The sequence below is a fragment of the Paramisgurnus dabryanus genome, chromosome 1 (genome assembly GCF_030506205.2).
Source record: "Paramisgurnus dabryanus chromosome 1, PD_genome_1.1, whole genome shotgun sequence".
Classification (NCBI taxonomy): Eukaryota; Metazoa; Chordata; class Actinopteri; order Cypriniformes; family Cobitidae; genus Paramisgurnus; species Paramisgurnus dabryanus.
The window spans coordinates 43,079,623-43,151,711 of NC_133337.1; the positions used below are offsets into that span (position 1 = coordinate 43,079,623).

At 38.4% G+C, this 72,089-nt stretch overlaps 1 protein-coding gene and 2 long non-coding RNA genes across 4 annotated transcripts in view; 1 reads left to right on the forward strand and 2 right to left on the reverse strand.

Moving 5' to 3' along the window:
- Positions 1-1,031, reverse strand: part of LOC141282986 (uncharacterized) — a 3,965-nt gene extending 2,934 nt beyond the window's left edge. The window contains exon 1 of one of the 2 annotated variants that reach the window (XR_012337924.1): positions 1-1,031. This exon is cut by the window's left edge and continues 327 nt beyond it. This is a non-coding gene — a long non-coding RNA (uncharacterized lncRNA). The other variant, XR_012337923.1, reaches the window with a different exon arrangement.
- Positions 1,032-32,875: 31,844 nt separating this feature from the next.
- On the reverse strand, positions 32,876-35,573 carry LOC141282987 (uncharacterized). Its single transcript, XR_012337927.1, has 3 exons — positions 35,167-35,573; positions 33,089-35,121; positions 32,876-33,043 (listed from the first exon to the last, which is right to left on the reverse strand). It is a non-coding gene; the product is annotated as an uncharacterized lncRNA (long non-coding RNA).
- Positions 35,574-37,390: 1,817 nt separating this feature from the next.
- Positions 37,391-43,885, forward strand: LOC135764996 (uncharacterized). Its single transcript, XM_065275671.2, has one exon. It carries the CDS (start codon positions 37,584-37,586, stop codon positions 43,365-43,367), a length of 5,784 nt encoding a protein of 1,927 aa, XP_065131743.2. The 5' UTR covers positions 37,391-37,583; the 3' UTR covers positions 43,368-43,885.
- The last annotated feature ends 28,204 nt before the right edge of the window (positions 43,886-72,089 follow it).

The window sequence follows — 72,089 nt, forward strand, 5'->3', positions numbered from 1 at the left end:
GAAAAATCGTGAAATTATGAAAAATGTGTGTTACTGTGTTTTCTTTCGAATCGGCCCGCTTAACTTTATGTCCGTTTCCTCAGGCAGCAACGTAAGCGAGCAAGAGAAAAAAACGAGAGATTTAAACGAATATCGCGCCAATAAATACAAAAATACACACTTTTAAATTAATTTTGGTTCACAATGCTAACGCTATAATTAAATTAAAGACGTTATAAATGTAATGTTGCCGGATAAGTCTTACCTCATATCTCCTCAGCTGCGTTTTCTTTCAGCTCGAGAGACTGGTTTCAGCCTGCGGAGGTCGTCGCACTCGCATATGCAGGGTCCATACGTCATCAACCCTGGGTTATTTAAGTTAACTGACCATTAGATTCGCAAGTCATAAGCATATTAAACAATTTACTATTAACTTAGAATAACAGTCAACTTTATAATTGTTAATATTCTGAAACAAGACAGTTTTGATGACGTATGCAGCCGAGAAATGCGACCTCCGGAGGCTGCAGCCTTCGCATTGAGACACGGCCAATTACTATTATTATTAAATTATTATCCTTCTCTAATCTAATGACGTTATAAAATGTTGCCAGACTAGAAAATATATCGAAATCATGCAGAAATATATATTTGTGGTAATAAAATTGCAAAATGCACACACGAGACGGGTTTACTAGGAAGTGTGCCGCTCATTACTCCTCTCTCTCAGTGCACTCTTAAAGTTGAACAAACAGGTGACTTTACAAGAGTAAACTTTGGAATTAAATTAGCAAATTTACCTTTCTGAAGTAAAAATTCTGATGAAAGTGTGGAATTTCGTAGCTTTCCTTGGCTGAAGAAAAAAATCCTCTAGAAATTGCTGTATTGTGATTCACAGAAAAAATATTTTTACTGTAGAATTTACCCGCCGTTGAAAAAAGACCATGATGCTTTGCAGATCTACAGCAACTTGCTGTATACAAGTTCTACAGTAAGCATTTGCTCATTTTACAGTAATAATGCTGTGAAAACTACAGAAATTTGTTACAGTGTAGTGTCCTTGACCATCTTTTAAAGGGTGTAAAAAAAGAAAAACTTTCATTTTCTCAGGTGAATCAAAGTTTTAAAGTGGGGTTTAAAATTGTATGGTTTCACCTAATCAGAGAAGTTAAAAATAAACTCGCGTTTGCTTTGAACTTTAGTGAGAAGAAGGTGAATTTGAGGATTGAGGCCCTGAAAGTTCAGAAAGGAGTAGCGGTGTGAGACCGTGTATCATCATCAAAGACAATAACTTTGAAGCCAGCTTTCACAGGGTAATAATTAGACTCAGTTGAGCATAACATTTTTCAAAAGCTCGCTAATGACTTTATGTACAGCAAATTTAATTAAATGCCTAACCATTCACATCAGTGTGGAAAGCAATATGGAAATGTGTTCTCTACTCTAATGGCTTCAAATTTGACCGAGAAAGTGAAAGTCTGGCCTTCCCCCTGCTGAGAGTGACTTAGATAATAGCACCATTTAAAGAATGAGATCATAATTGATGAATAATTGTTTTAAGGCCCCCGGTGGTAAGTATTAAGAGATTATATTTAGGTATGGATTACACACTATGGAGGAGATTGGTCTTCTCTTGAACTGGACATCAAAGCGCGGTTAGGGAAGAGAATGTTAACCGGTAATTATCAAGCGTTAAAGCTGTGGTCGTCTGAAACTTCTGAGAACTGTTCACCGGCTAATAAAAACATTTCATCCTGAACCAAGAGAAGTTCAGATAAAGTTTAGTTTCTGTCATTTCGCTTTTTAAATTGTTCAGATTGGTTTCTTAGAATTATTCAATATCTACAGCATTATATCTCTTTTTCCATCAATGTCCAGCCGATTCATAAGCATGGTCCGAGTCTGCATTACTTTTCTTCCTTTATCTCCTTCCTGTTAAGTTGGAAAATTTATGCATAAATCTGTACTGTACATTAGAGATAAAATACATCCAAATTCTGGTAAAAAGACCAGATCAGATCTGGGGACATCTTACTACGCTTTACAGGGAGAGCTTACAAATGTAGTTCTGCTTTTTCATTTTAAAACAAGACTTTGATTATAAAATATTAAATGTTATTGATTTAAATCAAATGCATTTGTTGATATTTGTAAAAGTACCAAATACAATGAAACATTTTCTTTAATATTATACCACAGAATATAGACAAATAAAAAATCACTGAAAGTCATGTTTATATTTTTGATTATATTTTTTTTTCTTGTCCATGGCATGAAATTTACATTTTTTGATTTCTCGAGCATGAATGTCTTTTTCATGTCACTCGCTCAAATTTCTATAAATAATTTTTTGTTTCCGTGGCACAATTTTTTCATATTTTCTTGCAATTGTCGCTTGGGGTTAGAATCACTTTCTGTTACATTTTTAGACATTTTAACCACAACTCCAGGTGAGAATAGTTTTAAGAGAGAAAGAAAAACAAGTAGAAACCAATACATAAAATTCATCCTAACCCAAACCTCGAATCTAACACCAAACGACAATGATTTAAAAAAACTTAAAATGAAAACAATACATAAAATCATACGATAAAGAAAGTTGTGCCATGGACACGAATAAATTGATCAAAATCTTCGTGACTGTAACACGACCTTCCGTGAGATCACGTTGCAATTAAACTAACTACTATATTAATGGGATAGTATGCTTAAACATGAAACCTTTGAAATGTATGCAACTTAATGTTGTTATAAACCTTTATTACTCTCTTATTGGAAACACAAACCCCATTCACACAGCACTTTGGTCCCAGAAAATTTCCATAAAATTGGCAGAGATGCTTCATTGTGAACACAAACACATCCCGTAAATGTTCTGGGATCGCTCCCGTAAAGAGGACCTTGTAACATTACCATAACACAGAAGTTGTTCACAGAAAGCATTCTGTGTGAACAAGATGCAGGGACATAAGGGACGTATTGAGGATGTGCGTTATGGTTCAGCTCTACGACACACAGATTTAAATGCAGATCAACATTTACACGACAAATGTTGGCAAAAACCAGACTAAAGCAGAGATGAGGGAGCTTAACACTATCTACACTGAAGCTTAGATCATTCACCAAAATGAGAGAAGAGCACATCAAACACTCCTTATGATCTTGTCATAAACAATCCATGCGCGTGTTTTCTCGAGAGAGAAATCATGGATAATTAGCAAATTAAGACGGTGTGGAAAAACTTACCAAGTGCAGGACTTTAAATACATCACGAGTCTTTACGGGATCTTTACGGCAGTGGTTCTTAAACTTTTTCAGCGTGCGGCCCCCCGTACAGTGCATTCCTTCGCGGCCCCCCAAAGAAAATGAATGACAAAAACTAGTTCTGAAATGTAACATTTTAATTAAACAAAACATATACAAAGTAGTGTTGTTGGTTACCAAAAGTCACAGATCCCGTACAAATTCCGGATGCATTTTCCATTTATTTTCCTTAATCTCTGTGTGAAAAGGGCTACAAAAAGCAAAATCTTAGAAAGAGCCAGCCTCATTCTGATTTACTTTCATCTTTTTCCAAACAATTAAAGTGAATGGGTACAGGGGCTCTTAAGGGGCCTTTCCACTGCACATTAAAAATTATGCCGTTCCCCAAATCATCATTCGTACCTGATTTGCTAAAATCGAGTGGCTGATTCCTTATACCTCTACAAAAACGCTCGTTATGGAGATCGTAAGCTGTGCAGCATTAGTTTTCTCTTTCTTGTTTTCCGGTGATCAGGACATAAAATAGTTTACGGGAAAACGCAAAAGAAAAGCAATAATGCACGGCCTTCTGGAGCTTCTGTCCTTATTATTGGATGGTTAAACAAATGCAAGTACCGCTTGGAAATGTCCAGTAATTGGAAAATACATCTTTCTGCAGATCCCTATACTTGCCTTTGTTTTGTGGAAAAAGAAATGTGAATTTTGAAAAATATGAGGGTATTATTTCCATTTTCTCATCTCCTCAACACTTCCTGCAGTGGATAAATACAACAGCACTCTGAATCCTCACAGTCCAGTTTTACATGCAGACGCTGTCCTCTCAGAAATATGCTAATATAAGCCGAACAGGTGTATGGGAGAAGGGGCAGCCTGTTTAGACATTTACCCAGCCAAACAGACTATCTGTCTTTCACACCCTTTTCTCCTCAAGGTTACACAGATGGAAAGCACTTTCTGTGATTTGGAGGTACAGTGTGACGTGGCTGTTATCTGTAATCGTACTTAAACCTGGCACGGTCTACATCTTATAATGGAATCTGTTACACTTTCATGCGTTTCATACTAAAAAGGAGTTCAGATGTAAAGACGGACATACGGAAGTTAGGCAAAAGCCCTATTCGGACAGGATTAGTTTTACAGGGGGACCTCTGAGAAAATCGTGCTTCTCAGAGGTCCTCTGTGTTTTTAATCCCGTCCGAATCGGCCATGTCTGTGTTTTTCTCTGACGACCTCTGTAAGAATTTTAGAGAAATTTACCTACTGTTTTTCGCCGAACTCAGAGGTCCTCTGAGAAATTGAATCCCGTCCGGATGCAAATGTCTGTGTTTGCCCGCAATATCTTTTGAAAACGCGATTCATTTCGTGTTTTGGCCAACGTGATCTGCCGTACGGTCTTACTAATGCGCGTATATTGTATTTCCTGACTCCCATTCATTCAGATATTGATGTTTTTTCGCATTCAGCAAAATAAAATAATTAAATCAAGACGAGCTGAATATCAAACACTGTTAAGACTGGCTACTGTAATATCAGTAACGTTATAAGAAACTCCGTTCAAAGTTGTTCAACTCCGGAATTGTAATGTTTATTAATAAAGATAATAAATTGTTATTAATCATTATTTCTTCATTTTTTTGGGTTTATTATAAGCAGACAGTTATATAAAACACGGATTTGTATATTTTATTTTGATTTGTTAAAATTAAATTAATAAATTACATGTTCTTTCATCATTTTACATTTAAAGCAAAATATTAAACATTACAAACACGCGTATCCAGAGCACGTGCTCTTCTGCAACGCCCAAATGCATGAAACAGACACTCCCATCTCTGGAATAGCCTGCATCATTTTAATCCCGTCCGAATCGGTACATAAAATCACAGACGTCCTGGGGGACACGTTGAAACTCAAACGTTGTTTGGAAAACTAATCCCGTCCGAAGAGTGCTAAAGGTAACTCAAATTAGTTAATTTGTGCATTTTGTATTCTTTCTGATGTCTAAATGTGCTATTTTTGTTGCTTTTCCTTTCTGTATAAATGCTCATTTTGAATAAACATTTAATAAAACACAGAGATCTGTGCACTACTTATGTGATCCATCACTTGATAACAATAATTTTTATGTTCATATTAGATTTTGACAGTTTCTATAAAATCACAGTGCTTCGTGGACTTTTTTAATACTGTTATTGTTAGTTATTCTTTCTTGTTATTACCTCATTGTCACTCAAATCAGATTTACAAGAAAAACAAAGAAAACTAGAACATGATTAAAGGAGTCATATGACCTGATTTCATGATTTCCTTTGTTTTTAGAGTGTTAAAGATGTCACATAAAAGATCTGTAAAGTTGCAAAAATTAAAGTTTTAAATCTTTTTTTTTTAAATGAAGCCTCATAAATGGCTCGTTCAAACATGCCAATGCAGTTACTGTGCATTCACACCAGCCGCAGAAGAGGCGGCAAGCGCGGATGATTTACATGTTAAGTCAATGCAAACACGCGATTAGGCATCCTGCGGCGCGGTACACGCGGTAGCCGCGGCGCGGATGTCGCGGAACGCGCGGGGCGTTCCGCACGAATTGAGCGTTGCCGCGGGAAACGCGTGAGTTCAAAAATCTGAACTTTGGCGGAATTTCGCGCCGCGTTAACCAATCAGGAGCTTGCTGTAGTAGTGACGTGATTACAGGAAGCGAGCGGAGTGGTGTAGTCTCCGCGGAGTCGCAGAAGCCCCTCCCATGACGCGGATTTCCGCGTGAATTTCTCGAATGACTAGAATTTCACTCGCGGATTTCACGCGAGAATGAAGCGAGTGAACTCAAATGTTCAAGCGTCCAACTACGCGCGAATAGCGCGTTTTTGCCGCCTCTTCCGCGGCTGGTGTGAACCCACAGTTAGACGTCATACTTGTTTAAACATTTGCATAACACCGCCCTAATGTATACGCAAAGATAGAGGGTGTAAATTTCAGTCACGCTGTAGTTTTGTTGTTTCCGCCATGTTGAGCAGACAATAGCCTCTGTCACACAGTAATTCTAATAAATTACCATGAATTTACCAAAATGAATTTTCCAGTAAATACAAAAATGTGCTGTTCACACATGCAGTGACGTTCCGTCTTTTTACCAGTAAGACATCATTCACACATTAGTATCAAAATACTGGTAAACTCGGAGAGAAAGCGGAAGTTACATGTGGCGCGCGGCCGCGAGCTCCGTGTCGTATTTGTACACAATGGCGGGTTATGACTTAATATCGTCGGTCCGTATTTTGTTGTTTTCACATCTGTGGCAAACGGTCACGAAGTTGCTCGTGACCAAACAACATTGCGATAGGCGGCGTCAAAAGGAACCTGTGTTTGCACATTAGGCTTCACAGAGAATGTACTAAGGACGTCGGCAATTTGGCAAATATATGGTGAGCTGTTTTAAACAACTTTGAAGAAATGTGGATGTTAACTTCAGTTGTGCTCGACTTTTAAGCAGCATGGGTGTGGAAACGAGCGTAAACAGTGCGGTGGTAAACGCGTCATCTGTTTAAAAACGTTCTGATTGGCCCGATCTGTCAGCGCGGTCTGACGTCGTCCGTTCTAAATGCCGGTAATCCTATATTTTCCGTTCACACATAGCGCTTACCGGTAAATTACTGGTAATCTTACAACCTGTCTTACTGGTAAATTGGGAGCACTGAGTTACCGGAAAGGTTCTGTTCACACATGACATGTTAACTGCAGTTTACCAGTAAATTACCAGTAAAGACTGTATGTGTGAAAGGGACTAATGGGTCTCATTCACTAAGCATGCGTACGCACAAACGTTTTAACTTACAAATCATGATTCAACAAAAACGTTCATACTAAAATTTATTTGAAATGTATGCAAAAACGTAAGAACAACTTAGACCACACGTATGCAATCATGAACAAGGAAAAAGAACCCTATAATATGTATCTGTGTTATATATTTTATATATTTTTTCCTTGTTCAAGGAAAGCTATATGAACAAAATTTACAAAACCCTAAGCTAAAATCAATCGCTAAGCTACACTTGAATAAATGCTGGGTTATTTTTAACCCAGTGTTGGGTAAAAAAGGGACAAAATAACCTGTTGGGTTGCAATTTAACCAGCAGTTTGCTGGGTTGTTTTAACCTATTACAAAATGGCTCAAATATAAACATGTTTTGGGTAATTTAACCCAACGGATCCTTTTTGCTCCAAGCTTGCTTAAAAAATAACCCAGCATTTTTTTTTTAAGTCTGTAAACTATCAAATCGCTAAGCTTAAATGAAAGGTCCACGTTTCTTAGGACCGGCTTGATAACTTTGAGGAGTAAATGTGGTCGGTCTTATATTTTCAAGCTTATGTTTACATCGGTCTAATGTCAGACAGGTGCAGGGGTTACAGAGCGAGTCAACTTTTGCTGTTTTTCTTTGACAGGAAGAAAGGAGAAAGTCTTTATGAAGGTTACATTATGTTTCATACTCCAATAAACTCTTTTATCTGAAAAGATCAAAGACAATTTCTTATGAAAAAAGGGCCTTTGAAACATAATTTCATTCAAGCAAACCAGGTTTGAGTCAGCAATCAAAAGATTAAAATGCAAAACGTTGTTGCTAAAGAAAAGAAAGCTTTGTTCAATCTAAAATTCAAAAGTTGCAAAGCATAGTCACTTCGAATGAAAGCGTCTGCTAAATGATCAAATATAAATGATAAAATAGCCAGCAGAAGACTTGAACCAATTTCTGTAAACATTTTGTGCTCACAAACAGTGTTTCCCTTAAGGGATTTTAAAGTCCGTAATATGGAGCATGTTTAACACTTAGAAGGGTTTTTCTGAGCTTCATGTTTGGTGGTATTAAATTAAATGTTGCATATTAATAACAAAGAGACGTTCATGCAGAGCTGTGCTGTTAAAATATTTACTGCTGCCAACACTGCTTGTTCACAGATGAAACATTATAGGCTAAATGTGGCTATACAAGCATGGCAAATCATTACTATCAGCTTATTTCCAAACTGATACAGTAGTGCACATTTGGGGTATGCTGCATGTTTTATTTGCTCATCCATCCCCTGTGGAATAGAGCCCATGACTAGCTGTGCATGCAGCATGTGCTAGAGATACAGTAATGTTGTAGATAGTGTGACACTTTTCTCTCGCCCTGCATTGTCATGAAAACCGAACTGCTGGCTTCTTGGTAAACTGCCTTCAGCAAAGCGTATTTGAAAATGTAGTGCGTCTGTCAAACGCTTGTTTCACCTCATTAGCTACTGGATTAAGAATTCCCTTTGTGGTTTGCTGTGTTTCTCTCTGAAGCGTAATCTTTAAAAATATTTCTTTTTCTTTGCCTGTCTCTTCTCTCTTTTTTGAAGGTTGAGATGTCTAATCTGTAAAGCATTTTGATTTGAGACTGTAACGTGAAAAAGAAAGTAAAAAAGCAGATCCCGCTGAGCCTCCGTGCAAAGCCGGAGCTGATGGGAGGAAGATGAGGATGAATGCGTTTAGTGATGCAGGTCGGGCTGGGGACGACTCTGATCATCAGGTGTGTTTACAAACGCAACATGAAGGCGATGTAGATGCTTGCTTATCTGCATTGGCATAAAGCATTTATTGATATTTTTCCACCGTGTAAACAAATTAGCGCATGCATCGCCAGTACTATCTTAAAAATAAAGGAGCTTCACGATGCCATGTTTGGCTTTATAGTTCCATTAAATAAGGGATAATGTATAGGCAGCAGGTTGTATAAGCCTAATCTGAATCTTAGAAATTTACACTAGCACAATTTTAATGACTTGTTTATCTAAATGACTTGGCTGACCTTTTGTGTATTGACATTTGTAGGTTGCTGTATGCTGAATAGGGTTTGAATATAAAAGATCATTGGTAAAATCTGAAGTATGTGTTTTTCTTGTTGCTATAATGCAATTCTTCAATCCCATTTTAATATGTAAGAAAAAATTTATAGACAGCAGGTTGTTATGGCAAAAGTAAGCCCTGATGGTGTGATTAGGACACAAAATTCGCAGCGAAGGGGCTAATTTCACGATAAAAACCTGCTGCCTCTACATTATCCCGCTTATTACCCCATTGGCAGATAATTTGCTTGTTTTAAGGACAATTTCACTTAAATTGTATATTATTTGTCTTAAAACTAGACTTATTTACTTAGGTTGTTTTGCTCATCAAAAAAAGCATCTTAATTTAAGAATTTTTAGATATTTCTACTGAAAACAAGACAAAAAAACTAAGTACTGTAAGAAAGTAATTTTATGCAGTGTAAGGTTATGTGATTGGTATATAGTTGCAGATTCGACTATCCTTGCCTACTCTGAATAGAAAGAATAGGCAAAAGGTACAAATTTTGTACCATAAACACAATGTGTCCCATAATTTGTGCATGAAATTGTTAATATATGAATACTTTTTCCCCTTACACATGAAAACGTCTCGGGTTACGTATGTAACTGGTGTTTCCTGAGAAGGGAACGAGACGCTGCGTCTCCTTTGCCATACTTTCTGCGTCCCTGTAACGCCGTCTTTGGCAATATTTCAGATAGCGATATACTTCCTGGCTCCCGCGTCACCCTGTCTTTGTCGTTAAGCCTCACCATTGGTTGAATTTGATATACACATTCAGACGCACTTACCCCTGGAGGCGTCCCCAAAGTGTCACCGCGGTGACGCAGCACGAGTTCCCTTGAAAGGGAACTGTAAAAATGTATCTTTAAAGGTAACACAATGAAACCTTGCTCTTACTTAAAATGTATCCCCACATTTAGTCTTGAATTTGAGGATATTGGACCTGGAAAGTCCTTGAATTTGAAGTTAACTAAGGTGAGGAAACCCTGATAAAGCCACGTAGGTTAGAGACGCGAGAATTAAGAAAGGCAAAGCCAATCATACTTGCGATGTAAGTTACGAAGACAGGACTCATCTGTTAACTGTTTGTGTACCACAATAGCGCTATTTTTACAGAACTTGTTTTAATCTCATTTAATGATTCCTGAATAAATTCATGTTAAGTAAAATAAATAATAAGTGAAAAAAAAAACACAAAAACAGACACACAGTTTGGTTGAAATTATTGCTAGGGACAATTCAGTGTCCCTAGCGCCCCTACCCAAATCAATAATCTGGTAAAGACAACGTTATCTTCGTTCAGAGAACATAGTTTCAAAGCAGTGATAAAAACCCTTTTGTCATCTCTTTAAATCAGATAAGTTTCTCTTTTTACGTGCCTCATATGGCAGGTTAACAATGCTTGTTACAAATAGAAATGAAGCTGATAATGAATCAGGCTGATTTCCACCTGCTGACACGTCCTAGGCTCACACTCATTTTCAGACTCATTATCTTCCGGAGAACTCTCTTGGGTCATTGTTACCGCACAGCAAGGTGCCAAAGGAAATTTGTCTAGTATCAGCATTATATATATAAAAATCCTCCAATGTTTGATCTGTTGATATTAAAGTTGGGAAGCTGAGAAAGCTAGATACAATTATTTTTTTCTTTTGTTCCTTTTTTACTCATTATTTGCTGTTGCACTGTAAAATTGCCTAATCTGGTGTAAAACAGCACTGGAGAGTCCTCATCATGAAGAAAACATTTAACCTGAGGCTATCAGCAAGTCTTAAGGATATTAAATGGCTACTAACACATTAAGACCGAATCTATCCCGGGTTTCAGATAAAATGTCTAATATATGCAAATAAATGCATTTGAGTCCCTGGGTAGCTCTAAAATGAAAATGTTCCCAAACATACATCTACTGTATGTAAATGTCTTCAGAATACTTACATAAAGAAATAAAATATGAGGTTTACAGCACCAAAGGCACATTACACACTACTATAATTCGAACAGTGAGAGTTTCAAGGGTAGCAGTTCAGATAAAGGGAATCCATGGGTTACATCAAAGATTATTACTAACATGACTTTGTGTATGCCCCGTGGCAGGGTCTGCGGTTTGGAGTCAGGACCTGGAGCTCTGGGTTCAAGGAGAACCCAGAGGGTGATTCATAAAACAGTAGGATGCTTCTGCCTACAGTATATATCCAGCTCTTTGGTTGTATGTTTCATGCACTATAGCACTTTTCACTTCAGGAGTGTACATTGTGTAAAAGAGCCGTTCACTGCCTGTTGAGACCCTTCCAGGTTGGCGGAGGTGATTTTAAGCACAAAAGCTCTCCGGGATGTCTGAGGGAAGTCATGCGGTAAGTCCTGCATTCACTGTGAATCAAAACGCTCGATCCAACCAGATCTCTGCTCTCACGAGTCACAGGCGGGTTTGTCAAACATAAGGCTCTCTCTCTCTTTCTCTACTGTGACTACAGAGTCCTACAGCTGGCCATTTGACAGTATTGATCTATTTCTTATCACCTCAGGACTGTCTACACAGCTATAGCTTGATCAACTTGATTTTGGGTTATTCAGAGTGTTGGGGGTAAGCCTTTAGGACAACATATACAGTAAATAATCAAACTCTGTTCTTGTGTCAGAGAGAATAAGGATAAAGTACATTTGAATGAATTAAACCTTAAATATGAATTTAAATTGTATCTTTGCTGAAAAGGCATTTTGGTTATCAGTTTAGATGTATTAATATCAGTGGCGGCTCATGGCTAGTCTTCTGAGGGGCGCAAATTCAAAATATGTGTTTAATGTGTCATGTGGGATGCTCGTGTTTTCAAAATATTTGTTTGTTGCGTCATGTGAACCATGTGCATCACGTGTTTTGTCAAAATAAGTGCCTGCTGCACATGTGTCAAAACCGTTTATGATAAAAGAGACGCTCATCTTCACAAAATACACGCAAGACACTCCCTTAACAATAAACTCTGATTACACATGAGATTATGCGAGTATCTGGTAAACGCGATCGTCTCTTTTATCATATACCCTTTAGACGCATCTGTAGCAGGCACTTATTTTGACAAAACACGTGATGCATATAGGTTCACTCAACACGCCAACACATATTTTTAAATTACGAATCCCGGCCCCGGGTACAGTGTGAGTGCGTGCTTCTGGGGAGGTGAGACAATCGCGCTGGGGTATGGTTTGGTTTGAAAAATATGAGTGCGCCCTTCGTTTTGGTAAACCATTCTCTCCCAGCATGTGAAAAAATACGGCACTGCCATTTAGTGCAGAGATCAGCTCTTGGGACACAAAATATTTATTTTATATTTTAAAAAAAGTCTTGTGAAATGTTCCCTTTAAATGCATACACTGTTAAAAATAATATCAAAATATGCACCCCAACTGTCACTGTGAATGTGTTAAATGTGTCCTAATATGTACCATTGGGGACAGATACATTTGGTACAAATATGTACCTTTCAAATATTATATTTGAGGTACTAATAAGCACTCTTTGGTACCATTTTGTACCTCTGAGAAATTATTATCAACAATTTAGTTGCAAAGCTTTACATTCTGAAAGGATTTTTTTCAGACAATATTGTCAGTTAATATTAATATGGGCTGTAACAGGTATTTATATTTGGCAATAATACCATAAACAGAAATGTAACAGAAAAGAAAAAGTGAAAGGAAAAGTGGAGCGTTGGATTATTATATTAAAGCAATATTAACAATGTACAAAACCCAACCCTAAGCCAATGTCAGCAGTTTAACAGGAATCAAGCCACTGTGACAGTGACAAGGAAGCAAAACTCCAGTATGTATTAAAAACCAGGCTCAGCCGGGAGGATAAGTTTTCCTCAGCACTTTACAGCTGCAATCCATAAATTTGGTTAAAAGGAAACCTGAATTATAATTTAATATTGGTAGCTGGCAGACAGTTCCTGCAAGGAGTCAACTTATGGTTCAGGTTAAAATTGAATGAAAATCTTAAACATTCTTAAATGCCAATTGAGTGTTCATTTAAATATTGATTTTTTTTTTGTGGCAGGTTGTTTGAAAAATAATCAGTTCTTTATGTGCCGTGAAAAACGTTAATCCCTCAGAGTTTTGAAATACCTAACATCAAAGTGTTTCTAAGCTTACTGTGTCATTGGCATGAGTCATGACACAGTTAAAGACATCCTTAGAATTTCAAAGATTTGACCTGTAATCATTCACATTTCCCTTTTCCTTTTCTCCTGCGTGTTTTCTGAAAGTCTTTGTTCCGGTAAAGTAATAAAGGAGTGATTTAGTCAGATATCTGAGCTCATGTTGTGTGAGTTGATTTCCTGTTATCTTCATGCCAAATCCTCTGATTACAGAGACACATAGGGAGACCAACAAGAACTCATTTATGCATTTTGCAGATGCTGGAATATTTATGATCGTGCTGAAGATTATACCGTCACTCACTACGTTTCACATTCTTCTTTATTGCTTTATTATATGTTTACACTACACTTCACTTATTCTTTATCAAGCAATGCTGCTTAGATTTTCGCCACATTGGTTTAAAAAAAACTCCATAGTTGACCCAACAACCAGTTGAACAAATTTATTTTAATATCTAATTTAAACTGTAGGGATGCACAAAATGTTCGTCAACCAAAACTTTTATACCCCCCAAAAAGCCATCTTTCTCTGACACTTTTAGATGCTTCGTGTGTGCTGCATTTATAAGTGTATGTGCATCTTACTCCGCGCTGGCCCTTGCCGAAGCAGCTGTATCGATTAAACCTCCGGCCCCTCGCCTGTCTCAGGACTTTTGGCAGTTATAGTGAAAAGTGAGTGCGCTTCCCTCATTTTTCCACCCCTCCACTTACCGTCTGGAAACGTATTACTGCAACTCTGTGCAAGATATCCAACATACATAATTGAGGAGCATTTGATAAATAGCTGGTATTTTCCATTTGCAGCCATAGGACTGGTAATGGGTGTTTAGCAGGAGGGTTGGTCACATGGTTGTGCAAAGAACATTTTAACTCTGATAATTTAGCATACAACACGAGTAAGATAAATTGTGACTTATTTATTTCCCATAAAGTGGTGTCTGCTCAGAATGTAAAGGAATTATTGCTGTAATATGTAAATATAAACCATATCTGGTATCTTGTAATCTCATTATAGGGTTTTTCATTCGGAGAGCGATTACAGATAAATCTGTTCAGTAACAACGGAAAGGTGTTTTGTTTTCCTAACAAGATAGTGTGCGATTCTGTCTGTGTAGGTGGAAATTGTATTTGCTCGATACAAATTTTCATGTTAAAATTGTTCTGTAGCTGAAAGATGATTATTGTTATCTAAATGGATTTTGGTTTGAGGCGTCTATGAAGCAGTTCATTCACATTTAGAGACAAAGTCTTGTGCCACAGTTGTGTTTTATAACTTAAAGTTGCTAAATGTTTGATTGTGTTTTGAAACGTATGTTGCTTGTATTGTCCCTGTCAAACCTTGAGCCATTCATCATTCTGCATGTCAATCAATTGCTTTTCTGTAATGCCTCATATTTCTTATTTGATCAAAATAATTCATAGACTGTACACTGTAAAAATGGCAAAAAAAAAAGAGAGATATACGTCAATTGGAAACATTTTGAAAATTTTGGGTGTACCAATTAAAGTAAATTTTTTAAGTTGATCCAACTTTTCACTATTTACAATGTAAAAAATTGACAAATGACTTATATATGTGCTTCATTATTTTTTTTTAAATTCATGTGCCCTCATAATCTTTAATCAAAACTCATATCTCGTCCCCTACTCAAAACGACCTCTCTCTCTTTTGGTCATATGGTATGGCAGGTGGGCGGAGCCCGGGAGAAGATCGCAGCGATTAGCAATTAGCAATAACGACCTAACTTCAAACGAACCAATCAGATCTCGATGGACAAATTCAAATCCAGCCCTGCCTTTATTTTACTTCAGAAGCCGTGATGCACGTCACCACGGGAGAAATAAGGCAATCGCCACTTCCGTTTCATTGCGACTTTAATCTTTTTTCGTGATATTATCATTAATTTCCACGATTTTTCGTGATCGTATAACGAATTCCTGTTTTCGTGTAATTATCACGTATTGGTTACTTAACTGCTTTTTCCTATTTTGAAACCATTGTTGCTTCGGTTTAGGGTTAGATTTGGTGCTTGCATTAGAATGTCACTTTATACATTGGTTTATACTGTTGGTTTCTGATTTATTTTTTTATATGTCGCCTGGCGTTAGGGTTGGAGTTGGGTTTGGGTAGGGATGTTATTTTATGTAAATCTAACCCTAAACCGAAGCGACAATGGTAAGAAAATAGGACAAAACAGTTGAGTAACCAATATGTGATAATCACACGAAAACAGGAATTCGTTATACGATCACAAAAAAACTCGGAAATTCGTGATAATATCACGACAAAAGTATAAAAAAATACAAGACTATATAACAAAAGTTTGTGAGACTGGGCTGGTATTTCAGAGGTAAAAAATGTCTCAGAAAGATGACAAGTTAAACTCAGAATAAATCATACATGGACATTTTTCAAGGCAAGTCAAATTGAGAACCTATTGTGCTCTGTACAGTACTGTTTCGTGGCATTGCTAAATGTGCATTTCAGGCAAAGCTGCTCTCTAGAAATAGGCTGATTTATCATTACTGGAAGTGTCTATCAAGAAACATTGTTGGATTTGTGACAAATTGTGTTAAAGCTAAAGTGGGCTTTGGTGTACTTACTGTACAAGCATTTACGTCCAGTGTTGGGAACGTTACTTTAAAAAAGTAATTAGTTATAGTTACTAATTACTTCTCACAAATAGTAACTGAGATAGTAACTCCGTTACATTATTATAAAAGTAATTAATTACCAGGAAAAGTAATTACTGCGTTACTTAAAAAAATTAATATTTCAAATAACTTGAATGCCCCTTACAAATTAAATATGTTAAATGACTAAAATGGATACTAAAGAGAAATCACTAATTTTGTGGCAGCATGTGACGATGTGAGGTGCTTTATTAGATCAGAATTACTTGCCACAGACGTGGAGAGACTTTTTCTTCATGGGCATAAGTTGCACATTACACAAACATTCTTGCCTTTCACCTCAACAATGGAAAAGTAGTGCTGTATACTTCGGGTTTGCGACCGCTACCTTTGAGCTTGTTGTACTTGCCATCGCCCTGTCGCCGGTGTTTTTGGAGTGATTGATGCGCGATGACCGGGCTGCATGTCAGTGCTTTGAGATGGGCACAGTCAGCAGCAGCACCGCTGCTCGTTGAGAAGACAAAACGACGCGTATTTTCATGTCAGTCTACAAAAGTCTCCAACCACGCCAGAAAAGATAGCTAGATTTGTCCTATAAAGTCGCTAAAGTGATAGAAAGTTGCTGAATCTAGCGACAAAGTGACCAAGTTGCTCAGACTTTTTAACACTGCTGCTCACTCCTCTGACATGGACTGCGCGTGTGGGCGGGCCTTTTTGTGAACTCTGCCTCTGGTTGGCTACCGATGGAAATTAAGCCAATCATCATTCGTTATGTTTCTCACAACACACACAAGAGAAAAACAGTTTTTGGCTGAGAGAGTGAGCATACGCGGCTGAAAATCACTACAGTAAGATCAATTTTAGTAACACGCAGCATTTTAATGTCAGTAACGATAACGGCGTTATAACGGGGGAAACAGTAATTTATTTGATTACTCGTTACTGAAAAAATAACGCAGTTACTAACGCCAATTACTTATAACGCCGTTATTCCCATCACTGTTTACGTCACACCCCAAGATCCCTTTCCTTTATCATATCAAATGACCACTACAGCCCATTATCTATTAAGAACAAAAACATTATTCCTTGATTAATGTTGGTTATATTAATAATAGGGCACGTTTAAAATTAAATTGAGGTATCCTTCTCAGAACACTCTTTGATTTGGCTTTAACGATGATGAGAATCAAGTACTTTAACTTGATTAAAAAATTATTTAGTTAAGTATCTCCCTTTTGTAGACATTTGGATTGTTTTTATGACTTATCTGAGTTTCATGCAACAGGTGTTGTGCATCTGGCAAATGCTTTTATCCAGAGTGACATTACAAAGGATACATTTTATCAGTGTGTGTGTGTGTTCCCTGGGATCGAACCCATGACCTTTTGCGGTGGTAACAGAACGCAATGTTTAGCACTGAGTTAAAGGAGTAGTTTAAGAACCCTAGCAGCAATTCCTGATTAGCAGGTAAGGCAGGCTTACAGTACTAAGGGGTAGAACAGTTCTTTAAAGATGCAGAGGTGACAGGTTAAGGGTTTGGTTGAAATGTGGATGTGCCTTGACTTGAGATGTCAGGAGTGGTCCGTCAATTACTATGACCACTGAGAGCTCATCACTTAGAGAATATTACCAGGGAATGAGTTAACAAATGGGGGTCCACGCATGAACTAAATGGGGCATTACCTAATTGAAAGACTGAGGTCTGCTGTAAGACACCGTCAATGCACTGAGAAGTGTAGTTAACACATTACTCCCCACAACTAAAAGCGTAAGCACATTCTACAGTACGTTGGAAACATGGTTGGCCTGTAAACATGAAGAAGGATGTATTTGGCACAATAAAATGGTTCAACATGCCTTGATCCCTGTATTTGGTAAAGGAAAGTTGTTTGAATGTTGTTATATCAGTGGTATATTTTAAATGAGCTAGTTTTATTTAAAATATATTTTACATCTGGTATTTCATGCTTGAGTTACTCAGAAGGTGGGAAAATTATCTTAAAATGGAATTTACAGAGGCGTTAAGGTGGCAAAAATTGTGTTAATTTTTCGGCATGCTATTTAGATCACATTTAATTGAGCCATGAAATTGACATCTGTAGTATTTAGATGTTTCATATTTCCGTAAAGGGTCCTGTATTCTCATTAAAAACATGTAAAATCCATCCTAGTTGGTTGAGATTTCTCTTTAAAGCGACGGACACACATGTTGTTTTGGAAAAAAACATGTTTTAGGTTAAATTTGAGTATATTAAAATTATGCAAATAAGTTGGTTGTGAAACTGGCAAGAACAACACATTTGTAAAATTTCCAAAATAAAGTTTGGATTTCCCAGTGGACTAAAAAGACATTTCAAATGAAAGTGCAAGTACCAAGGCACAATACAACGCTATAAGAGAGACGTCCGTGAACTGGCTTCAAAGCCAATCCCTCAAAGACAAGTAACACTGTCTGTTTTTTGAATCCATCTTTTTGATTGAGACGCAAGTAACATGTCAGCTAACTCAGCATGTGTCTACAGCATGTATGCATTTATACGACACATTATTTTCCCAGCCCCTTTTCATGACTATGTACTTTTCCATGAGTCCTCATGAATCTCGAGTCTTCTGATGGTCTCTATGAGGGATTACTTTGAAGAGGTGATGTTGATCAATAGGCTTCAGTCAACCTATACTTAATGATTGCCACCCACAATGCACCTCAGTGGGCTCAATTCTTCTCACCCACCATTAATCCCACAATTTTTCAAAGCAAACCAAAGTGCATCACAACAATGCGCTGTTTCGATTTGTAAGAAGTAAATTCCTTTAAGACACAGACTGGAATAATTATATACAAGAGCTTTTTGCATTTTTGTTTGTCAAAGGATCTACTTGAGTCTCATGTCACATGGGTCAATCTTAAGTATTAAAGTTGTTCGCTACACAGGAAACAGTTGTTTTAAGGTGACCTAAAGCATTCATACATTATTTAAAGGTATAGCGGAAGATTTTCACGAATTTTTGAAAAGAACCACCCCTCCTCTACCTCCTCCCGAGAGGGAACGCCTATTAAACGTGTGCACGAGAGAGAGAGCATGCACAAGCCTAGTTCTTCTCTTTGCTCTGTTTACAAGTTTCTGTCGGCATGTTTACCGTGTCTGAGCGGTGCGTGACTTGGTGCCAGGTCTAGCATCGCTAATCATAGCTTACATCAACTTTTACTAGCAGGTTTTTAAGTGGATTTCTCCAAATAGCATGCCAAACTTTACCTGTCGAGTAGAAACTTTGTGTGGGAAGCCCAACCTGTGCTTTTAGCGCTCGCCAGCGTGTGAAATAGTCTCCCATAAACACTCTGGTCTTGTTTCTTTCTTCATAGGCCTTTCTCTTCGTGTCATACAATTCGTAGACACTTTTTCTCTTGCGACCATCAGATATTTTGAAAAAACACGGTGAGAACGCGAGCTTCAATGAATGGCTGAAACAGTAGCCCACCACACATATACACCTGAAAGTGCGTATGTGCAATAAGCGAACCTAGGGATAAGCACGTACGACGGCCTACGTCAACATATCACCAGAATGATTGACAACTGAGATGACCAATAGTCTAGATGATCCACCCGGAAAAAGAAAATCTTCCCCTATACATTTAAGACAGCTTCAAAATTGGAATTTTCATCTTTTAAGATGCATTTTTTTTACTCTTAACAATAATGTTTGCTGGTAACACTTTGCATTAAAGTTGTATTTGTTAACAATTAGTTAAGGGATTATCCAACTAACACAATCTATTAATGAACAATACTTCCTTTGCAGCATTTATTAATCATGTTATTTTTAGCATTTAATACATAAGCAGTTTTTAAATCAAACAGCCGCTCAGTGGGTAGCACTGTTGCCTACAGCGAGAGGGTCGGCTAGGTCAGGTGGCCTTTTCTGTGAAGTTTGCATATTCTCCCTTTGTCAGCGTGGGTTTACTCCGGGTACTCCGGTTTCCTCCCACAGGCCAAAAACATGAAGGTTAGGTGAACTGGAGATGCCACATTTGTTAAGAACCCTGATAGCAATAAACTCCGAGGCCAACTTTGGAGCAGACCTGGTATGGATCCATCCTGGAGCCTATTGCTATCAGGGAATAAACAAACAAAATCGAACTTTGAAACTGTTAACATTGTTCATGTAAGTTAAAGTGTTAACTGTTTGTATTTGTCACAGATTTTGTTTGAGTATGTTTGCGAATGTGTGTGTGCTGTCAGTGCTCTCGACCTTTAGAAATCACACAGAACAGAATGAAACCATTTTAAAGGCAAACTTGGTGTTAAAGTTTTAACTGTCTTGAATAAATGTGACTGTTAATGAATATATTAATACATTTCTAATTCTAGGTCTCAAATAATTTGCAAATACGGTTTTACATAAAATTCTTTACATAACTGTACACTTTACATAACAAAAGTCCTGGGTTATTGTCAACCCAGCGTTGGGTCAAAAATAATCTATACATGTTATAGACACTATAGACGTTGTTTATATTTGACCCAACAATGGGTTAAAATAACCCCGCCTTTTGGATTGAAACACCCCATCACATGTTAAATCACAACCCAATGGGTTGGGTTCGTCATTTTTGACCCAACGTTGGGTTGAAAACAATCAAGCATGTGTACAGTTTATGTTTAATAATCTGTATTGATATTATATAATTTCATATCTCAAACAATAATAAATTCTGTATGTTAGCCTAGACTGTGTACTGTTATTCAAATTTATATGAATATTAATGAGATCACATTGGATATTGCCTATATTATGCACCTTCAGATTTTTTAAAAATAGACTACTTGTAAATCTTAATTTATAAGATTTATAAATTAATAACAAAACTTGACCAAAATTTTTACTGATGCATTCATAAACCATATAAACTTTGACGTCTCATGCAATACAATTCTGGACAATATCATTCCCTACAATAAAAATACAGACGTAACTAAAATTTAATTTATTGAGTATCTTGGCAAATAATAAAAACCATCTCAAGCTCTACATGAAGTGTTACACACAAAGTGTTCGTGTTTTCCCAACCTTATATTTGTTGGGGATTCAGTAAAGCCCTTGTTCAAATCAAGTCATAAAATCAGCGGCTCCTGAGATTGTTCGCAATCGCTGCAACAAAAGCTCTAATTGCGAATGTCTTTGAAATGAACAATATCAGTTAATTTCACGAAAGGCAGGGATAACTCATCCTCAAGCTCTTATCTCTGTGTTACAGCCTCTCATCCGCCTCTTTTCATCAACACCAATGGGTGCAGTTTGTTAATTCTGTTGATTTATTTTTGTAATTTTGCGTGTGAACGGTTGCCATATGTTTGCTGTGCTCCGACCCGCAAATTTAGCACTGGGAATGAGCCCAGGTTCTGTGATCTTGTTTACATTGATTTCTTAACTCTACTGCATCATGAATTCTGGTTTTCATTAAAATACTATTATGAACCGGTCTCGGGAAGTATGTACTTGCTATGTTAATAGCCTAAGTTTAGTAGCGTGAAAACGTATAACAGAGTTGCTCCATTTGTAAGCTACTTTTGTAAAAAACTGCTGTAAAAACCGCCAGATTCTACAGCAAAAAAGCTATTTTTAAACGAAACAGTAAAATACTGTAAAAATGTATAACCTTGCATCCTAAGGTTAAATAAGTTTCTTAATTGTTTCACTTTAATAATCTTATGTTCAGTGCAATCACCCCATTTGAGATCCCACTGTTTTGAGTATTCTTTCCCAATATAGCTCCTGTATTCTTTATTGTAAATTGATCAACACTTAAACAATTGTGCTTACCGCAGTCCACTTTGTAGTTATACAGTTGCTCCATTGTCACATTATCATGTTATTGTTAGTCTAGCATGCAAAGTCACAGGGTTCAAAAACTGTCGAGTTCTCCGAGCCTAATCATCCGGGCTGCATCTGAGCGAAGCTGACACTAATGCACCATCGGATCAGGGAAGTGACACACGATAGACTGATATCAGAAAGCCCGCAGGCTAAGATTGTGGGGGCTTGAGCGCAGACAGGTCTGAAACGGCCAAAACATCCCATAATTAGATCTGCGGCTAGAGAAGGAAATGGTCTCATTGCCGATCGGATAACTAGAGAGCATGGCCGTGAGATTAGAGACCTGTAATGGTGCAGCCATCTCGTTTAACACAAGCGGCCGGCCCGTGATAGACTTGCCAGTCCGATCAGATAGCATCTTATAAACTGTTTCCACAGACGGCAGCGCTCGAGGTGAGGATTGGTAACTGATGGGAGACGTGCAAAGTCATGTTGGGCTTGTTTTATTACAAAACTTGCCACTGTGGGACGATGCACGGCCCGATCTTATTCACTGAGTGTGCTAAAACGTTTATGAGCGGTGATCACTTTGGCTTGTTTGAACTGTCGTGCTAAACTGGCTGACGTTTTCTGTAGCATTTCATATTCATATTGACACCTTCGAAAGTAAATGTTGGCAACCACAATCAGTCATTGTTATGAGTTGCCCTCTCCAGTGGTCTCATTTATAAACCGTGCGTACACCATTTCCCATGCAAAAGTTGTTATCTATAAAAAACGAACTTAATTGGAGTATGGGCTTGCAGGGTGGGATCTGAGGATAATTCATGTTTGCACACTTGCAGGTGATCTGTGATTTATAAAGGGAACATTGCTTTGTTTTATAAGTCTTAATATGTTTTGGCGTTTGCCATTTACATAGACTTTTATTAAGGATCCTACGCACATAAATGAGGCCCAGGTCTCTTACAAATGCTTGGGCACTGCCCTTTTTAAGCTGGGCATTTAGTGTTCAATGTATAACAATGGTACTGGGAAAGGTTCACTGCATCACTGTAACACTGAAAACTAATAGCCTCCGTGCTTAATTCGGCTTCTCATAATGAGCCCTCGTGTATATTAGTTGCTTGTTAGGAAAATGTTAGAGCCGTGAGCAGTTGTGACTTTCAGACGAAGAAAAATTTGAGAAAAATTAAAAGTTGGATGGCAAAGGTGAGATTTTGGAGAAAGGCTGTTTTCTCCAAAACAAGGTAATGAGGTCTAAGGCTAGAATGCAGGAAAATTTAAAGATTTATCAAAATCAAATGTTCAAAATCGGACTTGCATGCATACAGTGGATATTATTGTAAGGTCTCGCCAAAGGCTAATTTTGCAAGTTGTTGAATATATTCATGAGTTTTGGTGTTCAGCACATTGTGTGCTTTGAATTAAACCAGGGAGGTCGAACTTTACTCAGAAAAAAAATGCTGGATTGTTTTAAGCCATGGTTGGGTACAAACCTAATGGTTGGTTTATATTAACCTAGAAAATGTCCATATTTGACCCAACCATGGGGTCATGAAATACTAAACAACATTTTTTGAGATGTTAACAGAGGTGGTTGTGTTACACATCATAGAAGACAATGCTAGTATCCATTATTTTTAACAATAAGAAAAAAAGTAGGATTTGAGAACTTTTTTCGTTATTTTCGTCTGGGTTTTCATCACAGGGTGTCATGTGGTAATGTACTAGTGCATCAATGACACCTCATAATTATTAATGAGACTGTGTGTTCATATCCAATGAGAAAACGTTTTGCTAAAACCTAAACCCACCCCAACCCTAACCATAACTTATCCCTAAAATCAGAGGGAAATGTTCAAGATTTTTTTTGCTCACCCCAATGGCATTTTTTTATGCACAAAATCACTTAAATTTAATATTTTTGGTCTAAAAACTAGCCTTATTTTCTTGGGTCGTTTTGCTCATCAAGAAAAATCATCTTAATTTAAGAATTTTTTGATATTTTACTGAAAACAAGACAAAATACTAAGAATTTTTTTTAGCAGTGTACAACAGGTTCCAGTTACACAGAATTAAGTATTATGGTGCAAAAAAAGTGATGTCCACCTATTTGAACACACCAGGTCTTAGAAAGTTAAATCAAAAGTTAGATTGGTCAATATTGAACCCAACCATGGGTTCAAACAACAGCATTATTTGTGTTATGTTATGTTGCTATCCTAATGCTGAACTCTTATGGTCTTATGTTGTTTTTAGGGTGTTCTGGATATATTTGCAAGGTGATTTCAAATGTACTACTGTATGACTCAGTTAAAATATCCCACAACTTACATTCCTATGATATTCAAATCCCTAGAAATGACTTGCGTCCCTCTTTCAGTCATTGCCGTGGACTATTTTGTTGTTTAGCAGGCAAAATAGTCAAGCATACCTCTCCTTAACAGTCCAGATGAATGATGAATCAATCAGGTCCATAGCATAAACATCCAGAATGAGTTTTACATCGCTATTGAGAGTAAACAAAAAGCTAATGAATGGCTTCAAAGGTATTTTAATATATCACAAAAGTCATGCATTATACGTTTATGGTGTTTTTATGGCGTTTTGTCAATTTCAGAGCTTGCAACCACTTTTGGGTAAACCATTGCTTGAAATAAACAGACAAACTGTCCTGCCATTCAAATTTTACAGTGCTAAGACTGCACTTGGCCTGCTCTGACATCACAAAGATATGAAAGATATGATTAATATCCATTTTCCAATTAAACATTTTACCTTCTCCTCATTCCTGTTGATGTGACTGGGGAAAACAGGAAAAGTGGTTTAATGGAGCATCTTGTTCTAGGAGTAAAAGTGATGTCATACATATTTAACCAGCTCCTCCTCCTCTTTCTCTCCTCTTATCATCTCATTCTTCTCCCTCGTTCTTAACTAATGAGCCGGCAGCGGATGTGATCGTCTTATCACTCTCATTAACACCAGGCCTCTTCCTTGTGAGCGTTTTAATGCTGTGATTTTGTTAGAGGAGCAGAGCAGCTCGCGTGATGTGACGTCAGGTGGCGTGCAGGGTCTGTGGCGTGGACGGGAGGAGAAGTTAATGATCATTGCAATCCCAGAATGCTTCGCAAGGAATTCAGTTAAGATTTTCATTCAGCCTTTCCAATGGGGCAGAAATGTTGGAAGCAACCTTGAGTGTTACTTGAATCTCTTGTGTGCTTAATGTGAGAAGCACAATTTGCTTAAAACACACATGAATGAATGTTAATGGAGTTGCATGAGGAGCACTTTGAAATGTCACTTATGCGTGAGGAACTATTTCAGTTAGGATTCTGTCTTAGAAGTTAACAGCCCTATAGGCATGAACAGCAAGGGAGCTTGCTAGGGTTTGAAACAAAAGGTCTTAATCTTTCAGTTAACCTCTCCTGAGCCCACCTTTCCTTCTTTCCTTTCCGTTTTTTTTTCATATCCTTCACTGTTGATGTCTTAGCCTGATGTGCTTTTCTTTCCCCTCTATCAGTGAGACAGCGGGAGCTTTTACTTCTGCTCCATTCATTTTTTCGCTCTTGCTATTTCTCATAAGTCCTTTCCATTTCTCTTTATTGTCCCATATTTTTTTTATATGGCTTATACTATTAATTTTATTTATTAATTTATTTCCCCCCATATTATTACTCAGTGTTTTGTCCCATTAACAATCATTTGTTTTTTACGGACATTTTACACATTCCTTTTTCTACGGGATACAGGTACTGTTCGAATCTGCACTTTACTGCAGACTGATGCATTTTTTTAACGCTTCATCTTTTAAGAATCTTTGAAAAGCATCAGTTAGCCTCTCAATGATTCTCAATTTTTTGTGTGCGTCCCAACTAGGGCTGTGCAAAAAATCGCCTGCAATTCTCATGCAAGTTTCATCAGTAAATCCGGTTCCTTGATTAGTAGTAAATCACTATAACCTGCTTTCAGATGGAGCGGCATTTACTACACAGAGACTTATTTCACAGAGAAACTAGGCAAAATCTCGTTCATTATCGAGGAAAATCGAAAATCGATTTTGCCTAGCTTCTCGGTGAACTATGGCTCTGTGTAGTAAATGCCGCACCATCTGAAAGCAGGTGATGCCGATTTACTACTAATCAAGGAACCGGCTTTACTGATGAAACACGCATGATAATGGCAGGCGATTTTTTTGTACAGCCCTAGCCCCATCCCCGTGTGGGGGGCAACCCTTCACACACCTGCAAAAATGTCATAAAACTGGGGCCCCCTGGCACAATCTCGCATCCGCCAAGAGGGACCCGCCCCCAGTTTGAGAACCATAGCTTACGTTGTGAAAGGTTAACAATACAATACAATACACACAGAAAGGTGTGATTCTAACGGTTAAAGTCCTCATGAACTCAAAACTGAACATTTTAATATTTTAATGGAATATTGAAGCGTTCATTATAAACATTTTATGCATTTATTATTTTTATGACGTCAGCTTGGGAAGGGCGTTCATTAATCCCTCCTTAATTTCTGAATGAAACGCCTACTTTTCCATTGCCAATCAATTTACAATGAAAAGCACAAGCCATGCCCTGATAATTTCCTTGTGTGATATTTCGAAACACCTCACAATACGTAAGTAAAGTCAATTCAACATGATCTCATGAAAAGTCATGTTATTGTCACGCAAATTTGATTCATTTATTCGTGTCCATGGCATGAAAGTCGTGCCTTGAGCACAAATGTCTTTTTTTGATAACTATTTTTTTGTGACACTCTTTCTATAAATAGTTTCTCGTGTTTGTGACACAACTTTCTTTTTCGTGTCATTTTTATGTATTGGTTTCTACATGTTTTTCTTCCGCTTTAAAAACTATTCTCGCCTCTCGGGTTAGAGTTGAGGTTTGGGTTAGGATGTCTAAAAATGTAACAGAAAGTGATTCTAACCCCAACCTCAAGCGACAATGGTTAGAAAATAGAAAAAAACTCATATTGAGTTTCTGCACAAGAGCGCCCTCTGGATTTTGGATGTAGCGACATTTCACCATAATTCCTTGAGAAGAATAGCAAGCAGAATCACATGATTTATTGTCCTAGCCTTAGTGGATTTTGTATGATTTGAAAAAAGTGTGCAAACACTTCAGCAAAGCAGACACTGTCCTCTTTCTACACAATGCTCATCATATCTCAATCTCTCTCGACAGATATTTAATGTAAAAGCAATTCACTCTTGCTCAATACGTTTTTTGTTTACCCAGCTCATCTTTACTCTGATATTCCTCTCTTTTCGTTATTACACAATTTCTTTCCAAAAATCATTCAAGAACAATATATTGTGCAATCTTCTCTATACGCTTTCAATCTGTGCCAAACGCCAGCGAGGTGCCTTTAGAGGCAACATTTTTAAGACGTCACAAACACACAAGCTGTTTCACAAAGATGTCCTCCCAGGATACCTTATTCTTTTTACCAAATGCAAAGGCAGGGTCCTTCTTGGAAAAGGCAAGTCAAGCATTGCATTACGAGCGAAAAGGTCATGGGTTTTATTTCCAGGAAACACACATGCTGATCAAATGCAATAATTTGTGTGTAATCTGTATGTTTAAAATAATTAAATGAATGCGTACAATAAATCTCACCTATGTTAGCCCTAGATGGTTAGGAATCTAACATTTCAGAACAGAGCTCATCAAACTTTGTCTCGCACAATTTCCCCGACACGTTCTTTCTATCTCACCCTGTCGCCTTTCTTCTCCCTTTACCGCCTTTAATTCTGTCAGTCTGTTTCCCAGACCGGGCGCAATAAGTGTCAATTTGTTCCCTCGCTCTCGCTGTCTCTCGTCCTCTGTTTCTCTCTTCCCTCTATAACCCTAATGAACAGCGAAGGAGTGTGCCGTGTTACGACTGGTATCGTGTCAGTGAACGCATCGCCCTCGTTCTGACAGATCGGTCCAATTAACCTTATTTACCATTATTTCCCTCCGTCCTTTAACAAGTTCCTGTGGGCTTTTCCTCTCTAATGACATGGTGAGCTCGCCGCGGTTACCGAAGCCTCTCGGTTCGGCTCGCCATTATTCAGGCGCTCAGGCTACACATCACATGCTTCCACGAGCACATTATTGTTTTTCCATAAATGTTCACACTAGAGGCAAAATCACACGTCAGGGGCCATTATGTCGACTTTAGCTGGGGTTTCTGTTGAACTAATGCTTAATTTTTAAGTATTATTTAGGGACTGATTTCTCATGTGTAATGATTTCGAAGTGGGCGCGATATTCGACATGCTTGTAATGAACGGGAGAAGAGGAGGTAGAGGAGAAGACAAGGCGTGGGTGACGTTAGCTTTGCCATTAGAGCGAAACTTTTGAATACAAGAGCAGAACAATTGTGTCGCTCCATTGCCAAGCAACATCAGCCTAATATTAATGTGACCTCTAATGAATACCAAGGGATGATGTGCAAGGTAAACATAGCCGATGCTTGACTCCGTATTCTTTGTTCATTAACAGACACTAAAAGTATTGGGGTTTCTCCTGCATCCTTGTTTTTAAGTTTTACATTTTTGCATTTGGCAGGTTTTATCGAAAGTGACTTGCAATGTATGTACCTGTGAATCAAACTCAACACCTTTGCTCTGCCTAAATGATGTGTGTAATATATATAGTTATGTGCATTTATGCATACATAGCATTCTGTCTCATGCAGAGATGAACGCTGGATTCAATCTTCCATGCTGAGTGGGAACCTGCAGCTGCGGCTTTGAAAGCCACAAAGGAGAACGTGATCGGTATGTGGGCTTTAATTACTGCTCACGTCTTTTCATACTGTACGCACAACCTCCGTTTTCACACTTTAAGACACTTTAACAATAGTCTTTGTGTGTCCTTACATGATGTCATATCATCCAAGTTTATGAAATCAATTGAGCTGAAACAATATCATTAAGATGTTTTAACATTTTACAGGCTTTTTTCCAAAGCAGCTTGCAGCCTTACGTTTATTTTATGTGTCTGTATTGAGCTTTCGCTCATTCTTGTCAAGTTTATGGTTAATAAAAAACAAGGTTTACCACCCCTGGAAGTCATGTGTGTCAAATGCAAAGGTAGATAAACTGTGTGAACAGTCACTACCTGTGAAGATGGCAAAGCGTTTTGCTTTCTGCGTCCGAGTTCGATTTGCAGAGCATCGACTGGCTTGTATGAAAAACTTGTGAAAGCTGTCATGCGAAGCCGGGAGTGCACCGGGCTACCGAACACAGGAGGTGGTCCGAGGTTGGTTGCAGTACAACTGTGGGGTTGTTTGCGTAAATGTGAAACCATATGGAATTTGTGTGCATTTTAGCCAATGTCGATCATACCTTTGCACAACGCACGATTACCATGACAACTGATGGATGCTGTTTACACCTGGTATTAAGATGTGTGATGCTACATACAGGTGTAAAAGTTCCACTTATATTCCACAATAAGCCCAGCTCCCCTAGAGTTAAACATTAGATTTTTATGTTTTGGAATCCATTCAGCTGATCAATGATCACTTTTAGCATAGCTTAGCACAATCAATTGAATCTGATTAGACCATTAGCATTGCGTTAAAAAATAGCCAAAGAGTTTCAATATTTTAAATATTTAAAATTTGACTCTTTTGTAGTAACATTGTATACTAAGACCAACAGAAAAATAAAAGTTGTGATTTTCTAGGCAGATATGGCTAAGAACTATACTCTAATTCTGGATTGTGCTAAGCTATGCTAAAAGTGGTACCGCCAGACCCGGTGATCAGCTGAATGGATTCCAAAACGGTAGGAATCAAATATTTAACTCCCGGGAGGCTGGAAAATGAGCATATTTTCAAAAAAAGTGGAATGTCCATTTTAGGGATGCACCGAATCCTGGATTCGGATTCGGCCGAATACTGGGCTTTTTGACGGGGTTCGGGTTCGACCGAATCTTAGATTTTTTTTCCACCGAACCGAACCCTAAGCTTGCGCTACGCTGGTCGATGTCATGCGGCCGTTGATTACACATATCAGGTGCTGACGTGGAGATAAGTGTTGTTTTTTTCCAGTGACCCTTAGGGGCGTTTCACATTTCGTGGACGCACCTGGAAAAACTAACGCATCGCACCGCATTGCTTTCATTGTGCTTTGCAGTCGGGCTATCAAAATGCATCCCCGCCCTGCCCGTCGGGCTATCTTGACTTATAGGGAGAAAAAAATATATTTAAATGCTTATGTATCCTCTCACAGATTTGGATGGGTAATTGTGGTGCATGAAATCAGGCATTGGGTATTTAAATTGCGTTTGAGCGCGTGCTCGAGTTTTACTTTCACTTCACAATCGGGCGACGCCGCAGTACAGGAAGCTATCCGTACTGATTTGTCATGGATTTTTGTGAAAATCCTCCAACTTCGTCCTATCAGTCTTTACTATCCTCACGTAAGAAAATTAAATCTCTTGCAGCAAGCTTTAAAGTGAAGATTGTACGGGCAGTGAAGAAAGTGACTCTGTGCAGAATCGCTCTTAAAGCGACAGTAGCCCCTGTTTTTCTGATCGAAAAAATGATCCAATCTCTAACTGGATGATCCAAACTGTGAGTTTTGTGACCCACTGAACCACTTTTAAATGGTGGGTATATCTGGTGTGGGGATGAGCAGGAACAGTTGGTTTACATGGAAATCCAGTTTTTTTGTTTGTTAAAAAACCAACAGCATCAAAACAACAACAAGAATAGCAGATTAAACATTGTGATTAGAGGCCCTTTTGGCTTTGTATTGGCAACATTTCAGGCTACCAAAAACTGAAGAGTTCATGCCCGAAGGGCTACCAATGATTTTGAAATTTTGCGAGCCCTGTAATGGAATAAGGATGCGAGTAGGATTCGGTATTCGGTTTCGGCCGAATCTTAAACAGTGGATTCGGTATTCGGCCGAACCCAAAAAATCTGGATTCGGTGCATCCCTAGTCCATTTAAGCTCGTCCACTTTCGACCATATTCAGAGGTATATACGTTTTTGAACGGTTTGCTTTTGGGCATAGTGGTCGAATATGTCACAAAAAAGACAGCCTACTCTCCACCTATTTATCTAATGCAATGTAATGATCACGATGTTTATCCTTTGGACATGACCTTTCATTTCATCGACCTTTAGGCTTTCATTGATAAAACTGAAGCGGCTGCTCACCGCCTCTTTTATTAGTTTCATTTTGCGAGCGTGTGAAAGTTGTGCGAGCTTATTTAATCAATTGCTCTGAAATATCATAAAAAGCTCTTTCATATACATGTACAAAACTCTGTGCAGCATGTTTACTAATAGCACATGCAGCAGACTTCGACCAAATATTAGATTGCATCATTTTAAACCCATCATTACTCTCGCTCTTGTTTAAACGACAGCAGAGGGACTCGCCCACAAACCCCCTCCTCAGAAAAATAAGATAAAAGTGGTCAAAAGTAGACAAAAGAGACAGATTAAGATATCGGGTGTAGACGTGAATGTGTCTCTCTTGTACACTTGTGATCTGATTGACCAAAACGCATCTTTATACCAGGTATAAATAGCCCCATGAATTCCTTATTCCAAAACACATATGCGCAGGTTGCTTTCTCTCCTGTGCATGAATACACAAACAATATAAAAAATTTAAATATGCTGAGTCGTGTTGTGATTTACATCCACGTTGGCGATGATGTAAGATTACAATGGTGAATTGTGGTTTGATTGAATGAATGTGAAACCGATGATGCACGAACACTCCACTCGGGCCACAGCAAACAATCCCAATGTGAAAATGGCCTAAGAAAAGATCTCCGACTAAAATCTGTTGCTGTCTGAAAACAGCATTAAAACGGTAGAGTGTGTAAAGCTCGCTCTGGCATACGGTTGAAAATCGATAGTAATGGCTGTCCTCTTTTTCCACCGTTTACTTGATACGTTTCTACAGGGCGGTAATGATGAACTAAAAGTCCTCTGGAAGAAAGTTTTCCAATTCAGGAAGTGTTATGGTGGAGACCTGTGGGTCAAACCACAACCTGAGCTGTAGAGTTACACGGCCAGTTTTTCGATGAGCAAATTCTGACCTGGTTGTGTGTCTCACTTCATTCAAGGACAGATTATAGACTCCACAAGCGAGAGAAAAACAATTACAAGCCGCTACAGATCTAAAATAAAGAACAGTTTTGTGAAATAAACAAAGACATTAGAAATGTTGTGTTTTTGCACCCTCTTGAGCACTTTCTGTGTTTTCTAATGTATTCAGGGCACATTTGACATCTTTGTTTAACACACATGAGATTTTCTTTCTTATTACAGTAACTTCTGTATGTGGATTTATACAGTACAAATGCAACTTTAGGTTTAATATTGTTGGAAGATTGTTGCGGCCAATGAAGCTGGTGACACATGGCCCTGTAGGATCCTAATCTGTTTTTGCCTGTGGGACTGGAAAACATTTAGCTTGTTTAGTTTTCGGGAGGATAAGAGCTCCATTCTGATTTATTTTGTTAATTTGTGTGCATGAAAGGTTATTTTGGTCTGTTTAAATGACAATTAGAGAGTTTTGTACTCTTCTCCAGACATCAATTTACTTGGGACCTTTTAGCGTGTTGCCCACAATCAGTTTTATGCAAAAATAAAAAAAATTCTTGTGTTAGTAGGGGAGACTGGGGACAATTAAGGAGATCAGATGCAAAAGCCTCTAAATGCCATCTCTGTCAAAACTAATGATATTAACCAAATCCTCTCGGCACTTATTATACATTCATCAAATACTTTCGCTTCAAACATGCTGAATCCTGGCCACAAGAAAACATGTCAGACACACTTAGAGAGTTTTTCATCTGAGCTATTCAATTGTAACATTTGTATACAATTGTAACTTAGATATGTCAAAAGTTACAGTTCCATAGATGATGTTATAATGAAAAAGACCTCATAATACTACATTTAATACAAGGGAGCAGAAGTGTTTAGAAGTGCGGTCTGGAGCAATTATATCACTTGAAAATATTTGAAGAGTTTGGTAAAAAAAAAATTGTACGCAAAATCTGATTGTCACAGGTAGGGGTGGACCCAGATGTAAATAAGGTCACGCCCCTTTCTCCACCTCGAGGAGATTCCCAAAGCCACCCCAATGACCAGACACACAAGGTAAGCATAAAATTAAAATATCCTTTATTAAATTACTTAAAAATATTAAATAGGGAAGGGGAAACGGGGGACTTAAAACAATGGCCACTCTAGGCTCTCCTCCACCACCACTGTATCTTCACACAGTCCATTCTCCTCATGTTCCTTCTCGTTTTCCATTCTCTCCACAGGAGGCCACTAGGACACAAAGACACTGTTACTGAGACTTCGAGTATTGCTCACCGGCTCTGCTGTTTACAGCTTTCTGGGTAGGTATCACGTTCACAGTTTGCTCTTCAATGGTTCACTCTCGTTCTGCTCTCTCTCCACAGGTGGCCGCGGCTCTGCTGTTTACAGCTTTCTGGGCAGGTATCACATTCACAGTTTGCTCTTCAATGATTCACTCTCGTTCTGCTCTCTCTCCACAGGTGGCCGCTAGAACACAAAGACACTGTTACTGAGACTTCGAGTATTTCTCACCGGCTCTGCTGTTTACAGCTTTCTGGGTAGGTATGGTTCTCCTTCGTAGGTCAACAGAGGGGCGAAGGTCCCACACCACCTCACCGGGTCGAGCGCTGCCCTATCTCCAATGCCCATAGGCCGATCGATTCCTAGACGGGGGCGCCCTTTTCGTAGAGACCCCGGGGCGGCGGACCCTTTCGCCTCTGACTCTGCGACGAAACAGGCACAGGTAAGTTCACACCACGAAATGTTTTCCAATGGTTTACTCACGGTCACGGACAGCTCTTAGTCTGCGTCCCTTCGCACTCCAACAGCACACTACTTATAGTAACAGTGATTTCTGAGGTCGTTGGCCTCTCCGTCCTCTGCCCAGTGGAAGAAAATGGATGATGCGGGGCTTCGTCTACAAGACACACAGCAACCCACAGCAAATACACAGCACCACTCCAACGTGAAAAGATTTATTACACAGTCTCACTCACCACACTATAAGTGCACCACAACAAGGGAAGCGCCCGGTGTCCTCCACTGCGCTTGGGCTACGATAAGGCGATGGGAAATACGACCACAATAAGTCTCGTTGCGGCGGCTGTTTGAATGTGTACTTCTAACGGCTCGCCCACCACACTCTTGTAGGGGTAGGGCCGCCCTCCTTCTCCTGGAGGTTTCCAATGGCTACACAAGTTAATTTTTGCCAGTTACTCCACACAAGAAGGGTATACTCACGGCGGATAGCCTTTATTTACGTTGTACCAGACGGTCAATATCTCTTCCTGCTTTACTCCTTCAGTATTGGCTAGAACAAAGTTCCTTCTTACCCACAGGACTTTCCTGTTTACTCCAGCAGGTCCACAATAAAGACTGAAACGAGAGAGAGAGAGAGAAACACAGACAGCCACCACGTCCAAAAATGAGCACAGCTCCGTTTCCCAGCACACACTAAGCACAGGCTTGACAGCACAATGCTCTCTTCGGGGTGCTCCTTTTCTCCACTCACGTATCGCCTTTCTTTCACCCCAGGCAGCTCCTGTCTTCTTTCCGCGCGCTTCAAGCGCAGCCCGGATCAACAGAGCCTGCGGGCTCTTCAAAAGGTACGTAGTTACCTCTCCTGCCCTAAGCAGAGGAGCTCTCCCCGTGTCAATCCCCCTCTCGTGCCCGAGCTCCCGAACTGTGATCTAACTGTGCTTTATATACTCCTCTCTGTACTTCAGTCATCCAATTGCCCAGCGATCTCTTCAACTAGGCACAGCTGTGCCCAATCGGCTGATTACAGCCTCCGCGAATCTGCCGGATGTCCGGTGTTTCCGTTCTTCGGTCTGGGCGGAAACATCCGGGCGGAACCAAAGTTTCCCGACTTTTGGTTCCGCCCAAAAGATCGTCACCTTGTGACATCCTCCCCCGCCAATCCGTTCTCGTCCCGAGAACGCGTTGTTTAGGGACTGATAGGGTGTTGATGGGAGCTTTTCTTTAAAAAAAACGTGGTAGGCCATTGGGGGACCTTGGTCTCAACCCGAGGTGGACTGCCGACTACGCCAAATCTGTCACAGGTAGGGGTGGACCCAGATGTAAATAAGGTCACGCCCCTTTCTCCACCTCGAGGAGATTCCCAAAGCCACCCCAATGACCAGACACACAAGGTAAGCATAAAATTAAAATATCCTTTATTAAATTACTTAAAAATATTAAATAGGGAAGGGGAAACGGGGGACTTAAAACAATGGCCACTCTAGGCTCTCCTCCACCACCACTGTATCTTCACACAGTCCATTCTCCTCATGTTCCTTCTCGTTTTCCATTCTCTCCACAGGAGGCCACTAGGACACAAAGACACTGTTACTGAGACTTCGAGTATTGCTCACCGGCTCTGCTGTTTACAGCTTTCTGGGTAGGTATCACGTTCACAGTTTGCTCTTCAATGGTTCACTCTCGTTCTGCTCTCTCTCCACAGGTGGCCGCGGCTCTGCTGTTTACAGCTTTCTGGGCAGGTATCACATTCACAGTTTGCTCTTCAATGATTCACTCTCGTTCTGCTCTCTCTCCACAGGTGGCCGCTAGAACACAAAGACACTGTTACTGAGACTTCGAGTATTTCTCACCGGCTCTGCTGTTTACAGCTTTCTGGGTAGGTATGGTTCTCCTCCGTAGGTCAACAGAGGGGCGAAGGTCCCACACCACCTCACCGGGTCGAGCGCTGCCCTATCTCCAATGCCCATAGGCCGATCGATTCCTAGACGGGGGCGCCCTTTTCGTAGAGACCCCGGGGCGGCGGACCCTTTCGCCTCTGACTCTGCGACGAAACAGGCACAGGTAAGTTCACACCACGAAATGTTTTCCAATGGTTTACTCACGGTCACGGACAGCTCTTAGTCTGCGTCCCTTCGCACTCCAACAGCACACTACTTATAGTAACAGTGATTTCTGAGGTCGTTGGCCTCTCCGTCCTCTGCCCAGTGGAAGAAAACGGATGATGCGGGGCTTCGTCTACAAGACACACAGCAACCCACAGCAAATACACAGCACCACTCCAACGTGAAAAGATTTATTACACAGTCTCACTCACCACACTATAAGTGCACCACAACAAGGGAAGCGCCCGGTGTCCTCCACTGCGCTTGGGCTACGATAAGGCGATGGGAAATACGACCACAATAAGTCTCGTTGCGGCGGCTGTTTGAATGTGTACTTCTAACGGCTCGCCCACCACACTCTTGTAGGGGTAGGGCCGCCCTCCTTCTCCTGGAGGTTTCCAATGGCTACACAAGTTAATTTTTGCCAGTTACTCCACACAAGAAGGGTATACTCACGGCGGATAGCCTTTATTTACGTTGTACCAGACGGTCAATATCTCTTCCTGCTTTACTCCTTCAGTATTGGCTAGAACAAAGTTCCTTCTTACCCACAGGACTTTCCTGTTTACTCCAGCAGGTCCACAATAAAGACTGAAACGAGAGAGAGAGAGAGAAACACAGACAGCCACCACGTCCAAAAATGAGCACAGCTCCGTTTCCCAGCACACACTAAGCACAGGCTTGACAGCACAATGCTCTCTTCGGGGTGCTCCTTTTCTCCACTCACGTATCGCCTTTCTTTCACCCCAGGCAGCTCCTGTCTTCTTTCTGCGCGCTTCAAGCGCAGCCCGGATCAACGGAGCCTGCGGGCTCTTCAAAAGGTACGTAGTTACCTCTCCTGCCCTAAGCAGAGGAGCTCTCCCCGTGTCAATCCCCCTCTCGTGCCCGAGCTCCCGAACTGTGATCTAACTGTGCTTTATATACTCCTCTCTGTACTTCAGTCATCCAATTGCCCAGCGATCTCTTCAACTAGGCACAGCTGTGCCCAATCGGCTGATTACAGCCTCCGCGAATCTGCCGGATGTCCGGTGTTTCCGTTCTTCGGTCTGGGCGGAAACATCCGGGCGGAACCAAAGTTTCCCGACTTTTGGTTCCGCCCAAAAGATCGTCACCTTGTGACATGATATCCGCCGTGTTATTCTGTCATCTTCCTCCCTTTTTTCCCAAAACCCGATAAACGCAAGTTGTAATGGTTTCAGTTTGATTTGGTTTTATGTTGACCTTTAGCGCCCTCTTGTGGCGAGTATTGTGTATGGTAGAGCCGTGTTGCACGTGTTGAGGTGAGCTCATTGTAAAGTGTTATGGCTGAAGAGCGGCTCGTTCAGGGAACTTGTGACCCGCATAAGGCTGTAAGTCGCTATAATTTCTCATATAAACATAAAGTTCAGTATGTTAAAGATGTTTGTCAGTATATTGATTAATCTAGAGATGCAAATGTTGCTAAAACAAAACGGAAAGTGTAAATAGTGAGCATTAAGTAGCACCGTATGCTAGCGGTCTTTTGCTATGATAATTATAATAATTTGGATTTTGTGATTATACACATTACCTAAAACTAAGGATATATTTACAGGGGTACATGACAATGTAACGTTTAATGCTTAATTTGTTTATTTAATGTTTCCTTTGAATGTTTTTAGGCAGTAAATACTGCTTAGTAAGTTATGCACTTTGAAAATGTAAATTTAATACAATTCTAATTTCTCTATTTTCTATGTCTGTTTACAGTTTTACAATGTCAAAGTTACACGAGAAAGATTTATAAAAGCATCTGAAAGATTAAAAGCTATGAATCAATATCTCGCCTGTTCACTGTCTGTCTAGCTGGATATAGAAGCTACACGTCTAGTGAGGACAGAACAGTAAAAAGCCTTATTATCAGCATACAACACCCTTCAGAAGCAGTTAACTTCAGTCATCAAATCATCATGTCGCAGCCATTGAACACGCAACCCCAACGATCGCCAGGGAGCCACGTGCTAAAAGCACAAGAAGAGGTACTGGAAACGAGATCCCGGTGCTCTGCTTCTTCATCGCGGTCTACTAGGTCATCTGCAAGCGTAGCAGCTCTTAGAGCACGTGCCAAAGCTGAGGCTGCACAAGCGCAGGTGGTCTATGCACAGGAGGAAGCTGAAGTAATGAAACAACAAGCTGAAATGCAGGCTCAGCTACATATTTTAAAGATAAAGAAAGAAGCAGCTGCTGCTGCAGCAGAAGCACAGATACTAGAAGCAGCCGCACAGTTTGAAGAACAACAGTCATGCAGCAAAGAACATCTGTGCGACAACCCCGTGGATCCCACGGAAAAGGTTCAAAATTTCATTGATAGTCAAGTATTCTTGCAAAGCAACCAAGTGCTATCACAACCTCAAATCTCAATCACGAACCCCTTCTACCATCATGATAACACAGGAGCAGAACCATTATCATCCCCCTACATTACTCCTGTAATCAAGCAAGAAAGTCCGCCACACAGACAAAAACGACCGTCCATATACATGTCAACACCACATCCTAACATATCACATCCAGTTCTCAATCATCAACACCAGTCATTCAGCTTAAGGCCCCCAAATCCTCAACCGACCTCTACGGTAAATGACATGGCCAAATATCTAATGAAACGTGAACTGGTGTCAGCCACTTTGCAAACATTTGATGACGATCCACAAAATTATCGTAGCTGGAAATCCTCATTTATGAATGTCATTAAAGACTTGTCCCTGTCCCCTAAAGAAGAAATAGATCTACTTGTAAAATGGCTCGGACCAAAGTCAAACCAACAAGCTAAAAGAATCAGTGCGGCTCAAATCAATGATGTCAGTGAAGCCCTTAAAATGATCTGGCAACGCTTGGAAGAAACCTACGGAGCACCTGAGGTAATAGAACATACACTGTTTCAAAAGGTTGAAAACTTCCCTAAGATTGCAGCTAGAGACTCAAGTAAGCTAAGAGAGCTGGGAGATCTCCTGCTTGAACTACAACTAGCTAAAGCAGAGGGTTATTCACCTGGGTTAGCCTTTCTGGATACAGCTCGTGGTGTTAACCCTATAGTTGAAAAGCTCCCTTATTCTATACAAGAAAGATGGATCTCGCATGCATCAAAATACAAGGTAGATTACAACGCCACATTTCCACCATTTTCTACCTTTTCTAACTTTGTACGGGAGCAAGCACGCATAAGAAATGATCCTAGTTTCTCCTTTCTGTCAGCAGCGCAGTCCAAGTTTGACAGGCCTGTTAAAAACAGTTCTCGCCCTATGATTACAGTAAAAAAGACAGAAATAACAGAGGGTAATGGAACCACAGACATCAGTGAAGATCCAGACAAACAATGTCCTCTGCATAAAAAACCGCATCCTCTTAGGAGATGTCGCAGTTTTCGCAGCAAGTCCCTAGAAGAGAGAAAAACATATCTGAAGGATAAAAACATATGCTTCAAGTGTTGCGCATCAACCAAACACCAAGCCAAAAACTGTCAGATCAAAGTCACCTGCAAAGAATGTGGTAGTGAAAGACACAATACGGTGTTACACCCAGGTCCACCCCCTCCTAACAGCATCACACCGTCAAGAGAGGTGAAACAGCATGGCGGGGAGCCTGAGCTTATTACACCATCAGTCTCAGCTACAGCAATGTGCACAGAGGTATGTGTTGAACAGCGTGGCTCAAGGTCTTGTGCTAAAATATGCCTAGCGAAAGTGTATCCATCAGGTCAAAGGGACAAGGCAATAAACCTGTATGCCGTTATGGACGAACAAAGTAATCAGTCTCTTGCCCGCTCTGACTTTTTTGACATATTTAGTGTTAAAGGAGACACTGAGGTGTATACCTTAAAAACATGTTCAGGTATCAAGGAAGTCAGAGGGAGAAAGGCTAAAGACTTTATTATCGAATCCACAGACGGTCACATAAAGTTGCCACTGCCTCCGATGCTAGAGTGTGACATGATCCCTGAGGATAGATCGGAAATACCTTCGCCTGAAGTCGCCCAATATCACCCACACTTAAAGGCGCTTTCGCACAAGATACATGCTATAGATTCAAATGCACAAATCCTGTTGCTCTTGGGGAGAGACATACTGAGTTTGCACAAAGTGAGAGAACAGTGCAATGGTCCCCATAATGCACCATTCGCCCAGCGTCTGGACCTTGGCTGGGTTATCGTGGGAGATGTCTGTTTGAATGGTGTACACAAACCAAGGTCTGTTGCAACGTACAAAACAAACACATTGCTCAACGGACGTCCATCGTACCTCAGTCCATGTACCAATGTCCTGCAAATAAAAGAGAAATCTGTAAGGCAATTAAAAGACACTCAAATCTGCACAGATACTTACCAGGCAATGCAAACAGACAATCTCGGAGACAACATCTTCATCAAGAGGGAGGATGATGAAAGGTTAGCACCTTCACAACAGGATATGCAATTTCTAACAATAATGCAGAACGAAATGTATCAGGATGAGACCAACAGCTGGGTTGCACCCCTTCCCTTTGTTACACCCAGACAAAGTCTACCAAATAATCGAGATCAGGCATTAAAAAGACTGGACACACTAAAACGAAGTCTTGTCAAAAAACCTGAGATGAGAGAGCACTTTGTACAGTTCATGCAAAAAGTCATAGACAACAAACAAGCAGAAGTCGCACCCACCTTACAGCTGAATGAAGAGTGTTGGTATCTCCCCATGTTTGGGGTGTATCATCCACAGAAACCTAATCAAATACGTGTGGTTTTTGACTCAAGCGCCAAACATGAGGGCGTAGCACTCAATGACATCCTATTAAGCGGTCCAGATCTCAACAACGCTCTGCTTGGGGTTCTGATCAGATTTCGCAGAGAGCCCATCGCAATAACAGCAGATGTGGAACAAATGTTCTACTGTTTCACAGTAAGGGAAGACCATCGCAATTTCTTGCGATTTCTCTGGTTTAAAGACAACGATGTCACAAAAGAGATCATCGAGTATCGCATGAAAGTCCATGTTTTTGGAAATCGTCCGTCTCCCTCTGTTGCAATCTACGGGCTCCGCAAAGCAGCTGAAGCCGGTGTGAAGAAATATGGCAAGGATGCAGAGCATTTTGTCACCAGAAACTTTTACGTGGACGACGGTCTAACCTCACTCCCAACTGAACTTGAAGCAATCACTCTACTGCAAAAAACACAGAAAATGTTAGCTGAGTCGAATCTGCGTTTACACAAAATTGCCTCAAACAGCAGCAAGGTCATGGAGGCGTTCCCAGCAAGTGACTTGGCAAAAGAAATCAAAAGCCTTGACTTAGACAACGACCCATTACCTGTGCAAAGAAGCTTAGGCATCAGCTGGAGTCTTGAATCAGATACTTTCACATTTCAAGTCTCTAAAGAACAAAAACCATTCACCAAAAGAGGCGTGCTATCCACTGTTAATAGTTTGTACGACCCCTTAGGCTTTGTTGCGCCTATAACTGTACAGGGAAAAGCACTCATAAGAGAACTAACCTCTGAACCATGTGACTGGGATGACCCCCTATCGCCAGACAAAGAAAGACTATGGTCTGTATGGAGAGACTCGCTTATTGAGTTAGAGAACCTACACATTCCCAGACCATACTTAACATTGTCTCTTTCCTCAACACATCACAGAGAGCTGTGTGTCTTCAGTGACGCCTCATCTACAGCAATTGCAGCTGTTGCCTACTTGCGAGTTGTCAACGAGCAGGGACAGCATCTCACCGGATTTGTCATGGGAAAAGCCAAACTGGCACCAAAACCAGCTCACACCATTCCACGACTGGAGCTATGCGCCGCGGTCCTTGCTGTAGAAATAGCAGAGCTTATATGTCAAGAAATTGACCTAAAGCTTCATGATGTAAAGTATTACACCGACAGCAAGATTGTACTAGGTTACATCTACAACACTTCAAGAAGGTTTTACGTCTATGTATCGAACAGAGTCTGTAGAATCAGAAAATCTTCAGTACCAACGCAATGGCATCATGTCTCATCAGAAAACAACTCAGCAGACATTGCTACTCGTCCGATAGCAGCTCTCCTTCTGCCACAAACCTACTGGTTCACCGGACCGCCATTCTTGACGGAGGAACTGCCACAGTGTTCAACAACAGCAGATACGGATGTGTTTGAGCTAATAAAACCAGAGCATGATTCAGAGATTCGACCAGAGGTGAATATCTATGCAACTAAAGCCATCATCGAACCACTCGGATCACACCGGTTCGAACGATTCTCAACATGGAAACATCTCATACGAGGTATGGCAAAACTCGTTACTCTGGCTAGAAACAAGTCCAAAGCCCCAGATCAAAACACTACAAATCCTCAAACTCAAGCTAAACTTACAGTCATCTCAAGCGTCCAACAATATTCATTCAAAGAGGACTTAAAGAAACTGCAGAAAGGGGAACGACTCCCTAAAACAAGCCCCTTATGGACTCTAAACCCTTTCATAGACCCAGAGGGACTGTTAAGGGTGGGGGGTCGGACGTCTCTAGCTAACCTCCCATATGATGAAAAGCACCCTCTGATACTCCCTAAAAAACATCATGTGTCAACTCTGCTTGTGAGACATTACCATCAAAGCGTTGCTCACCAAGGTCGTCACCTCACTGAGGGAGCGTTGAGATCTGCTGGTGTTTGGGTAATTGGAGGCAGGAAACTAGTCTCAAGTGTAATCTATCAGTGTGTCACTTGTCGTAGGCTTAGAGGAAAGCCTGTCGAACAAAAAATGGCCAACCTCCCAGAAGATCGACTCACCATGGAGCCCCCGTTCACTAGGGTAGGCTTAGATGTTTTTGGGCCCTGGAGCGTAGTCACTCGCAAGACAAGGGGTGGGGCCGCAGAAAGCAAACGCTGGGCAGTTTTATTTAGTTGCTTAGGGACTCGTGCAGTTCACATAGAAGTAATCGAAACCATGTCCACCTCGTGTTTCATTAACGCGCTGAGAAGGTTTTTTGCAGTTAGAGGCCCTTCCAAAGTTCTCAGATCAGACAGAGGCACTAACTTCATTGGAGCCTGTAAGGAGCTAAAGATCAATACAGATCACCCTGAGATCCAAAACTACCTCAGCAATGAAGGCTGTACATGGACATTCAACACACCTTACTCATCACACATGGGAGGATCATGGGAAAGAATGATTGGCATCGCCCGCCGCATTCTAGACGCAATGTTACTGCAGTCAGGTCCAACTCGTCTTACCCATGAAGTCCTCGCAACGCTAATGGCCGAAGTCATGGCAATCATTAATGCTCGTCCATTGGTTCCCATAAGTACTGATTCAGACTCACCAACCATTTTGACACCGTCAATGCTTCTAACTCCAAAGGCAGGAGTTGCTCCTGCTCCTGAAGGAACATTTGACATGAAGGACATGTATAAAAAGCAATGGCAACATGTTCAAGGTCTTGCAGATACATTTTGGAAGCGTTGGAGACAAGAGTATCTGTCAGTGCTTCAGCAAAGAAGGAAATGGACTCATGACAAAGATAACATTCAAGTAGGGGATGTAGTCTTGTTAAAAGATGATCAAGTTAAACGTAATGAATGGCCCATTGGGCTCATTACTAAAAGCATCCCAAGCGAAGATAAGAGAATCAGAAAAGTGGAAGTTAAAGTTGTGAAGCAAGGGAATACTCGTGTCTACTTGCGCCCAGTGACTCAACTTATTCTCTTGTTTCCCCGCAGTAGTGATACAAAGACTGATTAGAATTAAGTAATGGTATAAAAGCATTTACACCAGGCGGGGAGTGTAATGGTTTCAGTTTGATTTGGTTTTATGTTGACCTTTAGCGCCCTCTTGTGGCGAGTATTGTGTATGGTAGAGCCGTGTTGCACGTGTTGAGGTGAGCTCATTGTAAAGTGTTATGGCTGAAGAGCGGCTCGTTCAGGGAACTTGTGACCCGCATAAGGCTGTAAGTCGCTATAATTTCTCATATAAACATAAAGTTCAGTATGTTAAAGATGTTTGTCAGTATATTGATTAATCTAGAGATGCAAATGTTGCTAAAACAAAACGGAAAGTGTAAATAGTGAGCATTAAGTAGCACCGTATGCTAGCGGTCTTTTGCTATGATAATTATAATAATTTGGATTTTGTGATTATACACATTACCTAAAACTAAGGATATATTTACAGGGGTACATGACAATGTAACGTTTAATGCTTAATTTGTTTATTTAATGTTTCCTTTGAATGTTTTTAGGCAGTAAATACTGCTTAGTAAGTTATGCACTTTGAAAATGTAAATTTAATACAATTCTAATTTCTCTATTTTCTATGTCTGTTTACAGTTTTACAATGTCAAAGTTACACGAGAAAGATTTATAAAAGCATCTGAAAGATTAAAAGCTATGAATCAATATCTCGCCTGTTCACTGTCTGTCTAGCTGGATATAGAAGCTACACGTCTAGTGAGGACAGAACACAAGTCCTTTTTCTCTGCAGAATGCAATAAATCCGCTTAACCAATCACAACGCACCATTCCAAGCATTGTAAACAATAATGGCGTCACTTTGAATACACACATATTCCTAGTTTTCCTCATCTACTTTTTACTGCATGATCAATAAACAAACAAAGGCAAAATATACATTTTGATGGCATTGATAAACCTGTGGTGGTTTTCTGTGGCAGGGAAGAAATGTAGCCATCAAAATAAAATAATTTACGCGAGAGACACTCGTGCAAAGGAAAATGCTGGCTGTTGCTTGTTCTCATGAAAGCACCAAGCTTCTGTCATGCTAACACACTGACCCCAGGGGATCTTATGAAAAACTTTCCATTATTTTACTCAAAGTCAATGAAAATCGAGCAGGACCAAAACATTTTACAGCTGATCGCTGTCAAAAAGAATCAGCGACGACGTCCCATGAATGACAGCAGCAATGACAGTGTAATTAATATGACAAAGTAAGTGTTTTGATTAATGTTATTATTGTTTATTGTTTTATCAGTGTATACTTTTAGTCAACTAAATGAATATAACATGGCAAAGATGAATGCACATTTATATATTGATTCAATAGATTTATAGCATTTTGACAAAAAATAATAATACATCTTTGAAAATCAAATTATGGATTTTATGTTACTATAATTTAAAGATGCTATGTAAAAGTTTGAAACAGAAAATTGTGGTTTTTATCTTGTCACTTTCTTGGTATAGAAAACACAATTTTGACGAAATTAGTCAAAATAGATTTATTGCGTTTTGGAACCACACTCTTCATTTTATAAATTGTATACAGTATTACTTATGCTTTGTAATAAGTGGTAAAATCAAACCTAAATTCATTTATACATTATACTATATTCACGTTTCTTGTACAGTATATAAATATATTTTTTCTAACTTTTAAATGATTTGGCCAAAACCGAAACCGTATAAGGTTTAGTATGGAGGCCTGACTTATTCAGTCCTCTCATGCATTGTTTATTTCATAGCTACAGTATAATTACTCTTTCTTTTATCTCCTATCCCTGCTTTTGTTTTATTTTATTTTTAATTGTCTTTTGAACATAGTGAGGCTGTGCTAAACTGTTGACCCTATATCTGATATCTCAAAATAACATTTGAATTGCATGAAAATTGCTTTGAATGCTTAAAATCCCTCTCCATTAATTTTTTATTCCTCACAATATGCAAACGTTTGCTGCTTGTTAAGGCTGCACTGAGAGCGTTGCATTTGTAAGTCAGGTCAATTTTCTGTTTTGGAAATCGCACAGGCCATCTTGCCCTTTATATTATCTGAACAGCATGTAGTGAAAATGGCAAAAGAGGTTCTTACTGATTCGTACAATGAGATGGTTATCAAATATCTCCCTGCAGTCCTGGAAAATATAAGGTTTTGCACTTTTGGAGCGTATAGAAAATAGCTGCTTCAACAGTATTTTTATGACATTCAAAGGTCTAAATATATAAACAAACAGCAGCACTGACAATGTTTGTATTGTGTATTGGATATTATTTAGACTTTTATATATTTACTTTTGGATATTTATTTTCCAGTTTATAAGATTGTTTTGCATTTAAAGTACACTCTTAGAAAAAAGGTACAAAAGTTGTCACTAGGACAGTAGCCTACCTTTTCAAAAGGTCCTAATATGTACCATTTTGGCACAGAAATGTACATTTGAGTTACCAGTATGTACTTTTAAAGGAATATTCCATTTTCTTAAAAGAAAAATCCAGATAATTTACTCACCACCATGGCATCCAAAATGTTGATGTCTTTCTTTGTTCAGTCGAGAAGAAATTATGTTTTTTGAGGAAAACATTGCAGGATTTTTATCATTTTAATGGACTTTAATAGAGCCCAACATTTAATACTTAACTCAACACTTAACAGTTTTTTTCAGCGGAGTTTCAAAGGACTATAAACAATCCCAAACGAGGCATAACGGCATTATCTAGCGAAACGATTGTCATTTTTGACAATAAAAATAACAAATATACACTTTTAAAGCACAACTTCTCGTCTAAATCCGGTCCAGCACTACCTAACGTAAATGCGTAGTGATGTAGGGAGGTCACGTGTTACATATATAAAATGCACATTTGCGGACCATTTTAAACAATAAACTGACACAAAGACATTAATTGGTATCAGTTGACATACAACAACGTAGGAACGGTCCTCGTTCTCAACACTTGTAAACACTGGGGCGGAGTTTCGCGTTCGTCCTCTGTGACCTCTTGACGTCATGATGTATTGCGTGGGTTCACGTTGGCGCATCACGACCGGATCTAGACGAAAAGTTGTGGTTAAAAAGTGGATAATTTTTATTTTTTTAAATGACAATCGTTTCGCTAGATAAGACCCTTATGCCTCGTTTGGGATTGTTTATAGTCCTCTGAAACTCCGTTGAAAAAAACTGTTAAGTGTTGAGTTAAGTATTAAATGTTGGGCTCTATTAAAGTCCATTAAAATGAGAAAAATCCTGGAATGTTTTCCTCAAAAAACATAATTTCTTCTCGACTGAACAAAGAAAGACATCAACATTTTGGATGACATGGTGGTGAGTAAATTATCTGGATTTTTCTTTTAAGAAAAGGGAATATTCCTTTAAGATACCAACACTGTAAAAAAATGTCTGTATAAATTACAGTATTACTGGCAGCTGTTTGCCTGTTAATTACTGTAGATATAAATTAGTGCTGGGCATAGATTAATCTAGAATAATCTCATACAAAATGAAAGTTTTTTTTAATAATATATGAATTTGTGCTGTGTATAAATATTATGTATATATTTAAATGCACACACATTCATGTATGTATTTAAGAAACATTTACATGTGTATATATTTTTTTATGTTCTATATTTATATAAATAAAAAAATTATATATATGTATGTGTGTGTGTGTTTAAATATAAATAATATTTACACGCAGCACAAACTCATAAATTATGCAAAAAAATGATTTTATTTTGTATGAGATACTGTGTATCTAGATTAATCTATGCCCAGCACTACTTAAATGTATTTTTATGTACTGGCAACAGTTTGTTCAAAGTTAAATGATCAATAACAAGTCTTTACAGAATAAAACTAAAATAACAGCTTCATGCAAAGCATTCTGGAAACCAAAATCTAAAGTCTACTAAATAATTTTGCATGCCGACATTTTCAAGACAAACACATTTCAGTAGCATTCAAAAGTTTACAGTGAAATTTTAATTTGAAGGTTTTAGCTTAAATGTCTAAAATTTTGTTGACAAAAATATAATTGTGCAAGGATTATTTTCTTTCATTATCAAATTGGATGACTAAATAATAAAAAAAGCAGCTTAAAAAGTCCAGAATAGATTTGAAACAACATGAAAAGTTTTATTTTAGATGGCTTGGCCCTAATGGTGACTGTCATGATCACACGGCTTTGCAAAGAGTCTTGCAATACATTTTAAGTGAAGGGGGAAATTTTGACCAAGATGGTAACTTCAAGATAAGTGGTTGAACAAAAGACTTTTCGTGAACAACGATTACATTTTCCTACAAAATGTGCACATTGAAGTCGTGTTTTGCATCATTATATGTAAAGATACCCCCTGTGTTTCCAATATTGACCATAGGTTGCCAAAGATTTGCAAAATCCTCCTAACTCTTTCACTGCCAGCGTTTAAAAAAAAAGTTGCCAGCCAGCGCCAGCGTTTTTCATGATTTTCACAAAAGTTTAATGTCTTCCAGAAAAAGTTCTTCTTCAAATATATAAACATACAATATACCAAATGAAAGAACAGACCCTCTGCTTTCAAACAAAAAAGCCGTTTCATCCTACCTTCAGTGGTTCTTTTGTAATCAGCTTTTGAATATGGGTAGGTTTCTGCAAAAACACCACATTTTGAGCAAAAAGCAGAGATAATTCCATTTTTGTGACGGACTTTTCATACAGATCCCATTCAGAGCGATCTTTAAAACAGACACGGACATGCAGCCGCTTGCCATAGGGCAATACTTCCGGTTTTAAAAAGTTGCGGAAGGCAACCTAGTGGATAATAGCGGTATTGCGGAAAGACGGAAAAACTCGTCATTGGCAGGGAAGCGTTTTCTCTTGATTGAAGAGATATCTCGTCAATGGCGGGGAAAGAGCTAAGTGTGATTTTTGAGTTCTGGTGCTGCAAGTGCTGTATGAGCTTGCCTGCATAAACATTGTGATATTGATATGACCATTGTGTTTAGAATTATGCTTATTTAAAGTTTCCCCCACATATCAAAACATCAGAGTGGGTTTAAAATAGCAGATGGTCTTTTGAGCTCAACCATCAAATAGGTTTTCCATCTGGGTCGTCTGGTCATGGCTTCAGTCATGGTCCCCTGAAATTTCTCATTCCCATGGGTTTCTCCCTTCTTTCTGTGCAGAACGGTGATGTAAGCGGTGAGCAAGGATGTGGTTAAAATAGACTTCAGTTTTCTTAGGCAAAACAACAATTTTCTGTTTTCTACAGCTGAAAATAGATCAGGGGATTGTCTGTAAGCTATTTTATAGGTTCAAAAAATATAGGTTCTTAAAGCCTATTTAAAGTATTAACAAAAGAAAACATACATAGGTTAATATCCTAAATTGTATATGCATCTCATGCATTCATTTAGTCCAACTCATTTTAGGGCATTGCATTAGCACTGGTTTGATCTCCAGGTAACACATATGCTGATACCTTAAAACAGGTGAAAACTTGTGAAGAAGAACAAAAGCATAATTGACACATTACTGTCTTTTTCCAGTATTGCTCCTGAGGCACCGACTGCGCTTCACAGTTTGCCAGAGGCAATGATTATTTTTGGTTGGTTTTCTAAGATGCCATATGTTTGGAAACGGGCAATGTGCACAATGAGGTGATGACATACTTCTTAAGCCCTTCTCTTTCTTGGTTGTCCATGTAGGACAAAGTTTTTGGATAATTTGACTCACATCGTGACCCCACAGCTACGTGCACCGGCTGAATGTGGAAGAGAGTGTGCAGGAAGCCCATTGCTTTGCGGTACTAAAACGAGAGAAAAGTAAATGAATCGATTGCAATTACAGCATAGGTAGAGAATGCTTGAACAAAGGTCGTTCGACTGTCTGCGCTCGAGGCAACCTGCTGAGTCTTTTTTGAATTCTTTGGCTGTAGACCTTCATGACACACTTTATTGAAAGGGTCGTCTGAATGGACCCGTTCCTTTCCTGGACAACCTGTAATCAAAGCGTTTTGACCCTCAGTGTGAGTGGAACCAAAGACCACTTGATTGTGCTTTAATAGTTTTAAATGGCTCCTTTTGAGTCCTGGGTAATTTTGACAGAAAGGAGCGCAATTAAGATGAGTAGCAATAAGTGTTTTTCAGACTTGTATATAAGAGGCCTTTTAAAAACATTTATTTAATAAACAGATTGGGGGAAATAATTCCTGAACAGAGAATAATATAATCTGCATACATTTTTGCATATTTGGGAAAAATCTTTCATGGTAAAACACATCTAATCAGGCAAAATAATGAATAAACAAACACACAAGGGTCAGGTGATGTGTGAAGGTTTGCATTCTTAAAGAGTAACTAAACCCCTGGTCAGAGCCTGACTCCACCCACTGGCAATATTTGAAAAATGCAAGAAAAGTGGGCAGATCCCAACGGAGATAGAGGGGACGAACTAGCCTCGTACCAAGTGTGTGGTGAGATCGTAACGAGGGCGTGGTGAGCTTGAACCTGCTTACGTCACGAGTTATTTCTTGGACCCAACATCCAATAGGAAAATTCAACTGCAGTAGCCACTGTTCAACCTGAAGAGGGCAGCACTCAGACGTTTTTACACCATATATTGTAGTATTGAAACACTTTATATCCAAATGTCAAAAAACTTACTAAAATCAATGAACAGCACTAATAAAGCATCATTCTTACAGATCATTAACTAAAAAAAGTTGGTTTAGGGTTTAGTTACTCTTTAAGAATAAAGGTGCTACAAAATTGTGTCTTCACAGCAATGCCATAGAAGCACCACTTTTGTTTCCCCAAAGAAGAATCACTCAGTCAAATTGAATTGGGGTGAACGTTGTCATTATTTTTTCACACTCAAGTCTTTCTGTTCTCTTTATAACCCAACACATTTTAATGTTGTTAAATGTTATTGTTGTTTAAAGGAGTCATATGACCCCATTTCATGTTTTCCTTTGTTTTTAGAGTATTAAAAGATGTCTGTGCATCTGTAAAGTTGCAAAAATGTAAGTTTAAAATCCAATGCGATTTTCTGTTTTAAAAGTGAAGCCTCATGCACGCCCTAATATATATGCAAATATAGAGGGTGTAACTTTTATACGCGCTGTAGTATCGTTGCCGCCACCATGTGGGCAAACTACTTTAATTGGCCTTCCAATAGAGGAAACATTTAAGAGCACCTATTTCATTGCTAAAAAACTATGTTTTTTTGTGTATTTGGTATAATACAATGCTTAAAAAAACACATTCTTTTCCACATACCGTGCATTTTTGTAGCTCAGACTTCACTTTCTTTCTGAAATGCACAGATTTTGTACAAAACTCATCGATTTGAAAAGCTCTGTGTCCTTGATTGACCAGCTAAACTGTACATTGTGATTGGTCTGAATACCTCTGAACTCAGCCGGACAGCTGAACTGTTCGCTCTTTACCATGTATGAAAGATTCCCTCACAATGGAATGCTAACAGGAGTTAACTTACAGGCTGTAACATCGAAGCGGGAGGAATTAAGATAATGTTGTTTTGTCTACATCACCAATCCCAGGCAGCAAACTGTTGCCTTCAATCTGTGTGTTTGTTGTATTCCAAGAAAAGAGATTTACATTGGAGATGATAACTCATGTCATTGCTTACTTTAGGGTTTGTACCTTTTGCATATCGTTAACATGTACTAATACACACTTACACACCAAAGGAAATAAAAAGTCATGAATCAGACAATAGGTGCTCTTTAAGAAACTAGTGGTTTGGTTTTATTTGCCGATTTTTTTTTTAAGTTCTGCTCAAGTCGCGCTAGAAAAGTGAATCAATCAGCTTGGTAAATCAGTGTTTTCTTGGTCAGATTCAGGCTCGTATTGATAAGGTAGTAAATATGATACTATCTCTTGGCTTTCACTTTTGCTTTGGGAGCTCATCTTTCAAACATGGTAAGGGGCGTCACATTTCCGTTTACGCAATTGAGGTATTCTGCCAATCACAACGCATCGGATAGCTGGTCAATCAGATCACACCGCACTTTCTCAGAGCGATGAGCTTTGAACAAATCCATGCATTATACAGAGGCGGGGCATAGAGGGGCTACAACAATGTAAGGTATGTGGAAAATAATGAGTTTTTTAACCATAAACCACCCAAACATATTGTATTACACCAAATATACACACAATAATGTGATTTTTAGCAATGGAATATTGGCCCTTTAAATGTTTTCTGGTTATTAAGCAGTGGACTATGACCGCCTCTTCAAGCTTCATAAGGACCCAAAAGTGTTAACCAAATGACTCCACTCGACTTGTGTCGTTTATTTTAAGGGTAAAAAAATTAGGAAAAAAACAAACTAGAATATGATTCACTATTTGATTAAAGTATTGAGCTGTTCCTCTCATCAACTGAACCAACAGCGATATCCACAAAAAAGTAGAAGAGAAAATGTCTTCAGGATAATATATGAGTCGAGTGAAGTTATCACTTTTTGGTCATTTTTAAAGCTCGAAGAGTCCCCGCCAAGAAACCCCAACATTTCTAAAATCTGTCTTTTTCTTTAAGGGTTCTATGAAGAACAAATAAAGACATTGAGGTTCAAATTACATAAGGGTTAGTAAATAATAATTTTAAAAAATAATTTCTTTCTTACCTTTTCATAGTCTATAGCAGTGGTCTCCAACATGTCTGCGAGTCGCCCGCCAAAGCACATTCTATTAATAGCTTTAATTTTAATATTTATTTATTACATATTTATTACAAAAAGCTTGACTTCTTTTATAAATCATCAATGTTAAAAGAGAAAAACAAAAATGTTTTGAGTAGACTTTATTAAAAAAGTAGTCCTCCAGATTATTTTATCTGTGGTCGCCCTTGCTCAGAAAAAAGTTGGAGACCCCTGGTCTAAACATTATTTTGTGAAACAAAAAGGTACTTTGGATGTGAAAGGTTCTTTATGGAACAATGCAGCCAAAATGGTTCTTATGGTTGAGGATCCATCTATGGTTCAGTCTATGTTTGATTGGGTTGAAGCTAAACTATGCAGGAACCTGGCCCACCGAAAGGGACCCCTGTTCTAAAGTAAACAGTGTTTTTACCAGAGCTTTGCATGCACAGATTCATTTTATGTTATTCAAACCCAGACCTTTAAATTGTATCTTTTCAATAAAATTCCTCTGAGCCGCAGTATTTAAGGTATGGTGGGAGATTTTCCCAAATTTTTGAAAATAAATGCCCCTCCGCTTTAAAAAGCATGTGAAATCTCCCAAAAACACTCTGGTTTTATTTATTTCTTAAGAGGCCTTTCTCTTCTTGTCATACAATTCACAGACACCTTTTCCCTTGAGACCCTCAGACATTTTGAAAAAACATGGTGAGAATGCGAGCTTCAATGAATGGCTGAAACCTTTCCAAACATATACACCTGAAAGTGTGCATGTGCAGAAAGCGAACCGAGGGACGAGCACGTCCGAACGCCTTACGTCAACATATCATCAGAATGATTGACAAATGGGATGACCAATAGTCTAGATGATCCACCCGGAAAAAGAACATCTTCCGCTATACCTTTAAGACAGCATCTCTGTTTCATGTGACGTTAACCTGCATTAGCAAGTCGTCATTTCTGTACTCTTAAAATAAAGGGGCATCTTCAGCGATGCCTTAGAAAAGATTGTTTGTGTCCCCAAAGAACCATTGGGTCAGCATATCTTAAAATAACATTTTTTTTTCTGACCTATTTATAGTCTTTTGTGCAACACAAGGATTCTGTGGATGTTAAAGGTTCTTTTTGGAACCATACACCTCAACACAGATCCTTTGAGGAACCTTTATCTTAAAGAACTGCAAAAAGATTTGTGCTGCAAAAGTAAATTGGTGCTGTAGCTCAAGGGTGTTTGAATGGAAGTGGATGTGCAGACGTGTTAAAGGTTTGATAGGCTGTGAAGTGCTGCTGTATGGTGTTTCTCTGTCGTGCTCGAGTTAACAGGAACATGATTCCCGTTGTGTGTTTTAGGTCTGGAGCAATAAGCATCTGACCCCGGAGAAAGTGCGTTTGTGCGTCTGCCATCTCATATGTCCATTTGCACAATGACATTGGAGCGGCTTCGCTATTGTGTGTTCTTGTAGTTTATTGTGTGTGCTAGCTGAAATTGTTTTTTTTTTTTACTTCTATTGAGATGCGGTGAGAGAGGTGTTAGTCTCATTTTGACATGTTTATGTGTGTGAATCAAGCACACAGCCTTGTCAGATGGTTTGGAGATTTGACAATCTCACTGTGTGTGTGTGTGTGTGAGAGAGAGAGAGTTCATAATGTCATTGATATACTGTATGTTGTGTGTCACTGTGGCTTAGTTTGTGTGCAAAAAACCTGACATGACGTGTGTGTGTGTGGGTGCAATGTGTCTAAATAAATGCTGCGGTGGACAGATTGCATTTCGGCCCTGTGTGCCGCGCTCTTTTTTTCTCTCCAGTCCCTGATGGGACTTCTGTGCGTGACAAATTCAGTGTTCAGGTGCAGTCTGGCCAGCGACCTCCCTGCAGAGAGGTTAAGCACTTTAGCACATCGCTTCAGGGACCGGCTGCTGACAGCCATGCTGGTGCCCATCGTGGTTACAAAAGGCTCCATGGTTGACTAGTTAGGCGCAAACAACCATTTTTTGACCAGATTCCAGACGCAGCATTAAAATTCTGATGGTTTTCTTCTTTCCAGCGTATTTAATGACACAAAACAACACCAAAACACACTTATTTATAAATTCATGCATGTTCCCATCTTCTCCTAGGGATTTCGAATGCATTCATAGGAAAATAATAAGTCATGGCGAGCTATGCTCACTTTGGTTGTAATTTAATTTACATTTCTAATTAAGAGCGTTTGTTTTTATTCGTGCCAGCCCCATCTCGTATTCTAAGCTAATCAAAATAATGCAATCACACATTGGAGGGCCATTGTGCTTTTCCAAATGTTAATATTTTAAGGGTTCCTGTTGTTAAGGATTTGATAAGTTAAGAGCTTTAACAGGCAGCTTTCAGGCAAGAAAACTTAATTTTAATATGTTAGGGTTATGGAAAATCTCACACACATGTAACAATGTATGTTTAGGTAGATTTATACACTGTATCAACAAAAATTTTGGGGCTGAACACATTTGGTATGACTTGCAGGCTTTAAGGGCAAACATACAGCCTTTACCCAAACCCATCAATATCTTGCTAAAAATATTTTTGCACTTACATTTTTAAGTTGAATCAACTTGGGTTGACAAGTCATTTAAACTGCATTGACTAGTGATTAGTTGCTGTGACTTATAAAATAAAGTTGACATAATTAAAGCAAATTAACTTGATTTAATAAATAACAGCAACTTATCACTGTCAAGACAGTTGAAATGACTTGTAAATCCTAGTTGATTCAACTTAAAAACTTAAGTGTTTATAGTCTTTATAGACGGTTTCATCGGACGCACGTGATACACGTCTGGATCCGAACCTTACTTCCGGTTTCGTTTTTTTTAATGGTCTGACTAGTTACTAAACTGATTTCTTGAACGAATGCCTCGTCGAAAATAACAAATGTTTTGGTTTCCTAGGTAATCTATGTGTTGTTTTTTTTGCTTGTTATATAAATAAACTACGTTTAAAGAACTTTGTTGTTATTTATTCTTAGCGGAGTTTACCGGAAGTTACGTGTGGACCGCGACAGCCGCTTGTTTATGTTGTTACTGCTGAAACGGCCTATAGCATTATTATTTGTTTTTGTTGGAAATACTGAATAGATAAACATCAGGGTTTGAAATTAACACACAACAAATGCAGTAAAAATCAGCGTTGGTGGGTAACGTTGTCAAATCACTAGCCAATTAGGTGGGTTACTTTTTTATAAATTATGATCAATCTTTAATTTCTTTGTAAAACTCATGTAAGCCAAATCTGCAAAGTTTTAGAACAAATACTCAAATCGGCATCATGTTATAATAAATACAGCATTACTGCGCAGCATTTATGCATTTCTTGCTAACTTAAACGCCTATCACTATGCAACACAACAAACAATGGCACGCTAGATATGAGACTCGAACATAATAATGTGCCAATACTTAGCTGGGTTACTAACCCCAGTGTAAAAGGAAAGTCACCCCAAAACAACAAAGGAGACCAATAGAAGAACATCAGAGGTTTTTGGCAAACTGGGCATGAATGGGTCGTCTATTTGTGTGTCTCAATCGGTACCCTAGCTCCCTAGGTTTTGAATCAGAATATAGTTTACAGGCGCTTGGGCACTGGTAAGGGCACTTGCTCACTATACATTGGCACCAGGTGTGTCTCATACATCCTGAAAAGTGAAGCTGCTGGCTTTTTGATCGCCACCTGGTGGCAGGTTGCAGTACAAGTCATAAACCCCGCCCAAACGGGACTTCGTTAAAATAAATTACACTTACAATAATACTGTATTTTCTGAAAGATGTTTTAGTACTTTAGGGTAGTTATATATATATATAAATGAGATAAGTTGTGATAAGCAGAATAATTCAAATGTTTTTCATTCTTGTTTTTCATACTTCATATATGGTACCCAACCCACTTCCTGGCCCGCATTTTTTAAAAGTAGTAATTGTTTAAAATTGTTAATTGGCATCTTTATTTCAAATAGCCGACCAACCACGACCCGAATAGCATTACAAATATTTTTGGATGACTCAATACTGCGGGTAACCGCGAGTGACCACAGGTACCCGCTCATTTTGGATCAACCCGCGCATAACTGGTGTATGTTCCTGAAGCTTACAGGTAAGTTCATGGGGTTGCTTTCAAGGGAACTCATATACTGATATGATATTCAAAATAAAAACAGTTTTGGATGCATACTTTTAAAGATATTTCAAATATCTCAAATTTATCTTAAAGCGATTAACAATTTATTACAATTTGTCATTAGCTTAAAGTTTAGCCACAGTCGCATCTTAATATGCTTAGGTGCATAAAGATAACATCAGCAACAAAAATGACACTTGATTGCTTGCAAGGTTTGTTTTTCTTTTATCCTTTCCTTTTGTATTATATAAGAAACAGTGACTGGTAGGAGGTTACAGGGATGTGTTTGTCGCCCACTGTGCTGAAGTTGTCGTCTCGCTTGCTTTGTATTCCTTCCACAAGAGCTCTCTCCTTGTTTCGCAAAGTCAAGGTTAACACTTCTTCACTGTTATGGATGTTCTGCTGTATCTGGCCGATGCCTCGTACACCTGTAAATATGCAGTCTGTACACTTTTATTTTTAACCTTATTTTAAACTGCAGAGGAAACGCAATACTAGACTGGCATTAATTATTTATGGGGCTTATAAATAAAAAATGAAGTTCGTTTGGAATGAAAACAGATTGAATCTGGCAAGAACGAAGTGATAAAACAGCTATTGTTTTCTATTAGGTGTTATAATATATAAATAAATGTGTAGTTTTGTTTAGACATTTGTGGAGTTGTATAATGACCTCAAAAGCATAAAGCGCAGGGCCGCTGTTTCTATAATTATACTTTTCAGATGTAAAAACAGCATGTTTTGCACTTGAAAATGTGTTTGTGCTGTTTGCCAGGTCTTTATTCTTTCTTGGATTATGTTGTGTGTGTGTGTGTGTGTGTGTGTGGTGCATCTTTGTTCCCACGAGTGAGAGAGAGAGAGAGAGAGAGAGAGAGAGAGAGAGAGAGAGAGAGAGAGAGAGAGAGAGAGACTCTTGAGAGTTGCACCACTGTTCATTTACATAAATTCAAAATTTCTTTCTCCTCTCATGCTGTTTGAAGAGGCTGTAGCAAAACTGTCTCCCAAATGCCCTTGTTAGAAAGGAAAAGTGATACTGTAGGGTCGCATAAAGATCAAAAGTGACACAGTAACAGAGAGGTGTTGGCAAAAAAATAATAAGGCTGATGGAGTACGTTTACGTTTATACTTCTGCGAGATATTTTATCCAAAGCGACTTACAGATATATATTTTTTAACCAGTATGCTTGTTATTCTATGATTAAACCCATGACATTTTGTGCTGCGTAAACACTGTTGTACCACTGAGCTATGCATGCTAGCAACAGTAAAGTTATGGGTTTGAGTCCTAGAGAACTTTTTGAAAGCTTTCAAAAATAACGTCCTTATAGTTTGTTTGCATAAGCATCTAATTGCAATGTCAATGTACGTGTAGACATTGTTTATACAACATGTGTACTTTTTAATGTTTTGACCTAATATGCAGGATTACACGCATTTCATGTTCTGCATTTGTAAATGTTGAAATAGTTTCATACGCATTTATGGTTTTAAAGATATTTTGGAGCACTTGGAATATTTTAAGTGCTTAAGTTGGGTAACACTTTACTCGAAGGGGTGTTCATAAGACTGACATGACACCTTCATAATCATGACATGACATGTGTCATGAACATGAAGGACAATTTATCCACATTTATGACAACTATCATTAAGTGTCATTCATTCAATTATGTCATTTTTAATGCAAAGATGACATTACCTGAGATGTCTTTGTTATAACAACTTGACATTAACCAACACATCATAACTTTCATGAACTATCAGTGATACGAATTGAATTTGTCATTAAAATGTTATTAAGTGTTAATACTCTGTCATATAACAGCGTCATTAATATTTTTCTTGACCTCAACTACAGTGGTACAAATATAATTTGTCATTAAAATTACATTGTGTTAATACTCTGTCAAATAGTTTTATAACAACATCATGAATATTCTTAAAGGGGACAGAGAGTGAAAACCCATTTTACCTTTTCTTTACCATCTCAGTCTCATAGAAATTCCTCTTTTAGAAATGTCAGCCAGAAAACGGCCCAATCTGAAAAACTGATGCTTATGACATCACAGGCATCTCACTGCCCCTCCACTTTAAAATAATTGGCTACATTTTTTGAGTGGCAGCAAAGTCAGCCAATCAGTAATGAGATTGCAAGTTAAGCCAGTAGGGGGAGCCAAATAGGTGCAAAACCACTTGTTTAAAAGCCCCCACCCTAATAGAGCTATCTGAGAGAGGTTTTTAGGAAGCTTCTAAGGCAGGGGTGTCAAACTCATTTTAGGCTGTGGGCCGGATGGTAAATAACGCCATGAAGTGCGGGCCGGATAATTTTTTTAAACCTTAGTGTGCTGATAATTGTGTTAAAATTAACTTAACAAACCAATTAATTAGTTTGTTTAGCAAGAAAACCAGAGAAACACACAGCTCTGTGAAAACTACATTTCATAAGGTCACACTCATACTGTATATTATACACACAAATTTACATCTGAACAAAACCCACTGGCCTTATAGGTTGAAAAGCTTTAATTTAAATTCTTTTGCCTTAATGCCAAAATTATTTATAAACCATTCACTTTTCTTTGGAATATATTTGTAATGAGAACAGTCATTTAGAAAATGCTAGATGGGGCAGTGGCCCAAACCAAAAATGGCACTATGGGGGGTGGTACTATTATTATGGTTTTAATAAAGTATTATAAATATAATGTATTATATCAACTTAGACAAGTGATTATAATGGGAAATATAATAAGAATTAAAGTGTGACAATCTGCTAAATATTCAACATGATTTACCTGCTGGCTTGATGGAGCTTTGAATCCATGTTTGCAATGTTGAACTGCTGCTAAAAGCCTCCCTTTCCGTTCTCTGTCGTTATTTTGTGAAGGCATGGGTGTTTTTTGTATTTTTTGTCTACAAAGTGTGCCAACAGCGAATTTAGTGTTTATATTAACTTAGATCTGATCGGGAACATTAAATCGATTATTGTAACGTTAATAAGAATGTGGATATTTTGTTTTTGTTAGCTTGCTAAGTTGTTAGCACTTTTAGAACACTGACAGCAAATCATTACCGGAAGAAATACATAAACATACTTACAAATTACTAATTCTGCGGTTTAACAACTGATATAATGTAATGAATCTACTTGTTAATGCAACGAACTTCGAAAACTGTCGTCTTCACACTGCAGGCAGAGAGTGGACACAGAGATGCTGCGGAGCGGGCGAGAAAACACGAAGTGGATCACCGGAATCAGTGGATCTTTAGCGGAGCGGAAACAATAAAACTGCAAGATTTTTGGGCACCGTGTTTAGTCTATGTTCCGCGTTTTGCTGCTTTCCGCAAGTCTCTCATATTAAAAACGAACTAGACACCCGCCTAAAAGGGTTTTTAAAATATGTATTTAATATTTAATAAAATTGTATAAATCATCACGCGGGCCGGATTGGACACCTTTGCGGGCCATACCCGGCATGTTTGACACCCCTGTTCTAAGGCATTACAGACCAAAACAATTTTTTTTTTTCTACATGTCACATCACAGAACAAGGATAAATTAAAGCAATAAACCCCGAGAAGCAGTGGGTTACCAGTGCATTTTATAACAGCTAAGGAGCGTTGTTAGGCACGACGCGAAGCGGAGTGCCTAAACCCCCTTAGCTGTTATAAAATGCACTGGTAACCCAACGCTTCGAGGGGTTTATTGCGTTTATAAAACGGTTACTTCATATGCATAACGTTAGCGGGATTTTATAAAATAAAACCCAAAAAAGTTGTAATTATATTAGTACAAATATTACTCTTCCGCCAAACAAAGTAGTTCCTCAGAATCAAGTGTGACTGAAACAGAGCGCAGTTCCCAACCAACACAGACACAGCAAAGACACAATGAAAATATGATTTAAGACTGTGGTGTTTATTTTATAAATCACCATTCATCTAATTTATACATTAACATTTATATCGTGCAACTGTTGAAGTGATGATCAAATTTGCTTGGAAGCATGCTAAACTCTTTCCCCGTCAGCGTTTTTTTTTTTTTTAAGTTGCCACCCAGTTTTAGTTTAATGCCTTCCAGAAAATTATCTTCTTTATATAAACATAAAATATCAAATGAAAGAACAGACCATCCGCTTTGAAACAAAAACAAACAAAAAACATTTCATCCTACCTTCATTTGATCTCTTATCACCTTTCAAATTTTTTATTAAAAGCGGAGATAATTCCATTTTTGTGAAGAACTTTAGTAAGAGATCAGATTCAGACGGAGCCATGAACAGTACTACACGGTGTTTTCAGTGAATGCGTCAGTGTTTAAGTTGGGTAAGATCGCCACCCAGTGGATAATAGCGGACGTATGAACTTGAGTTATAAATCCTCAGACAATGTTTTCTCTTTATCGACGAGATGACTCAACAATATTTATTGACATTCATCTGGATATCGCCATTAATTGTGCAATTGTAGACAAATTAAAAATATGATTTAAGAGTGTGGTGTTTATTTTCATAAATCAATACGCAGTAACAGTGGCGCAGTGATACCTATGTAATGTGGTCTGAACCGTGAGGTTACCGGTGTATTTTATCACGGCTTAGAACGCGTCTCAACCAATCAGAATGAAGAACCAGAACTGCCCGTTTTATAAACTCCGTTAAATCATTCTATGTCACCTTTAAGTTCATAATGTTTTGTTTGTTTGTTTGTTTGTTTGTATCCTCCATGTGTTTAACAAATACAATCTATCATTTAATTATAATAATGATAATAATTAAAATTAATAAAATTATATTTTATTGCATTTGGAGACATTTAAAATTAAATTAAAACAGTAAAATAATGTGTTAAGCCATGCAGCGTTCGGTCCATATTGCTGCAAAGTTAATTACATTAAATTTAATTGATTAAATGTGTAGATAGTTTTTTCTTCTATGTCAGAAAATTTTCAGGAAGGAAGAAGAAAGAACAGATTCTGTTATTTGTCAGTTTTTATGTATTGTGCACATACATAAAGTTAAGTATAATATATTGACGTGTCTGTTGCATTTAAATTTATTTTACAGGGTATCAACACTTAATGTAATGTTAACCCATAAAGTTTCTTAAGTTTGATAATAATTCTGCTATGTCATGATTATGACAGATTCATGACAAGTTATGATGCATTGGTTTTTGATGTATTGGTTTATATCAAGCTGTCATAACAAAGACATCTCAAACAATGTCATCTTTGCATTAAACATAACATAATCGAACCAATGACACTTATTGATAGTTGTCATAAATGTGGATAAATGTCCTTCATGTTCATGACACGTGTCATGTCATGATTATGAAGGTGTCATGTCAGTCTTATGAACACTCCTTCAAGTAAAGTGTTACCAAAAGTTGTGACTGTTTTGTATGCTGTGTTTTATATCATATAATAAATAAATGGGTACGTTATTTGCCATAAATTGCTGAATAGTGTAATGTATAATATAAATACAATTATTCATGGCAGTTTAAATTGAAAATTATATCCAAATACATGTCATCATATATAATATAATTTCATACCCTAATATATTTCAAGTTTCACCTGCTGCCAATAGATGCGCTAATTTAGTAAACACATCTGTTGGTCATATTTGGGAGAATGGCCAAATTACCAAAACAATCGTATGGTTTGGAGGAAAGGTTGGAATAAAATCTTAAACAGCTGTGAAACTGGAAAAATCCTGTGGTTTAGATTCGACATTGAATAAAGAGCAATTATTAAGGAGCAGAATATCATAAGGACTTTACTTCGTGGCCTTCATTTCTCAAGCTGTCAGATCACAGTCAAATTTTAATTGCAAAATGAATAGACTCTGTTTTTAATAAATCATCAACTGCACAATCCGTGTTAAAGACAATCCCTAGTTACCCATTAATCTGCCGACAGAAGCCGCAGTCACGGACACCGACATACATTTTGTCAATTTGATTTCCATCATGCACACGTGGGCTTTTGTACAAAGCGAATGCATTTACTCTGGGATGTGGGTGTGTGTCTGGGAATTAAAATAGAGCAACTTAAACTTCGCTGGTGAGGTATATGTGTGTATTTGGTACAGTGATGTATAGGTGTACATGTTTATTTGTGTTTGTTTTTCAAATCAGTGATTAAACATTTATTTTCTCCAGAGTAAATGCGGACCATCTCGCCTCTCCGCATCTCCAGGGATTTCACGTCTCTGACAGTCAATATAATGCAATTTGCTAAGTGTATTAGAAGTGTGCATTTAATTTTCTTCACCTTTTATAAGACCAATTTAGCCATCTGCCCCTTTTAAAACATATTTTATTTATATCCACAATATCTAAATGGTTCCTTTAAGAGTCTGCTCGTACCCCAGACCCCGGTAACGCTTCACAGTAAAAACTGTGTTTGTCTAACACACACACAAACACACACAGATAAATCTATAGACCCATAAATTCATAAAACCGGGATGGGTCACAATGATAATGGAGAATATCTAGTTGTGAGCTTTTTGACGCCATTAGGTCTGGGATCTAGACTTATAGAGGATCCATTTAGTTATTGAAGATATAAAAAACCTTTTAAAGCATCTTTTATTTATGTGGGATTTAAGTGGCTCCACTGTGACACATATTTCTTAGTAAATTAATCAGCAAATGTCACTTGGAGGGATTAGTTATCACCTTTAAGTAATAAATCTGAAGCCATCTTCATTTTTTGGGTATTGCAAGTTGACAGCATGCAGTAAAGCACAAGGAAGTAGTTTTGTCTTTATAGAGACTTTGAGCCCTATCGCAATGCAGCGCAAGCACGGCACAAGTGTTTTTGGTAGTTTTAGCCCGGCACAGTTATCACTTTCTCATCCTGTGCCACGTTGTTTAACCCATTCCCTGCCGGCATTTTTTTTGTGATTTTCACAAAGTTTAAGAAAATGCCTTCCAGAAAGTTTTGTTTTTCTATAAATATATAACCATACAGTATGAAATGAAAGAACAGAACCTCTTTTAAAAACAAACAAATAAAAAAGTGTTTCATTCTATCTGTATTTGTTCTATTTTATTACCTCTCAAATATGGGTAGGTTTCTTCAAAAATACACAATTTTGAGCAAAAAATGAAATAATTGCATTTTTGTAAATAACTTTTGTTAGAGATCATGGGCCCTATCTTGCACCCAGCACAATTGACTTTTTCAGTGCCGCATGTATCATTCGTATTTTGCACCGGCGCACAGCAGGTTTTTCCCTCCACAGATGCACGTCGGCAAACTAGGGAATGAACTTGCGCTCCCTGGGTGGTTCAGCGCAAAAAAAGAGGCGTGTTCCGTCGCAAACCATCCCTGATGCTATTTTGCAGTTTCAAAAAACAATTGCGCCACTGACCAAAAACAAAAGTTTAAAGTCAATGGCGCGTTGTTCATTATGCTATTTTAAGGGCGCATGCTTGACCATAATGTATAGCGTGCACAACGCGCATACACTTTGCATCTAATCTACACAGATGCAACAGTTATTTTTGCAAATCATAAATTGTTACACTAAAAAATATTAATACACGAGATAAGGGGAATCATAGTGGTGAGCATTGTGGTGATAGTTTTTATTTATTGTGTGGCTGCGTTAAAAAGTTCTCATGCAAATAACGATTAAAATATTTTCGTAAGTTTTTTGTGTAGCTGTATTACGTTTATTTCATCTAAATAATCATTAAAATGTTTTCATAAGAAACCTTAATGTATATGAACTTGATTTGTAAGAGTACTTTGGGGTTGGACCTTGCTTGCGTTTCTTGGGTCCGATTTCAAAGCCCCCAAACCCTTTCAGCAGTGAGGGTTGACACAGCGATGTCCTCTGCTGGCATCAGGTCCTGTATAGAGGCAGATCAACCTCCCGTTACACGGCGTGCCCGATTTATGCTTGCAAGCTTGGGATTCCCCCGTCTCCTGACATCATTGTAGCGCTTGGCGCAACGATGGGGATGCCAGCTGATGAGACTGTGGCTATTTCCTCTCACGCCTGTTTAACCTACGCTGATTTGGGCGGGTTTCTCCTATCCCCATACAAAACAACTTCTGTGTCTTTGACTGCTCTTACAAGAACGTCGGTCTCCTCGGCTGTGAACCGCTCCTGGCGTGCGCCTGGTAAATCTGTCATAATAATAGCAACCCGCCAAGGACTTGCTCCCTTGCGTTTAAAGGGAATGTTGGATAGCATTCTGATTGGTTTATTTGACGTTACGCCCAAACCACACCTATGAATAATGAACCTACTTCAGACCAACCCCTTATTGATAAGAGTTATTTCTCACGCCAGTAAAATAGCAACAGCGCCCAAGATCCGCCCACAAACTCACTTGCGCGTTGCGCTTCGCACTTGCGTTTCAGATCGTTAAAATAGGGCCCCATATACAGAACGATAATCAAACCATACACAGAGTTTATTGAATTAGTTGATGTTTCAGTTTTTATAAGTTGGGTAAGAGCGGCACCTAGTGAACAATAGCGGAATTATAGATTACTACAAAAACTCGTCAATGACAGGGAAATAGTTGAATAGCAAATGCATTTGGGCCCATTTGTGGTCTGAAAAGGTGCATTGTTGCAGTGTTGTTTTTTGGGGAAAACTGAAGTAGACCAGCGACCAACCAGGTCTAAAGTCAATGGGGCCGTTTTTTCTTTTTAATTGCACCTATAAACAGGATGACAACGTGCATACACTTTGCTTATTACACACACAGTTTATGTGCAGCAGGACACAAACATTTTTAAATCTAAAAAATTATTATTGAGTCCCTATAAATAATGACAGATAACAGGACAAGGTATGTAAGCTGATTTTTTTCATTTAAAAAGTGTAAATATTCAATTTTTTAAATATGTTTTTGTATGCTGGCCACACATTTATTGTATAAAATGACGTTGTACATCTGAATATGGTGAGGTGAGAACCATTGTTAATTAATAATTCAAAAGCGCCCTTCCAGGTGCTGAAAACGATTCACTTTTCGACACGTTTGTAAATTATTTATCCTGGATTTGTTAAAAAATTAAGTATTTTTAGATTGCAAACCTTTTTTTCCCATATTTGTAAATTATTCTCATAAAAATACTTTTTGAGATTACAGTGATCATGTATCCGTACGTCTTCAGCAATTAAAACCTTGCTGATTTGACTTATTACTCAATTACTAAAATAACGGATTTTAAAGAGAACCAAAGCTTTTATTACAGAAATAAAAATTTCACAATTTTGCAATTTTAATATTGAACATCAATCTTAAACTGGTGGTCTTCTTCCACCATGGCGCGAACGCAACGGGCTTTTAAAGGTGATGAAAGATGAGACTCTGATTTAAGAGAATAGTGACAACCCTGACCATTTTTCCTTTCAGTAAACTAACAAAAGTGGAATCAGACACGCCCCAAGTGCACTTGCGTGGTGTGCTTAGATAGTTAAAATGGGGCCCTTTAATTTGGTAATGCACTAAAGTGCATAAAAATGTCAACCCAGGAAATATTTAGCATGGAATATACTGTAGGTCTGAGAGCACACTGGAAGTGTATAAACCTAAATAAATAGTTTATGTAAGCAAAACTTTTTTTGTGGAAGTGCCTTTGTATAAAATGTCAGCAGCATTGAATGCAAAAAGATGATTTTTGGGAAATGTTGAAAACTGGGATGACATGAATCATCAGGTTATGCGCAAGTAATGGAGTACGTGACAGCTTGAGTGCATTCTGTCAGTAAAGCACAAGAGCACATTCATGTATATGTGTCAAAGTAATATATTGTGCCGCTTTCTTGCTTTATTTCTTGCTTCAGTAACATGGTGAAATATGTCCTCTTTATAAGGCTGTGCACCTTTTTGTGTTTCCTGGCTCCGCCGCTCTCTTAACCTAATGAATGAGATTAATAATTATGATGAAGTATAAAGGTGAAAACTCTTTAATTGCATTGGCATTAACTAACATTGCCAAAGATTAAGAAATAAAAAATTAAATCGCTAATTGCTAGTTTAAATAAGCTAATGCATTCAATGTTAATGTCTTTGTAATGTCATTTCAGAGAACGGTTTCTAAACACATTATAAATGTTAGGCTATTGCTGAAACACATTACAAAGACTGTGAACTATGTAGTACTAAATTGTGGAGTTACACCGTTAAACATTTTTTTCACACTTTTTGTGTTCAGGATAATTTGGGCGGGGCTAAAATGGTGGCTCGGTGATGTACTGCAGCCACCAAGTTTGGCCCCGCCCCTAACACAATCCAAAACAATCTCAAGGCAAGTTGTGTTATAGACGGTTTCATCTGACGCACGTGATACATGTCTGGATCCGAACCTTACTTCCGGTTTCGTTTTTTAATGGTCTGACTAGATATCTTGTCAATTAAAAGAAAACGCTTCCCCGCCAATGATGAGATTTTCCGTCTTTCCGCAATACCGCTATTATCCACCAGGTTGGGGTTATTAGGAAGTATTGCCCTATGGCAAGCGGCTGCATGTCTGTGTCTGTTTTAAAGATTGCTCTGAATGGGATCTCGATGAAAAGTCCGTCACAAAAATTTAATTATCTCTGCTTTTGGCTCAAAATGTGATGTTTTTGCAGAAACCTACGCATATTCAAAAGCTGATTACAAAAGAACCACTGAAGGTAGGATGAAACTGTTTTTTTTTTTGAAAGCAGAGGGTCTGTTCTTTCATTCAGTATATTGTATGTTTATATATTTAAAGAAGAACATTTTCTGGAAGGCATTAAACTTTGGTGAAAATCATAAAAAACGCTGGCGCTGGCTGGCAACTTTTTTTAAAAACGCTGGCGGTGAAAGAGTTAATATCTGACTTTACACAGACTTTAACAAATACAAGCAGGGCCAGATTATGCATAGACGGGATTGGGCGAGTGCCCTGGGGCAACAGGCAATGGGGGGGCACCAAAGGCTCCAGCCTGCGACTAATGTGTTTTTTATAAGTATTTGCGCATGTGCAGGAAGCCTCAACAAAACTACTGAATGCACGATTGGGTTTTAACCACTCATTTGCATGACGCATTGTTTAATGTCACCGTGCGCAGTTGTATCTACCGATGAGTCACATCTCACTCAGATTCGCGAGAAGACACTGCATGACAGATAAAGATAGTGTGATAATTTTAGCCTACATTAACCCCAAAAACATTATAGATGAGAATAAAGGTCTTCATCAGTTCCCAAAACTGGATAGAAGACGAGAAACGTGTAAAGGATACATGTGTATATAATATATAGGATTTATTGTCATGCCACTCATCTCATTACATTATTCTATCTGGATATAACTTATTGTATATGTATGTATCCTATGCATAGAATTAGTTAAGGTCTTATGCCTAGAATAAGTTAAGGGGATTATGTTTCCTATTCTGAAAGTTTCATCAATTGTGCACAATGTCGTGTGCAGCAACTGCATGAAGTTAAGTCAATTTAGTTATAATAGTAATAATTTAACACATTTTCAGTAATGCGATTTTTTTTTTTTGAAAATATAAATAATTGTTTTGCAGGCTGATTTAAGGTGTGCCCTAAATTTTCTGCTGGCGCTCCTAAATTTTTTAGTCAGGCGCTACAGGGGTCCTACAGTAATAACAAAAAAGTTAGTCTGGAGCCCTAAATGACAAAAGTTTATTTTTTTTATTTTTTTTGGAGGGGGGGGGGCACTTTAAATGTGGTCACCCTGGGGCCCTACACTGTGTTAATCCGGGCCTGAATACAAGCTTATTGTAGTGTTAGAAAAATACAGATGTTGTCAAGCCTTTGGACAGCATCACTTGTATTCCTCAATTATAAGTAGTTTTGGTTAAATGTGTCTGCTAAATATAAACAAAGTCTCCACAAACTTTTTTACATTTAAATCCTTCTCACGTCTTCATCTCAAGAAGAAGCTGTATGACTTTTCCTCGTTTTATCGTAAGCGGCAACAAACATATCACCAACATCCTTTTTTTTTTCAGATGATGATGATGTTAATGTAAGCTTACAGGGAGAACATTAGCTTGCCTCCATTAGCCTTCCGGGTTACCTCAATTATTCTGCAACACTCAGGGCACCTGCTGTGGAAAAAGTCGTGGACCAGGACCGTTATTTGTGCATGGCAGTGGGGAAGTGATGGCTTACAGGCGGCTGGTGGCCCAGCCTCAGACCCGTGTCCCCTCCGGACATGTCTGAATGACCAAACAGTATAGCCGGAGCACAATGGCAATGAATGGTGCGTACATACACAAAGATACTGTAGTGAGAGAGAGGGCCCATTAAAAATAAATGGGTTCATTTCTGTTCTTACATCAGTAAAGCACTATTTAAGATGTGTCTTCAATAATGGCAGACAGTGCCCATTTGGCCTGTGGATTGTCCATTAAGTTGGTATGTCATTAAAAATTAATGATTTTATCTCTTTTTTGCTGATATGAACCTGCCTTTCACTTTGCTTCAGCTGAAGCGATATGTATTATTCGAGTAAGCTTTCGGTAAACATTAACTTGAATTAATAGTTTTAATAAAACATATGTCGTTGTCTTCCAAAAATAAACTGTTTAAGAAACTTTAAAGAAAGTTTTGAGCATTATCTACTGCAGTATGTTTCAAATCCACCTTACCTAAGGGAAAGAAAGATTTACGAAAAACAAACCCTTGAGTTTAAGTAAATATGGCCAAAGCTGGTACAGTAATGCATCATCATACCAGGATGACACTTTGAAAAATAACATTGTATTTAAAAAAGCCTTACTTTAGCTTGACTGCCATCCCTGAGGTTTGGGTTTGGAGGGAAAACTGAATTTCTACTGTCAGTTTTAATATCCACTGAAATGTAATTCTTGTAAAATGTTGCTTTTTTTCTCTAGTTTTCTCTCTCTCAGTTGGGATCAGCTGTCACGGTGCTGTCAGCTCTGTGAAAAATGTCTCCAATCCTGGTGGTTAATCAAAAAAATAAAAAGAATTAAATGCTGATGTAAGTATTTGTTGCAATATGTCAACAGTTTATACAAGGATGGGCAGATTTTGCCGTCACAGGAGAATTGTGGGTTGGACTGGTTTTGGGTCTGTAGTCCATCTCAGACCACGCTTTATTTTCTTCACTTGCTGTATCAGTCGTAGCTCTTGATGTTATTTGATGCATGTGTTTTTCCCCAGGCACATTATTATACTCATGTGCCAAATCTTTGACTTGTATGGCTTATATTGCACCTCAGGGGTGCGTTTCCCAAACAACGACGTCATTCGTTGCTGAACGACCATAGTACGATGCATCGTTGGAGAAACTAACTACCTTGTCACGACTGTTTCCCGAAAACAAAGTAACTTTGTCGCACATTCGTCATTTGAACGATGTTGGTTTAACAACATAGTTGATGATGTCACGTGGGAGGTAAAGTACTAATTAATCTGTGCAAATCGATTTAACGTCAGATTAGTGCTGTAAATAACATATATTGAATCGGAAGACTGATTTTTGTTATCGTGATTTAGTTATCTACTGTTTATTTTCAAGATATTTAGTTCACGCTCAAGTTCCTTCTTACGTCACTCCTCCCAGGGATTCCCCAGGGTCTTAAAGCTCGTAGGGCTGCGGAGTTTTCAAATGCAGCGCTTTCATTCTGTTTACAAATTTAAAGCCGTAAAATATAATTGTAATATATTTCGAATGATGGATATAGACTGTACTACATGTTTTTTGCTTATTTTGTTCAAAAGCATGATCAACGTAAGTCTACATATGATAAAAACAAGGAACGATGCTTCTAACGACAGGTCAAGAGCTGTCGTTCCAACGACACAAGTTAGCGATGCAGTTTGCAAATGTTCGTTTGAACGATGGTTTCGGGAAACACTAAATCGTTGAACGATGTTAGTAATAATGGAACTTACGATGTTAGTTGGCTAACGATGCTTTTGGGAAACGCACCCCAGGTTAGTTTGGAATCACCCACTTAGACAGAATGAAATGTTTATTTGCTGTATTTAACTCTTTCCCCGCGAGTTATCTCGTCAATTGAGAGAAAACACTTCCCTGCCTGTTTTTACGGCAATCCAAATTTCTGCTATTATCCACCAGGTGGCGCTCTTACCCAACTTAAAAAACCTGACAGTAAAAACTCAGTGTATGTTTTAATAATCATACAAAAATCGGATTTCTATCAAAATCTTTAACAAAAATGCAACTATTTTAGCTTAAATTTGTTATTTTTGAAGAAAATACTGCTTCCATAGTATTATTTTTTCTACTATGGACGTGAATGGCGTCCATGAAGGGTTTGGTTATAAACATTTCTCAAAATATCTTCCTTTGTGTTCATCAGAACAAAGAAATTTATGTGGGTTTGTAACAACATGAGAGTGAGTGAATGATAGCAGAATTTTCATTTTTGGGTGAACTATCCCTTTAAGTTTTTGTGAAAATCATAAAAATGCTGCCGCTGTCTGGCAACTAAAAATGAAATGAACTGAAAATTGAGTGAATTTTTGCAAATGGTTTTGTAGATCCCTTTTGTAGCTCAACTGCTACAGCATTGCATTAGCAGTGCAAAAGGTCAAGGGTTTGATTTCTAGGGAACACACATACTGATAAAATGTATACCTTTGAATGCACGGTAAGTTTGTTTAGATAAAAGCATCACACGTGCATAAATGAAAAAATTCTACTTTGACAAAAGGTATAGAGAATGTTAATTGGATCTGCTAATTAGATCTGAAAATTTCAATATTTCATCAATATATCATTTGCATTTTATTGTGCTATATGCATCAGACAGTGAATGGATTGTGGGTATGTAAATGCGTTTTAGACCATTATGGTTTTCAGTCTCATTTTGTGCTGAGCCTTCAGGAACATTTTTCTCTTTTTCTCACCGAAACTCATATTTCTCTCGAGATAGTGAGAGCAATTTTCTTCATATTTTTTATACATGTGAAAAGAAATACAGTTTTCGCTAATACTTTCCTGGGGGAAGTCCAGAGTCTGGAAGTATTGAGTTTTATTTTAGATCCGGTGGTTTATTTGAAATAAGTTGAAGTTAACCTATTGAGCAGTCATTTAAAATTTAAACTAAGAGCAAACACTGTTGCTTAAATGAATGGTAATAAATAGATGTTTTTATCTTCACTGTAAAACATTTTGCCCTAGTTAGGCAGTTGTTTACTAGTAACTTACTTAAATGTATTATTTTTGTTAGAACAGTTTCTTCAAAGTTAAATGAACATTAAACATTAATAAGTCTTTGTCTTTACAGAATAAAACTATAAAATAACACTCTCATGCAAACCATCTGGGAGCCAGAAATCCTCATCAAACCTTTTCTGTTTTTTTCCTTCAGATTTTGGTTCCCAGAATGCTTTGCATGAGGCTGTTATTTTAGTTTATTCTGTAAAGGGTCCTATTTTAACCATCTAAGTGCATTGTCTAAACAGGTGTGTCCGAATCCACTTTTGCTAATTTATCGACGGGAAAAATGTTTGTGCGTCAAGCGCACAGTCTAAAAGGGTTGTTCCTATTCTCGTAATGAGTAATTGGTGTGTTTTGGGCGAGTCTTAGCTCACATTCCCTTTAAAAGTCAGTTGCGCTTGTGCCATGCCGATTACCTATTCAGATGGCAGAATTTGTAAATTGACAAACTAAGTGGAGGAAGAAGACCACCAGTTAAGTGTTAAAAAATTGTGTCGATTTTTATTTGTATTGATATTGTTTTTTTGTTTATGTCAAAGAAGTAAAAAATATTAAAATAATAATAATAATTTAAAAGAATAATTTATAAATATGCAAGAGAAGGTTTGTACTCTAAAAATACTTTATTTGTAACAAAGGAGATAAAAAATGTACAAACGTGTGGAAAGCCGAAACGTTTCAGCACTCGGAAAGCGCCATACGTGTTTTGAAAAGCACTTCTTAAAATATCCACAG

Coding starts and splice junctions, on each gene's coding strand:
- LOC135764996 (XM_065275671.2), top strand. CDS start 37,584: ATGTCGCAGCCATTGAACACGCAACCCCAACGATCGCCAGGGAGCCAC.